Below are 71,139 nucleotides of genomic sequence, written 5' to 3' on the forward strand. Positions count from 1 at the left end.
GTACATGGTTTGGTGGGGCTGGCGGTGGGTGTATTGTAGGGTAATTGCATCCCTCTCATGAATATCTGTTCTCAGATTATGAGCATTAATTCTTAAATGTTTTGCTAGAATGAAATTGTAAGGATTGTGATTCTTGGAAATGTAATATTTATATTTGATTGAGAATATAATATCTAAAAACATTTGAGATTCCTAATAATTCTCAGATTACTCTTTGGATTCTTGACATTCTCTCTACTTGACTTTTCCACCTTTTTATTTATTTAGTTGGTACCTCCATTCAATAATTTTTTTTTTTAGGCTAAGTTTATCCTATGTATCCATCATCAATTATTGACATGTGACCTAGGATGGGGTAGATATGGGCCCACTTTTTTTAACGTGCCGTCGATAATTAATGGTGTCTTAAGAAGAAGAAAAATGATAGAGGAGGGACCACCTAAATGAGAAAACAAAGGGTTAATTTCATTTTACCCCCTTCAATTATAAGATAACTATCAATTTCATGTGCTTTTTTCAGAGGATAAAATGAAAATTAATCATGGGCAATTAATATTGAATAAAATTTTAGTAAGAAATTGATAAAACTCAGTGGAGAGTACAAGGAAATTAACGTTTTAAAACTAAAAGGGCCATATTAAAAAATTATCAAGAATATAATAATTAAAAAGCTTATTTATTTTTACGTTTTAAAAATCTTTTTAAAAATAATTTTTTTTGTTTCAAATTAAAATTTATTTGGTTTTTTCAGATCTTTTTGATGTGCCAATGATAAAAATAAATTTCAAAGGATAAAAAATTATTTCGATATATTTTCAAGTAAAAAATATTTTAAAAAACAATCATCACCAGAATACCAAACTAGCTTCAAATATAAACTTAACAGTCTAAACATCAAAATAATATGCTACTTAGGGTTTGCATCATAAAGTAAATAGCTATTAGGACTAGTGTGAGGAGACTAATGCTTTCTTTGATAATACAATTCAACTTGTTTTCCATAAAAAAAAAAAAAGCAACAATATAAATTTGGCTTCAAACCTCTTAATTTTGCCTTCTCTTTTGACCATCCATCATCAACAATATATTTGGATTCAACGCCACCAAAACTCTTCTTTCTCGTCGCCCCCACCATAAATTTAGGAGAGAAATCAATAATAAAAAAAATGTGGGGAAATCTCTCAATGAGGGGAAATACTTAGTTATCAAGAAACTATGAGTGGACCGACAAAGAAAAGATTGAGTATGGCAGGGGCCTAGGTTGCTGCCTAGGGTTGGAAAGTTTTGACAAGATAAATCTAACCTTATAATAACAAACACAATTTTCTTTTAATAAAGTACGTTATATTATTGTGAAAAATTATATGATGCTTAGTTTGTAAATATTTACAATATATGAGAGCTATAAACACAAAAAAAAAGAGAAAAAAACATGAGAGAATTATAAAATTAATATTCCAAAAGGAAAGAAAACTCTTCACTTTTTGATTGGCTTAAATATTATTTTCTTTTTTTTTATGTGTGTTTATATCACTCATGTTTATTTACCATGATCATATAGATTTTTATTTACCACGATTATATAGATTTATCAACATCAACTTCTTTGACATTATATCCTTGTGAAGTACAACATTTTAAAATTTAAAATCTAATTTATTTACTATGATCACAGCATAGAGTACAACAACAATTAGTTTTCTGTTTCAAAACAAATGGTGGTATGAAGAATAATTCAATAATGCATCTGGTTTGGGGCTCGTTGATAACCTAGTTCATTTGTCTCTTTTCCATTAATAAAACTACAAGCTATCGGATATCTAGTGATTTTTATTTTAAAAAATACCCTTCTTTCCAAATTAAATTTCCAAACCACCCCCCCTTATTATTTTCTCCCAACTTCTCTATTTTTGGATGGAATTGAGATACTTTATAAATTTTAGGGATGGAATCAAAGTTTGCATACATTTTCTGTTACTACTCCCGTGAAAATGGACGGAGGGGAAAATGGAATAAAAATAAAAGAAGTGGGATTTGATTGATAACATCTAAATGTATGAACCGGGACGAAAACGGAACCTCTCAAGGGAACAAATTGAAGTTCTTTAAAAAGAGAGTACTTGTTATTGCGTTCATATTAAAATAACTTTTTAAAATGTTTATGGGTATTTTTAATGTGTGATGTTAAAAATAAATTTTAAAAAATAAAAAAAATATTATTTTAATAATTTTTTTAAAAAATAAACTTTAAAAAACATGCAGTGAACTTCCTTGAAGATATCACACAGTAAAATGACAAATTCGAAGGAGGGAGCTCTGTGCCAGAGCTGTTCTCAAATAGTCAGTTTTGGAGGGGGGAAAAGGAGAGAAGAAAAGCAGCCACAGAGGCATGTGCCAATCTTAAATGCACCGCCAGCCAAGCCTTCAAGTATCAGGACGAGCCCGTGTGTAGAGCGATGCCAGAGAAGGTCACATCACATGAAGCAGGCCGGACATAACGTCCGCCACCATTCATTGTATGGGTCACGGGCGTTAATGAGCCCTCCATCCTCCTGGCTAGGTGAGGTGAGGTGAGGTTACTGAGGGTGCGATAGTAAATATATTTTTAAAAAATATTTTTTAATTGTAAATAAATTAAAATAATTTTATTATTTTTTTAATTTTTTTATATTGATATATCAAAATAATAATAAAAAAATCAACTCAAGACTAAAAAGATAAAAAAATAAAAATTAAAAATACAACCGAATCACGTAGAATACAAGAGAGACTTTGCTAGTAATTTCTGAGCGCACAAAATCTGAACCCAGAATTTAATAATTAGCTTCGCCAATCTATTTTATATGTCAAAAATAAATTTTCCTCCTTGAATGATTCAAATAAACTCTAACTTTTTATATATTTTGATTTCAGTAATTTTTATTTTAGTAAAAAAAATTATTTATATATTTATAAAGTTATTTAATATTTAATTATAAACTATTAAATTTTGGATAAAATATTCAGATATTAATTTCAAAAAAATTAATTCAATAAATATCCAAATATGCTCTTATGTAGAAAATAACTTTTTTTTATATTAGATTTTAGTGAAAGTATTAATATATAGCTGGGTTATATACACGAGTGTTAAAGAAAGCTAATCACCTAAGAAAAGGGAACATTAGTGACATGATAAACAACGTCAGTAAAAAATTGAAAAAGAAAAACCTCTCATATATTTTATGTCCCTTCTTTCTTTTCCGAGACAATCTAGGAATTAGGGCCGTGTATAGATTTAATTATTTTAATGATTTTTTTTCACTAATTCAAGCATAAAGAAATGTTTGAAAACACGATCCAAACTCTATTGTTTTAAAATTAATTTTTTTAATTAAAATTTTATTTTTATATTTTAAATTATTTTGATATACTGATTTTAAAAATAATTTTTTAAAAATAATAAAAAATTATTTTAATACATTTTAATATAAAAAAATATTTTAAAAAATAATCACAACAAAACTTTCAAATAAACGTGACATGCTCTATCTGAGAATGATCAATATATTCTTCCTGCAGGGATGAAAGAGCTGATATTAAAATTTTGATTTTTTTATTTAAATTAATTTTTATTTTATATTTTTTGGTTGTTTTAATATGCTAATATCAAAAATTAATTTAAAAAAAATATTATTTTAATATATTTTTAAATAAAATAATTTTCATTACTTTCGATGAAATCACGACATTTCTTGCGTAAAATGAGTTTTTGGGACAAATAATTGAGGTAGTTATATCTTAATGGGCTGTAACCATTCAGAAACTGTAAAACGTAGCTGAAGGTTGCTTGCAAGCTATAAATACAATAATTTTCTTACCGTTTTTTCCAGTAAGCTCATTAATGTTTTTGGAGATTTTCTTATAGCTGTTGTACTGCTACGAAAAACATCATTGTCTTTATATATTCTTGAAAGTGTATTTGTTTGAATTCAATAGCAATTACTTTATATTTATTATAAAGGCAAATAACACTTTAAATATGAACCATATTTATACTTGTTTCCCCCCAAATCGAATTGATGTTTTTTGGAGTTTGGTTGATTTCTAGCTCTTTAGTATTTTCGATTAGATTCCTACTGAATCTTGCTTTTGTGGACTGGATCTCATCTTTGAGATGGAAACTTTTGCACTTCAAGGCCTTTTTGAAGCTCAATTTAGAAAAAAATATAGGAGAGTAGATGAAGAAAAGCACCAATTTCAAAAACTCACGGCGTGTTTGGAAATCACTTAATTTAATAATATTTTATATTTAAGATATTTTTAGTGTTAATTATTGTATTCCAAATAGAATTCAATCTCTAAAAATTATACAAAAATAGATAAGATGTCAATCCCTTTGATTTACATTTCCAATTAAAAAAAGTTTAATGTTAAAATCAACTTTTTAAAAATACTCATCTCTTTTTTTATAGGCATTTGAAGAAATAAAATGAAAGTGATAAGGATAATATAAAAAATAAAATGAATTGAATTCTATTTATTCTACACATGTAAATTTAACTTATTTATAAATTAAATTTAAATTGAAAAATATAATTAAATTCAATTACGTACGGAAACAGTCAAGTACAGCTAAGAAATCATCTTATAAGAATCATTATTATAGATCCAACATAAAATTAAGTTATATAAACCAAACACATTATACAAAACCACTCTAAGAAATTATGAATAGTTAGCAAATAATCCAAAATACATTATAACTTTAAACTATTTACATATTGGAGGCATTATACCTGTAAGCTTGCATCAATCATCAACGTATTCGTTCCCAATTATATCTATAATGAACCGACAGTTTTTAAAATAAAACAATAATCACATTTTTCTCACGCAGAGAACGAAGACTTGAAATAAGATAAAAGTCAGCATTATTTATTCAAGTTTGGTATTTGGAAAAACAGAAAAATAAGATAAAGGGCATGGTTGGAAAGCATTTTTGTACAATTTTTATTTTTTTATATTTCTAAATCATTTTAGTATAGCTAATAACAAATTAAAAAAACAAATATTATTTCAATTCATTTCCAAACAAATAACTACCACAATAAAGCTAACAGGCTTTTCAGCTGAACAGACCATTGGGTTGGAACAATAGGCTTTTTTCTTATTCCATCAAGTCCTCAAGCAAAAGAATTTTGCAGAAAGAGTGAATGAACTCCCCGGGCCTCGGAAACAGACTGAATTTAATGATTTCAATTGGGGAAAACATGGAATCTGAGTGATGATCCCCAAGAAAAGGAAAAAGAAAAGAAAACAATAATTGATTAGGCATCCCAATTACAAAGAAATGCTGACTTTTCAAGTCACATGATGATGTCCTCGCATAGAAAGAGCAGTCCTCTTTTGGTTCGGGCAACCAGCCCCTCCTTGTTTATATAAACTAATTTCAAACACACCAGAAACTGAGACGTTCATAGAGATTTTTTGAAATAAAAAAAGAATTAAAAGGGACAAAAAAGTTGCAGAAGATATAGCAATCTAAACAAACCACCCACATGATACAAGACATCCGGCCGACAGTTTTATAATCAGCTGCGCCAAAGTGTAAATTCATATCAACACTTGTGTCATTATCGCAGCCTGCCAAGCATCCGTTCATGAACTAACCATTGTTTCAGAAAAGACCAGGGTTTTGGCGAGAATGCAATATGAATCTACCTGATAACAGGAATAGCAAGCAATATACAAGTTAGCGGAGATCATTCCAAACAACGAAGCTTTTTCCATTTCCCAGCAAATTTTACACAGATCTAAGAACAAAAGAAAAATATTGAGTTAAAAACATACCCTATAGAAAGCCTCCCCCTGTCCATGAGGCATCTGACTTTCCATTGTGACTAGCGGATTTTGTACTGGGAGCACTATGGTAGATATTATCATCATATCCATCATCTTTGGCATCATCCCAACCTGCCCAATCATCATTGCTATGCGAGGCAGTAGACTTTATGCTATCTTCCGTCCTGTTGTCTTTCTGGTCCCAGTCGTCCCAAGAGCTTGAGCCATAGGAATTATGATGACCACTTGAGGACTGTCCACCAGAAGAAGAATTCCATCCTTTATTTTCCTGCTTATTAAACTCTTGATAATATCCATTACTCTGATTATCACTCCGTTGCCAGTTGTCAGTGTTCCAGCCTTCTTTAGTGTACTCCTCAACCTTCTGCGAAGCTATTGCCATTACCCCTTTCATAATCCCCCATGTCCTCTGTCCAATTTCTGTTGTTTTTGCAGTAACGACATTGACAGTTTCGTTCACCTTGTAATCATAGCCACTTTCCTTTACCTGTAATAAAGGTTTATTCACGGACCACCTTAATCTAATTTAAGTTTTTGATAGTTCTTGTGTCATATATAACCACCAACTTAGCAGAACAATTTTATCATCAAAAATAAGTTTTTGCAGCAAATGGGGACAGATGTATGCAAAACAAATGATTTACCATGTTGAGACAAAAACAAAGTGATAGGACAAAGCTAAGAGTACAAACAACTCAACTACGCTTCAAACCCACGCAGTTCGTGATCTACATGGATCCACTCCTCTCTTCACTTTTTCTGTGGCTAAACATGTGCATACTGCTGTGACACTATCTCACTCTTTATCACTTCACCCAACACCATTTTTAAACCATTCAAGGCAACCAATAAGGAATCGTTACTGTTCTGTGTTTGTTTTTCATCTAAGCAATAGCACATATCGATTTGTTGCCAGTTGAACACCACCCCAGTTGCATCATAAAACAACATTAAGAATTGTGCCAAATCAATTGCTTAATATGATAAATTTGTCAAAGAGAATGGTGCCAAATCAAACTCAAAATCAGATGCGCATTCTTCTCCAGGTCAAACTCTGCATGAGATGTAAATCAATACTGAATACATTTTTTTACCACTTCAGCCCACGACATTCCTTGCCTTGCTTTTCCCCGCACAACTCCCAATAAACCAATTCAATTGCTTCTTCTCATTAATGCACCCTCATGTCAACCATCAAAATTAAACAGTCCAACCATATCAAAACAGCATTGCCCACTTTGATATATAAAAAGTCATTAATTTAAGAATGATGTAAGAAGGGAAATACCATAATATTTTTTTTCTACATGTCACAGTTATGGCAAGCAAAGAATAGCCTTTATCTGTCCACCCAATTTTTTTAACTTTTTTGGATATGGTACAAAGAAAGTTGTATGTTTTAACAATAGAAAAACTCTGATGAATTTGTAAAATCATTGAAATCATAATGAACAAAAAGAAAAGAAAAGAAAAGAAAAGAAAACCTAAGCTGTTGTTGGGAATCATCAATTTCTAGTTTCATATATTTTTCTAGGAGAAAAATAGAAATCATGTTTGGTTACCGTTTATATTTTACTAAACAATTTTAAAAACTAAGATATTTTTTAAACAACACATTATTTCTATGTTTTCTATTGGCAGGATATCACACTACCAATTTGACCATCAGAAACACCACCACGACCACAACCATTCCAACTACCGCCATATCACCATAGCAACCAAACCGTTGTCATAATACAACCACCACCATTACCATGGCCACCACTCTCCCCATCACTCATCACCCAGTTAATGGCATAGTTTTGTCCTTGTGCTCTATAAATTTTAAGCTTTTCATAATCCAATTTTTCTTATAGATGAGCCCCTACACTCTTAGTTCTGTTACAATGTTAGTCCTTCATCCATTTCTGTCAATTGACACATGCTGTAACTGGAAACTTTATCAATTAAAATGATGCAAAAAATAAATAAAAGGAGAAATTGGAGAAATAGAAAATAACAATGGCACTGATATCTATTTTTCCCATCAACCCATGAAAGGTGAGAATAATGAAAAATAAAGAAAAAGAAGGAAAAGAAAACATATCCCATTGAAAAATCAAAATTGAATAGACAAGCTGTCAAAAAGTTAAATGAACTTTTGCAAGCAGATAGTAAAAAGTATTGATACCAATCACTTAGACCTGAATGAAAGAATTAGAAATTTGTAAAAAGAAAAGGAAAAAGAAAAACTTGAGACAAATCTAAACTCTCCATCACGTAAAGGAAACGAGACTAACCTACACAAAACATAAAACACAACTCACTCTCCCTCTTGCTCACCAAGAAACCATACTAGCTCCTCCATAATGCTCACTTACAAGATTATCTAGGTTTCGGTGTGGAGAGAGAATTCAATTTTTATTTCTTTAAATTCTCTCTTCGGTTTATTATATTTACATCATTTTTATTTAAGATGAGTCATTTCTTAGCAATATAACGTCTTATGTGCTCGACATCTACCCACTCCAATTGACATGAGTGAGGCAAGACTAAATCCTTAACGAAACAAAGGATACAGGGATTCAATCAGTCAAAATATTTATAAAAGAACAATACTTGTATACATTTAAGAGTACAAGGGTATACTATGCTATTAACCCACCACCATCATCATCATCACCTCCTACCACTACCACCATGATCATCAAATCCAGCAGCACTACCAACACCATGACCATTATAACCTTGCGTGTATACAATGTATACCACTAGCATACTAGCATAACCACCACCATCATTATCACCCACTACAACCACCACCCATGCTCTAACTATTCATTGTTCTTGCCAAGTTGTGGCTGCCACTACACTTACTATCCTACTACACTGCCACTACACTACTATCCTACTACACTGCCACCACCACTCATTGAAAATAAAAAAACACCACCATCAATTTGCTATTGCTACATTCATCATCACCACTAATAGCCATCATCGCCACAGCAACATTACCATGCCTTCACAGCTACCACCACCTCATTACCACTATCTCATCACCATAACTACAGTGTGTTGTTACTCCTAGCTTTTATATTTCTTAAGGTAATAATATATGTTTATATTTCTTAAAATAAATCTTAGACACCAATTTCTACTTCACATACCTTCTTAAAAAACAATAAACAGTTCTAAGCAAACTACCAAACAAGCCATACGTACAAGTCTATAAATGGAGTCAAAACTCTAGTTAATGGTTCACTTCTAAATATACTAGAAATAAACAGTTTTCAATAAACTAACAAACAGGCCCTTAAATGATGAGTTTATAAATGGAGCTGAACCTCTAGGTAGGACGTCTCTTGTTTTACATATACTCGAACAATGCCGCCACTTCAAACTTTTGGATGCCTTAATAAATGAGTTTCTTTAAGCAAGTAAAAAGTTTTAAACTTGACTGAACCCCCTTAACCACCATAACAAAATTTATAATATATAAATGGGAATTTATGTGCATAGGAAATGGATAGGTGGACAGAAATCAAGGAGATGGTGAGAAAAATCCCAACTTTGATCCCTTGTATAACTAGAAAAAATGCCTGCTACCAATAGTTGCAAAACCTACCCCATTCAGCTAAGAAATCACTGGAAAGATATTAGCTATATCATAACAGCATACTAACTTCTCAAAATGGTCCTTGTATGCCAATCAGTTCTCTAATTTATGGCAAAAAAAAAATCATTTTGAAAACTAATAGTTTCTTAATTACCAAAAATCTCAACCATTCACCTCCATCACAGCAGTCTTAAGCACTCTTATGATCAGTTGTGATGACCACTTACTACCCTCAGTTTATCACCATACAGTCCCTATTTACCACAACAACCTCTATCATCTAAGTTAGTATGGCAGAAATTGGTGCTATTTCCCACACTGTCATTAGCAACTACTCCTTGAAATCATGCACAATTCTCTCCAATGTAACCAAGACAAGTGCTTTAACCAAGACTTCTTAGCACTTACAATGATGACCACCTCCCTCTATACACAGACAACACAAGGTTGATCTGCTAAGCAATATCAGTATTGTTCTATCACTAAACTTGATGTAAGCTAAAGGAGAGGGGATCTATTATCTATTTATAATAGAACAAACAAGCAGGCACTGATATTACAGGATGAAAAATAGATCTCCATGCTTATGAGAATCATATTATTCTCTAGGTTCATTGACCCGGTAAATAATTCGAAATTCAATGCTGCAATGCTTCATAGCAATCCTAGGATATCCAAAACTTAGAATGGCAGATCTCAAAAGAAGAAATAACAAACATGCCTTAATACTAGCTAGAGAAACAAATCCAAATACCTTGGAAGTTAAATCTTTTGTGCCGGCTTGGACAACATTTGCAGCTGACTGAGCCGCAGATGCAGCCACCATAGATAACTTACCAAATCCCTGCATAACAAGTCCACACAAACAAGTAGATCACAATCATTCAATCATTTTTATCCGCACAAAAAAAAGAATAAACTCCAGCAAAATACCTGTGACACAGCAGAGAGAACATCCTGTTGCGAATTATTATTCCTTTGCGTAGGTGCAGGACTAGATCCAAATCCCACATACTTCCCACCTTGCGAAGGGGGGATAGCGTCAGATCTCGACTCATTATCTGCCATTCTCCTAGCAAAAAAGCTTTCCTTATTCGCCGCAGAAGCCTCCAATTGCGACCTCGTATAGATATCCTCCGTGGATCTCGACCTCACAGGCCCTCCCATTGCATTGCCGCCACCGCCACCAGTATTACCCCCCCTAAAATCGCTAACAGATTGATTCCTCCTTACATCATTAGAAGAAGATCCAAGCGAATCCTCGTTATCCCAATTATCCCACCCTCCATTATTACTAGAATAACTATCTCTGCCACCGCCGGCAGAACCAGATTGAGACAGCGGGGGCTTTTTCTTGCTACCAATAGTTTCTTTAACGACCGGTGGGTCCCTCCAAGATCGTCCATCCGCTAGTGCTTGGATCCGATCACGATAAACGCTAGCGGCGTTAGTGTTGTATTTGGCTACGATATCTGTTTCTTTAGGGATACCGTATTGAGCTAAGAAGGCATTCAGCTTGTCATTTCCGCCGGATTCCATCTTCTTGATCTGGATCTCGGACCAGGAATCCATGGTGACGGATCGGACGAAGGAGATGTGGACACCTAGGCCACGGTGTTTGCCGGAGCACTCTAAGCACATGAAGACACCGTAAGAAACAGAAGCCCACTGTGGGTTCTTTTGGGAACAGTCGACGCAGATCTTATTGGCTGGTTGCGATTGGAGCTCCCGGAGACGCCTGGAAGCCGCCATTGAGATCAGATCAGATCCGTTAAATATGAATGGGAAATTGGATTATTATTATTTCTCTGAAGAGAGAGCGAAAAAATCGAAGGGATCCAAAGAGACTAAGAATATTAAAGAGAGGGAGAGGGAGAGGGAGAAAGCGTGTCAGAGAACAACTGGGAGGCGTCTGTTTGTTTCGTCGCACGCAAAACCGGGGGATCTCACCGACACCACAAAAACGTTGCTAGTGGTGGTGCAATTACGCAATTATTATTATTTTTGTTATTATTATGGAATGAAACAATCGGTTTCCTTATGGGACGACTTAATTATAAACTAGTCCCTGTAGTTTATTAACTTTACCTAAATAATCCATATGGTATAATAAATAATTAAGATGATTCCTTCATTCTTGTTGACCCTCCATAATTTAGTACTCTCTTCCTCTTTAAATTTCGTCAGTGAGCTATATGACGAGCTTAAATAAGCATGAGTTTGATAAATTGCTAGATCCAATGCTTTTCAACTCTATTGTGTGCTAAGTTTAAATAAATATAAATATGATGGATGTTTACACCCAATATCTTTGGATTCAACAACTTATTAAGCTCAAGCAAGCATGAGTTGGATAAATTGCCAAACACAACTTCTTTGAGCTTGGCTGCGCGTCGAGCTCATCTAGGCATAGGTCTGGCTACCCTCTCGACTTATCAACCTTGCCCTTGGTTGCATGTCAAATCTAATTGAGTATGAGTTTAGTTCGCTTCTATACTCATTAATCATAGGCTTGGCAATGTGTCAAGTACAGAGAGCTAAAGGTCTGAAAATCATTATAGGTTACATGTTGGCTGTCTGAAAATCATTATAGGTTATAAGTTGGCCATGCGGCTTTGTTTATTTATTTTTATAACTTTAAAAATAAAATGTTAATATCATGAATATTTATCTCTTTACACCCACATGTGCATAAAAAATCTCTCGATAACCTACCATATTTTTATCTTGTTAATATTATGTACGGGATATTTATTCTTTATTAATATTATATTAGATATATTTATCTTTTGTTAATGTTGTGTAGAGAAAATTAACTCTCCAACCCCTTCACTCTAACAAAAACAACAGGGTTTAGGGACTATACATATATTTTGAACCACCCAAGTAAAAGCTTCACAAATTTTATTCTCTAAAAATTAATACTTTTAAATCCTAGAGCATTTATCATATAAAAAAAAACAAGCGTTTTTATTCTTAGAATTTATTGCTCATTCTCTTATTTATAAAAATTTTGTTTTTTAGAAGTTACTGATTTTATTATTTAAGGGTTTTTAAACCCTACTAAAATAAATTATTTTGCAAGTGTTAGATGTTTTACCATTATTCATCTATTTCTTAAGCTTTGGAGAATGAATTATTGACACCAAGATATAATTACTTGTTATTCAAACATCAAGAAACCTCATTTCTAAGGATATGGAATTTTTGAAATATCATCACCTGACAACATAAAAAAAAGAAAAGAAAAGACCCAGAAAACCAAGAGAAAAGAAAAGAGAGAGAAATGAGAAATAATAAAGAGGATAAGAGTTTGGATTTCAAAAGAAAAGAGGAGGAGATATAAATAAATAAAAGGAAGGGAAAGCTTCATTTTAATAAAAACGGAAGCAAGCATGGTTTTGTCTTGTCGGCTTCCCTTTGCTAGCCACATCATCCTCTCATTCTCTAAGAAGGGAAATGCTTTAATTTAAATTAATGAAGAGAGTTACTAATCCTCACTTTGCAGAAAAACCTCTGTCTTCAACGTTTGAAGATGTTAGCTTTGCCAAGTTTCATCCCATTTTTTTTAGTTGCCAAGTGTAGATATTACCTACCCAAGAATTAATGCCATTTTTTGTTGCTTATTTCATCTTTTGTGTGATGAATGTGTGATGGATGGATGAATTTATAATAAAAGTACTTTGAATTAATGTGTGAAAATTCCTTAGATTCCAACCTTTTCAGCTTTTACATATGTAAAAATTTTATTTTTTTTTATTAAAAATTATTTTTTTGTATATTTTGAATTGTTTTGATGCATTGATTTTAAAAATAATTTTTAAAAAATAAAAAAAATATTATTTTGATGCATTTCGGCATAAAAAAACACTTTAAAAAACAACACAACTATACTCCTAAACATATTAAATTTTTTTTGTATGTTTTAGATCGTTTTGATGCGCTGATTTTAAAAAAATAAAAAAAATATTATTTTGATGTATTTCAGCATGAAAAACACTTTGAAAAGTAACCGCAACCACACTCCTAAACATATTAATTTTTTTTGTATGTTTTGGATCATTTTAATGGGCGGATTTTAAAAAATAAAAAAACATCATTTTAATACATTTCTGCATGAAAAATATTTTAAAAGTAACCGCAACCACACTCCCAAACAGGTTATAGCTTCATTTCAATTATATATATTTTTTTTGTTGCAATGCCATTTGTTTGAGAAAATTAAAGTTTTGATTAATGCCACAGATACCTACGAATTTGCATTTTATGTTCTATCATGTTTCCTTAATTATGTTTTATTCATAATGTGCGAAAAATATGCTCATTAAACAACTTTAATCATGAATAAAATTTACAATTAATAAAGTGCAAGAAATACTGATCCATCACAATGGAATAGGCTTTAATCTCTGAAACAATCTTTTTAACTATCTAACGTAGAAAGGAAAGAAGGAAGTGCTATGGGTTTCGGTTTGGTATGGGCCTAAGCTTTTTTGAACTATTTCTTGGGCTCATTTATAATTCTCCTGTGCTGAATTAGGCTTTAGAAGTTTTTGTAATGTACTTGGGTTTTTTTTCAGATTTTTTTTAACAAATAATCTGTTTTAAGGCATGTTTGGGCCTAAAAATAATTTTGAACCTGATTTTTAAAAAATAATTTAGAATATCTTGTTTGAAAGTATGTAATTTAATTATTTTTTAAAGTATTTTTTGAAATATATTAAAATGATATTTTTTTAATTTTTTTAAAAATTTTTTTTGAAGATCAATGCATTAAAAAGATTCAAAACATATAAAAAAAATTTTTTTAATTTTTTGGCAAAAAAAAATTAAATAAATTTCTTCTTGCTGCTTTCATTATGTATATTTGCAATTTGAAAATAAACTTTTGCTTTCATTCTAGTTTTCTTTCAATTTTTTTTTTTTATAAAAAAGAACAAACATTGTCAATCGGATAATCAAGCAAAAAAAGGCACTAATCAACGTCCTCAAAGATCCACGTAATCAAGCAAAAAAAGGCACTATTTTAAGTTATAAGTGGATCGTTGCATCACAAGGGCACAGCGACTAATATTACTAGCATAATGCATATGGAACAATAATATAACTTGTAAATAATAAGGCAAGAATTTAATAAAAAGTGTATTTTATTAAACAATAATGTATTTAATAAATATTAGTTGTAAGTAACTAACTAGCAATGTCTTTTTCATATTAATAGTGTAATACATTAACCATAAATACAGTAGTGATTATTAATTGTACGTGTGTGTATATATATTTAACAATAAAACCTTTAAATTTGCTCCTATGTTTGTATCAACTATTCATTCATTTATTTATATCAATATAATTTTAATTTAGTTAATTAACTCTTATCTTCTCTAAATTTATTCAATTTACCGTTGTTCTATGAGCTTGTCCAATTAATTTAATAAATAATTTTTTTCAAATCTCGATAAATCTCCACAAAGATATATAATTTATCGTGACATAAATTATACATAAATATTTAATAATGCTATTGAGTTAATTGAATAGATTTAGGGAATATAGGGGTTAATTGAAAAAATTCAAAAATACCATAATGATTAATTGAATGAATAAAAAGAATATAAAATTAAATTAACCAAACTAAAAATATAGTATTTGAATTGAATACATTTATACTAGGAATGATGGGTAAACACTAATAATCAATCATTGTGATCTTTTTTATGAAAAAAATGACGTGGTGGCTTGTAGGATCCCTCACGTATTTAAATATTCTTTCACTTCTTTCTCTATCTCTCTTGTTTATTTTTTTTGGACTAGTATGCATATCGCTATGATGTTTATGCGAAGTATGAATAACAGTAATTTTTTTTTTTTTTATGGAATATTATATCACCATTTCTAAAACTTTTATTGGTGAATACCGAGAAAATTATAATTAAAAATAAAAAAATAAAAAAAAATGTGTCATTATTACAGACATAATTACCAAGAAAATACGCTTATCGCTAGTACTCGTAAGTAAATTTGTCAATAATATTTAAGTTATAATTACATGACAGACAACCCTCCTCTCTCTCTTTCCCATTTCTTTATTTTCTCTTTCTTCTTCTTCTTGTTCTTTCTTTTTATTCTGCAGGAAACACACACAACACCCTTATATTTTTGTCACAAATCAAGCTCCTATCTTTACAAATCCAACTACCTCAACACTTAGTTTGTCAGCATCCCTATTCTGGTTTATTTGTTTTAAGATTCACCATATCAAGTAACCGGAACTACCCATTTTTTATTGTAACCCATTTTTAAAATGTTAATATTTTTGTGGCATTTTAATGTAATATATATAGTTTGTTTGTGTGTTTACTTGTTTTATAGTTTTTTTTCATAGAAATTTGTTATACAAATATATGATTTGTACATTTTAGGGTTTATTTAAGATTTGAAAAAATTATATTTGTTTGCCATTTGATGTTTTTGAGTTCAATTTTGTAACTTATGTGTTTTGTATTGAAATAAATAATGGCTTATTTAATGGGTATGTTTCACATTTTGTTAATTTTATTGTTAAGTTGAAAATTTTGATAAATTTAAAGGGATTTGAATTTTTGTAGAAAACTGATAATGATTTAAGGGTACTATTAAAATAAATTGAATAAGTTTTAGTTAAACCAATGATAGTTAATTAGTTGAGTACCGATAATTTGTTTACATTATTAATTAATACATGTTGTCATCAATATTCTATATAAGTTTCATAAAAGTAATAGATAATCATTCTTGGATGTATTAAGTTTTACTCGAAGGGTTATGCAAGATGGATTATTGTAATGGGGTTGAGGGTTTTATTAAATACGCACAATTTATCTAAAAAATATTAGTGGAGATGATATTAAATGTTCATATAAGAGTTGTGAAAATAAAAAATTTTCCGATCTATATATTGATACGATTTATCTTTTATAAAAAAGGTTCATAGAGAAATACTTGTGTTAGTTTGCACATTAAGAATCATATTTTTCTTACAAAACCATGATAAAATAATGGTTAGGTCAACTTCTAGTAGTAACAACTTGCATGAAGTTGTATATGATAATAGTAATCATTATAGAAGTATGATTATGAACACAATGAGAATAAATCAGAGCGATGCAAGTAAATATTCAATCATAAATGAAGAACTAAATGCAAACGCAACCAAGTTTTTTGATCTTTTGAAGATTCTAACAAACCATTACAGGTTGAGTGCACAAATCATAGTAAATTATCAGCTATTGAATATATGTTCACCATCAAGTTAGTTCATGGGTTAAGCGAGGTTAATTATGATAAAATCATTGAATATATGAGAAGCATTTTACTTGAAAGGAATAGACTGAAAAGGAACTTTTATGTTGTTAAATCTATGATGAAACCTCTTGGTTTAAGATACCTAAAAATTAACATGTGTCTAAATTTCTGCTTGTTGTACTACCTAGAAAATACAGATTTGATCGAGTGCAGAACTTATTGGCATGCTCGGTATAAATCAATAATAAAAAAGGAACTGACTCTTATCGCATATAAAAAACTGAGATACTTCTTAATTACTCCTAGACTACAAATATTACTCATGTCTCCAAATAATACTAAGCACATAATATGATATCATTCACATGATACAATTAATAGAGTTATGATGCACCTTTTCGATGGTAAAGCCTGTAAACAGTTTAATAAAATGCATCATAAGCTTTTAATAGAACCATAAAATATACATGTTGGGTTATGTGTATAGACAAATTCAATCAATTCAGTTCATTTGCTGCACCATATTCTTATTAGACAGTGATACTCATAGTTTACAACTTGTCACCGAGAAAGCGTAAAAGGTCAAAGTTTATTTTCTTACCTACGATCATACTCAGTCCTAATATTTCGAATATGAATATATATATATGTTTGTCTTCGACCATTAATTGATGAGTTGAAGAAGTTGTGGTCATCCAGGTTTTTAATGTATGATGTCTTGAGGAAATAAACTTTTCAGATGAAAGAAGTTTTGATATAGACTATCAATGATTTTTTTGTGTATGAGATGGTTTATGGTTAGAGCACACATGAAAAATTAGCATATCTGTACTATATGGAAATAATAAGGTTTTCACCTTAACAAATGATGTTAAAACATTATTTTTTTATTGTCACTAGAGGTTTCGATTTCAAGTACAGAAAGAATAGAAAAGACTTATTTGTAGGTATGATTGAAAGGGATGTTGCACCACTGATATCGTTGGGTGAAGAATTGTATGATGTTGTCTTGTTGTACGAGGACATTGTATTTGATTTTTAATTTGAAAAATAAAAGTTTTCTGGTTTTGGTGTGACCCATAATTGAGTTAAATGATATATTTTTTAGGAGCTTCCTTATTGGAAGACTAATCTCCTCAGTGGAAGCTTGATCACTCAATGTAAGATTCTTTTCATTGCATGAACGATTAAAAAAATAAACAACAATTGATAATTTTTGAATAATTAATTTCAATAAATGTTTGAAATTTCAGGTTTATAAATATTGAGGCTGCTCATACAATAACATCGACAATGAAATCATTGATGAAAGTGCTTTTGTTTTAGTGGAGTTAGGTTTCCAAAAACTTGAACCAAACCCTACAATTGAGGCATGATTTAGAAAGTTCAAGGTTAATATATAAATAAATAATTTTTTTATTATTTTAACTTGGTTAATTTTTTTTTGTAACATACCCTATTTTTTAGGGATAAATCTAAGTTATTCAAGTTCATTATCCATGATAAATCACTAATTACTGGCTCACTAATTATGATTTCATATATATATATATATATATATATATATATATATATATATATTTTTAATTTTCAACCGAGTCTCCCCTGCATCCTTGCCTTCCATGACAATACTTTTTAAGTTCACAACTAAATCATCATCTATAGTCTAATCATACTAAACTTCAATCAACCTACTATTCAGATTATTTTATCTTGATAACCAATGTAACTTAAATATGAAAGCAATTACAAGTCTATATTAAACAAAAAATTACTACTTATTATGCAAATCATACATGTACCAATCTTACAGTACTACTTTCGTACATTAATTAAAAGTTGTTAACATTCAATTTACATACAAAAATGTGAATAACCCATCAAAACAAAAAAGGTAATTCACTTTTCTAGTTACATAAGACTACAATTTAATGCATGTACAAAACTCGCTTAGATATGTAAAAAGAAACAAAGCTATGAAAGACTACCTCGTGTTGAAAGCGTGAAATACCTGAAATAGTTATGCAAATTAATAAGATTCAAACCTAAGAATGAACATTTTAGAAGAGTTTTTCTTTAAAAGTTTTATCCAATTACAATTCTTACTCAATTCTTGTTCAGGTTTAACCTCATGCCTTTTATTTCATTAAAAGATGATGCAATCTTTCTTTTTAACTTCCGATTATCATTCCTTCCTAGATAACCCCTAATCTAGCTGTCCCAACTGGACGCCCATAACTCCAGCTAACTTATCTTCTAGCCTTTCAATAAAAAAAATCCTCTTGAGTTCTATCATATTCAGTAAATCTTTAAAATATCATCTAATTCGACAATTCAAAACAATTACCAATGGTTTTGGTTTTTTCTATTAAAAAACCACATCTTTCTAGCATTCTCATTTACAAGTCATCATATATTTGATATGTCATATAGATATCTAACACTTTAACTTTCATTAAGTGCTAATCAATCCAATTATTCTTTAAAAACTCTTACATAAACCTCAAGTTTAAATTCAATAATGTAACAACTTAAATTGTAAAAAGATAACACATGATGGGGGTGTTCACCACCTACCTGGGGCATGCTAACGTGTGCCTACACCTATATACTGGACCGTTTCAGCTCCCTCTCTTGGACCATAACAAGATTCAATTCACAGTCAATAATTAACTTTAGTTCATATCAAAATGCCAACTAAAGTGTTCATTTATCTTAGGATCCCACATGCACAAACTTACATATATTCATTTATTCATTCACGTGCTTTTTAATTTCATCATCACAATATTTTGTTTAAAGTTCTATACCAAGGATAACTTGATAAGCAAAATAATTATCATTTACTCAAATTAATGTAACTCACATATGCTGAACACTATTTAATGTTTCTTTTATAAATCAACATTTGAAATTTAGATTCAAGTGTGGTTTAATCCTTTTGAAATTTAAGAAACACATATTTAGTTGTTAAGAAGGAAGCAAAATCAAATTCACTTATTACCATACTAAATATTACTCATTTCACATGCATACACAATCTATCTATCAAGTTACAATATGACCTATTAGCGGTTTTCGGTCCCTAACTAGAGTTTTATAGCTTCAAATCAACATCATTTAGTATTCCCAAGCTTATGTCATTTACTAGTCTTAAATATAATTAGAAGTTAATCGGCAAAATCTTCCATGTGGCATGCAACTTGACCCCTCTCTAGTATTTTATTCATATATGGAGTTCTATAACTCCAAATAAAAGAAAACATGTTTAAATTAAAAGTTAACACATTTATTTACAATCTTTATTAAGGAACATGTTTCAAATTTATCAATACCATATCCTAAACTCAACTAGAAGTCGGACATCAAATCTGTCTAATAGCTTCTAGCCTGATCTTCCTTTAGTATTTTGTTTATATATAGAGTTCTATAACTCTAAATTAAAAAAAAATTATTTCAATTGAAAGGTAACACCTTTACCTATAATTTTTATAAAGAGTCATTCTACAAATTTGATTATTTTTCTTTTCTAATATCAATTAAAATCTAGATATTAAAACTGTCCAGACTTGAATTCGTAGACATAACAAATAATAAAATATCTTCCATGCATTCTTTCAATATTTAGACCTACTATTCTTATCTAATATATTTTAAACTTCAACAAACACATTATCAATCAATTATAAATTTTTTTAGTTAAGTCCCTTCTTCCTTTAACAACACACTTAATAAAATTCTAAGTAACTAACACATCCTTCATATGTTACACTTTCAACACATATCATCAACAAAGGTTTTCTATACTTACAAAACTCAAAATTCATCTTTTTTTTTTTTTTTTTCATTTTGGCTCAAACCCACAAGAGCCAAATAAAATTACTTTATCTTCCTCAAATCATGTAGTTCTCACTTAACCAAACCTAATTCCATATATATGAATACCATTTCAACACAAGAAAAAAAATATATTAAGTAATTAGATTCACATCTAAGTTACATATCCTCTAATGCATGTACCTTATATTTCTTCAAATTAATCATGTAGGAAGGCTTCCTTACCTTGATTAGATGATAATTTTAGATGAAGAACGCAAAGAAATTCAAACTCTCTCTAACCCCTCTTTTGAAACCTAACTTCTAGTTGTAGAACTCACCAACTCACCCAATTTCTTATTTTACCCTTATAATGGCTATTCTTATCACTCTAAATTAATTTATTCATGGATTAATTCATCAAGAATTGAGAAAAGTACACCAAAAAACCTTAACCATTTGCTACCACTCTTAAACCACACCATGGTTTTATGGAAATCACAAATTACTTTATCTTCCTCAAATCATGTAGTTCTCACTTAACCAAACCTAATTCCATATATATGAATACCATTTCAACACAAGAAAAAAAAATATTAAGTAATTAGATTCACATCTAAGTTACATATCCTCTAATGCATGTACCTTATATTTCTTCAAATTAATCATGTAGGAAGGCTTCCTTACCTTGATTAGATGATAATTTTAGATGAAGAACGCAAAGAAATTCAAACTCTCTCTAACCCCTCTTTTGAAACCTAACTTCTAGTTGTAGAACTCACCAACTCACCCAATTTCTTATTTTACCCTTATAATGGCTATTCTTATCACTCTAAATTAATTTATTCATGGATTAATTCATCAAGAATTGAGAAAAGTACACCAAAAAACCTTAACCATTTGCTACCACTCTTAAACCACACCATGGTTTTATGGAAATCACAAGGACTTTTTTATTTTCTCAGTTCGGGTAGCGAAAATACATCGGTAGGATTTAGACCCCATTTATTTTTATGATTGGAAAATATTTTGTAAACTTATTTTTTTTACTTGAAATTAATTTTCTTAGGTGTTTATATATTGTTTTGATGTGTTGATTTCAAAAATAATTTTTTTTTTAAAATATTATTTTAATGCATTTCCAAGTAAAAAAATATTTTGAAAAACAACCGTTATCACAATGCTAAAAAAGCTCTTAAGAAATAACTCGAAGCACCATTCGAGCCTTTTTTGGGCAATACTGTATTTAATCATTTTAGAAATTATTTTGTGGTTAACAAGGTATATATTTTAGTTCATGCATTTTCCTATTAATGCTCGTTAGTTGGCTTTTAAATGCATCTTGTGTTATCTATGTGGTATTTTGTTCTTTTGGTTGCATTAATTTTACTTGTCAAAGTGATCTCTCACTTAATGAGTTTAATGATTATGGTTGAAATAGTAGTGTTGATCAAAAGTCCACTAGTGGTTATGCTATTTTTCTTGATAGGAACTTGATGCCTTGGAAATATGACAAACAACATATTGTTGCTCGCACTTCTATAGAGGTTGAATATAAAACTATTGATAATGCTATTATTGGACTTAAATGGGTTAGATCTCTTCTTCATGAACTTGGTATTTTTAAAATAACTTCTCATTTTTTCATGATTTGATTACTTAGAAGTCACTTGATTATTTGTCTTCCAATCTAGTTTTCCATACTTCCATGATATATATTGAGATTGATTTTTTACTTTGTCCATGCCATGATTGCTCAAAAGGAACTTCAAGTTCAATTTATTTATTTTGATGATTGGATTGCTGATGTATTTATTAAATCTCTCTCATCATCTCGATTTTCATTTTTATGAACCAAGCTGGATTTTTAATGTGCTTATTAAACCTTTCTCGTAATCTTGGTTTCCATTTCTACTATCCAAGTTGGATTTGGCTTCTCTATTCAACTTTTGAAGGAGTATTAAAGCAATATGATCAAATATAATTCTAAACCTAATTATCTGTTGTATTATTATATTAGAATCCATTATACAAAGCTCATTACGTTTAGATAGGATTAATTATCTACATCCATGTATAGTACACATGTACGTATTTATTATTGAAAAGAGTACATGCCAACAGCAACAAGAAGATTATAGCTAACAACAATTTCTTCCTTTTTTTAAAGCTAATTCTCTCCCTTCCACTAATCACAGGAACAAAGAGATTCGAATGTTGAAGTCATGGTTAGTTATTTAAGCGAGTTTGGCATCTCCAATCTTTATCATCTATGAAATATGTTGATGTGAGAACACAGCAGATGAGTTTCACCAACGTCCTTAAAGCCCCATTAGAGAGTACAACCCACGCGGTCAAAGAGACAGTGGAAGTAGCGATGATGTTAAAATTCCCATGCAAAATAAAGCAAGAGTGGGGAAGAAAACAGACCAGACCGGTGAAAAGGTTCATACAGTCGGGTCACATAATACTGATTAGTGACGATGTCACCACGGCACCGAGAAGTCCCTTTTCCTTCTTTAATTGACATTTCTTTTTATCTTTTACTTAATCATGTTAATGAAGCTAGCTAAGTAGACACTAATCCATGTAGACCAAACTGCCACAAGCACACACACTAAGCAATGGTCTTGTACAAAACAAGTAATCATACAGATAAACCTTAATTAATTCTTCCATGCAAGAGGAGAGGCCACTAATCTCTTTTTTCCTGGCACAGAGCCACAAAGAATCTTATAGATTAAGAAACATCGCCTTCTATTCTATGAACCCTAAAACGCAATAAAAAACAAAAAGGTATCAAGCTAGAACAAACAAGCACTAAGTTATGATATAAATAGCTATATAAAGTCCTCTCCTTTATTCCTGGTCTTCATTCCTTCTTCACCATCTCTCCCTCTCTCTCTCTCTCTCATTTCTTTCCCTGTAGCTTCTCTCTGCAAAGAACTTCCTCTTATTGATGTGATTCTCCACTAGTATTATCTAACAAAAAATCACCCCATCAACCTTTACAAAAGGAGAAAGCTCATATAGGAACCATGGATTTTTCTTCCATTCCAGCATATCTTGATCCAGCCAACTGGCAGCAAGTAAGTGTTTATTCAATTTTTGGTTCTTCAGGTTTCTTATCCTAGAAAGCCAAAATTCAAAAGATAAAAAACATTCCGGCTACTTTCCTCCCCCTCCCCCCTTTTTTTTCCTCCCCTTATATCATGTTTTGAATATACTAGATATTTTCCTTTTCTCTATTTTGCAGCAACCGAATCACCAAACTGGAGTAAGTAGCAGTACGGCTACCCAGCTTCTTCCACCCCCACCACCCCCACCCCCACAACCTCATGGAAGTGGAGGTGCAGGATCCATCCGTCCCGGTTCTATGGCAGATCGAGCACGGATGGCAAACATACCTCTGCCGGAGACAGCATTAAAATGTCCAAGATGTGAATCAACCAACACCAAGTTTTGCTACTTCAATAACTACAGTCTCACCCAGCCTCGCCACTTTTGCAAAACCTGTAGAAGGTACTGGACTAGAGGAGGTGCCTTAAGGAGTGTCCCTGTTGGAGGAGGCTGCAGGAGGAACAAGAGAAGCAAGGAAAACAGCTCGAAATCTCCTATAAGTGGTTACCGTCAAACCGGTTCCTGTTCCTCGAGCACCGTCTCTTCTAACAGCGGGACCAGTGATACATTTGGTCTTGGACCACAGGTTCCGCCCATGCGGTTCATGGCTCCACTTCACCATCATACTGAATTTGCTTCTGGTAATATTGGTTTAAATTATGGTGCGCTTTCAAAAACTCTTGTTGGAGGAGCAAGTGACCTGAATTTTCAAATGGGTAGTGCTTTAGCTAGTGCTGGTCTTGGTGGTAATGGTGGTGCTGGAGGTTCTCTTTTGTCAATGGGCGGTTTTGACCAGTGGAGGATGCAGCAAGGACAACAATTACCCTTCTTGGGAGGATTGGATTCTTCTGCTTCTGGGTTATACCCATTTGAAGGTGGTGCTGAACCATCTGGTTATGGTGGTGGAGCTGATCATATAAGGCCAAAGATATCAAGTTCTACAGCTACCCCGTTAACTTCTGTGAAAATGGAAGACAATCAGGAGTTGAATATGTCAAGGCAGTTCTTGGGAATTCCAGGGAATGATCAGTACCCGGAGTGGTACTTCATGGACAGATCTTTCTAGTTTTAGTTCTTCTTCCACTAGCAATCCTTTATAGATTCTGTCTATGGTTTGTGTGGTGAAGCTCCAGGTTTTTTTTTTTTGGTTTTGTTTTTTTTGTCATTGGGGTCTGTGGAGGTAGCGCTCTTCAGCTAAAGAAAACTAAAGCAAGTGGGATATAGTACTTGCCTCCTCTTGGTACGATCTATAATCATGATTAGCTGGAATATGATTCAAGGACTTTGCAATTAGAGTTTAAGTAGAGAAACCCTAGAATGGTAGGACTTATAATTCTCTTTGGTTTTGGTCTAATTTAATTACTCCCCCCGCCTAATGTACTATGAAGACATTAATGTATTACCATGTTTAAACCCAGCAGAGTGTATGAATCGATGGAGATTGTACCAGATTATCTTTTTAGCAATTCCAGTAAAAACAAAAACTTTATTAATTGTATGTTGGGAACGATCTCTAGTGGAGCTCAGAAGGCCAATTCAGTTCGTGTTCGAGTTCAGACATGATTTAATTAGGTCTAAATAGAGATTCTGAGTTCATGGCCTCTTTCCTTTTTTTTCCTTTTTTTGGTGTATTTGTCTTGCATCTTTTGAACTTTCTTCTGGTTATTAGCCATTCTCTTGCTGGCTAGTCCAAAAAATGTGGTGCATAATATAGGAATTAATTCAGCTGTGTGCTAGCTTATGAGATGCTCTTACATGTTGATATTCAAGAATTATGTTTCTCTCGAAGCGTGGCAGACTTATTTTTGAACCATTCACAGATTTTGTATTCAGTATATATGGTAAATATTCAAGTGGAGAGAGCAGTAGAAATCAAGCTGGTTCACTTAAAAGAAAAACACGAGCTAGCTTGTCCGATTTTCCACAAAGCCAATATTGACGCGATGGCTCTTAACTGTGTATATTTTCAAGCAATTTTAACTGTCATGGTATATATCAAATTAAAAGATGTGCTTTAAAAGATCTTGAAAAAAGCCACCTTTGATTATGCTCAAACCTGATCTGCTTTCGTCTTTTTTTGAAAATGGGTCGCATTAGATACTAATAGAGTGTTATTTTTAAATTTACTTGCGGTTTCTTTCGATGCCTTCATTTGAAAGGTTGAAAGATGGACTCGCGATAACTATTGGATATAATTTGTTTCAATAAAACTTACTTAATCAGCATATTTGAGGCAAAATTTAAAGTAGGTCCTAGTAATTACTTTTAGAGTTACAAACTTTATCAAAAATAATTCTTCTACACGAGTTTTATAACATGAAATACAAAATAAATTATAAATGAGAAACCAATCTTAAAAATCCTTGATTGACATGTTTGCCGTGAAATTTAAAGCCTTCTATCCCAAATTAAAAAAATAAAAATAAAATATTGTCTTATAGTTTATCTGGTGGGAAGTTAAAAAGTTATAAATAAATCTTCGTAAAATAGTATTGGTTTAGTCCAAATGCGTGTGTTCAGCTCGGGCACGAGTATGATTTTATATATTTTTTCTTGCCTCATATATTCAATGTTTTCTTCTCTTTTTAACATTATTTTATGCTTTCGTTTCCCTCCCTAATCTAGAGTTTAGGTTCTTTGTTGAGAGATACTTGATCTATATTATTTTTGGTTTGTGAACTTTGTTTAGAAATGTATTTAAACAAGATGATGTTTATCAAATTTTTAGAGATTTATTGCAAACATTCACACAAAGTGAGGAGTAATAAAATTTTAAAGATAAATTATTTATCCTTATCAATTGACAAAGCTTTATTAATTTTTAAGAGCTTCAACACATAATTATTTTTATTTGATTTTGTTTATTCTAATACATGAATATGCATAGTTGGATTGTTTTTAATCTTTTATGTTTCTTTAGATATATAATTATTATACATGCTATAATCTTTATATATTCTATATTATTTTTAAGTTTGCCATGACATAAAAAAATGCATACTTACAGTTTCAATATGTATAAACACTGGAATTTCTTTGAATATCTAATTTATAATGTTATGCTAAACTAATTAAAAAATACTGCTCACGTCTATTTATTACAACCTAGTTGTTCTCAAACCAACTCAAATTCATTTAATATATATTAATACAAAATTAAAAGAGAAGATTTCATTTTACTCCTCACAAAACACTATTCATAGAGTAATGTTTTTTTTTTTTTTTTTCACTATATCTTTTTTTTTTAATTTTAATTATATCTTTCAACATTAGGTTTATTGGAGATTGAACTTTATAATTTTAAAATTTTTTTTTATAGAGTTATTATAATCTTCATAATTAACTTGAATCATGTGTTTGGTAGGTTAACTCAAGTGTTTTTTTTTTCTTTTTCTAATTGACCTTTTCCTCTTAATTTCATTCTTCAATATTAGATTGATTGAGAATTAGACTTTGTGATTTATTTGGTTTGTTTTCTATAAGGTTATCCCCTATCTCATAACTCAAGTCATGAGTTTGATGGGTAACCCGGGTTAACTTGAGTTATTTTTTTGTGTTTTTTTTTTCAATTGATTTTTTCAATTTTATATTCTAGCATTGGATTGATTGATAATTTAAATTGATAATTTTTTTTTTTGAGTCAAACTAAGTTTCTATATATGTCATCCGAGATTTCTTTTGAAACCCATTGAATTGACCGAGTCGTGTTAATCCCTACATAGTTTTAATTTTTTTCTACTACAAATTTTTTTTAGCAATGCTTAAATATTTTGTTCATGTTAAAAAAATTAATTCGACCTCCAACGTAACGCGTACGTAGAAATTGGAGACTGCTATATTCCTGTATAAAAGCATTTCATGATTGGGCATATTAAAATAGAGTAGAAGTGAGAGTAGAAGTGCATTTAGTAATGATGCATACGTACTTAGCTACTGATCATATACAAGTTACATAGGGTTTTTTTTTTTTTTTTAACGATAAAAGATATTTACACGTTAAATAAAATAAAACATGATTTTAAAAACACATCTATATCCAGAAAACAAACAGCAAGTCAAAAATCAAAACTAAAAAGATCAAGGAATGAATTGGTTGCAGGGAACACTTTTATTTTTTCTTAGGGCTCAAGTTACAGAGAATATTTGCGCTTTGAATTAAGGAACAAAGGCGCGTTTTTTCATGTTTTTGAGATGGTTGAAAACATGATTGAGCAATCACATGGTCAAATATCCCTTCTTACGTACAAAGCACAGCCACAGGTAGCTTCATTTGAGCTGCGTCTTCAGCTTTGAAGGAATATTTTAGACTGCTTTAACGCCCCCCCATGCCATTTAGTGTTCTTATTTAGATCACCAATTTCTTTCATTACTATATTTGTCGATGGATGTTGATTATTAACATGTCAAGCTCTTTCCCTTTTTGTGTTGTGAATAAATATAACTAACCATATGAGATCCGCCTAGAGTTTAGTGATTTCCAACTCTCTTTTCCTGTTTCCATGCATTTTTATTCACTTGAGGTGGTAGTATTTTTTTTTTCATTTTTCTTACTTATTAAAGTATTTTTAGTATTAATATTACATTTTACATTCTCATTAAACAGAGTTTGTAGTTCTATTGGTGAAAATTAAAAAAAGAAATGAAAATATATATCCCCACATAAATATATAACACCACATGTGATCGACAACTATGCATTTTACCACAATTCTCTCGATCCGTTCTCTTTATCTCTTTAAGACGCTTAACTCGGATTGAAAGTAGAAAAAGAAGAGAAGCAATGGTAAGAGAAACCCTAACTTTAATAAAAGCTATCTCTTTTCGTATATGTCTCTGTATTTTTCCTTTCTTCTTGTTTTTTAAATCCCTATAAAACCCTTAATTCTAATATTGTCAATATGCCAATTTTGAATGAAAAATTGCCCTCGATCCAATAATCTTTTATTTCGCAAGTAAATAGAGATTTCCTAGTTAATTTTTTGGTGTCAAATTTGAGCTCTAAAGATGAGATAAAGATTTTAAATTGAAATAAGTTTGACAGAAAATTAAAAAGGGCAGAGAACCTTTAACTTGAGTTTTGGTTTGGGCCCCTCGTTAGAAAATTCTAGTGTTTTAAAGACGATAAAGAGTTGAGTGTTTTTGTTGGTTGTTGGTTGCAAAAAAGGAAGGAATTGAAGATGACATAACTTGGAAAATTTATTTTTGGTACCAGATATAAAATATCAAAAAAATTAATTTAAAATAAAAAAATAAAATTTCTCAACAAAATATTTTTAAAATATGAAAACAAAAATGCTTTGAGTGTAATGTTACAATCTTCTAATTAAAAACCTTATTGGGTTGGAGGTCAAGAATTTAGTGTTTGGAATTGGAATGGAAATGTCTTGACAGATTCTCAATTCAACGCCCAGAGAAAGCGCGTGTTAGTGTCACGACTAACTAGGTGACAAAGTACTGTTTTGTCAGTATGTGGACCTGAAAGTGGCGCTCGGTCCTAGTGTTCAGTACTAGATGGCACGCGCTTCATTGCTGCGTGCATGAAAGTCTGATATACCGATCTCTTCGTACGTTGTTACATATACGATCCGCCTTGATTTGCTCTCTATTGACTCTGTGCACTTAACTGAAATCATTTCAGTTTTACACTGCTATTATTAGTCGTGTCTTTAATTTTTAGATTATTTTAATGTATTTTTTGAAATATTTTTAAAAAAAAGACACAAATTTTAAAAATATTATTCTTTGATTTTCCTATGAGAAATAATAATAAAAAACACTATATACTTGCAAGGCATATAATTAAAGGAATATCAAATTATTGTCCGGCCCTGCACATTAACCCGATCGAGCTGCTATTTGTCGAAGCAGCTCGGAATTTGACAATTTAAGTTGCCGACAAATCTGTGAAGATGTCCGGGGAAAGCCGGACAGAATATGGGCGGTATAGCGCAACCGGGTAAAATAAGCAAAAGAGAATTCTTGACCTAAAGATCCTCAAAACAATAGAAAAGGAAAAGAAATGAACAATCCCTCTCGGTCTCTAAGAAACTTCTTTCAACTGCATGCCTCCATATATTAATCGTTTTATATTCCGGTTTCCAACGGGGATCGGTCATTGGGTCATCTTCAAAGAAAGGAATCTGGCTGCTTCGGACCTTGCTTTTGCAAGAACCAAGGCTGCTTCGCAACAAGGAATAAAGCACCTCCAAGAAAAAGCCGTTTAATCTCTCTGGAACGCGAATACTCATATGATATGTCGGTCGGTCGCGTTCAGCAATCAAGGGAAGGCAAGTCGTTGCAGGCCAGGATCCCCAGAAATTTCCATGTCGAAATGTGAGCATCGATCTTCTACACTGCCCTGTCTCCGTTTCTATTTAGTATCCATAAAGAAAGCAGCTAGCTGGCTGGTACGCCCCTCTGTACCAGAGAATTTAGTACGAAGAAGCGCCATCTTTCGAAGCCTGGCTCGGAAATCCAAGCTAGAACCAATCCATATCTATCATGTCCATGTCCAGAGCCCTATATTTCTGTGATGTTCGAAAACGTGATTTTAATGACGATGCCCACATGCATATGGATTCTCTGCAATTCTCTATCTCTCTCAATTTCTCGTTACTTTACTCTATGCGTACTGGTACACAACAACAGAATATATAGTATAGCAGCTTTGGCCACTTTTGCAACGTCCTTCCGGTAACATGATCTATGATGAGAGTGCTAGCTGGTGGCACAGATGAGGTGGGGAAAAAAGTGAGAGACTTGCTAGCTCTTCTATGATTCCTCACGCTCTCCAGCTTGTGCTCCATCATGCACGCAGCATATGTCTCCGTGTGTATTATTCTTATAATTATTATGGGTGGGTTCATTTTTAACATAAAAAATAAGGTGATGATGTTATGAATGTGTTTCAATAACATATTTCTTTATTGAAAAATAAAAATATAATGCTCGCTTTTAATATAATGAATAGATAAATAAAAAACAGCTGTGAACTCTAATTAATAATGATCTTCACAAAAAAAAGAGATAAGAATCGTGCAAATACAACTAATCTGTCTTAAATTTAATAAAAGCAATTCAAAGATAAATTAAAATAATCTTTTTGAGCCATTATAAAATTATAGAAATAATCCAAAAGATTAATTACTATATAAAAAATTGAAAATAAATGTGACATCCCACATCGAAAGCGAACGTCCAGAGCCAGAGCCTTATTAGTGCTGCTGGTTGCTAACATGTTGTACATGTTTTGGGGCAATGTGTGGCTGCCAAAAACAAAACTGCGAGAGGGACCTGGGTGGAAGCCTTAGAATGGATAGATTGGGAGGCCCAAAGCGGACAATATACAATATGTTGGGTCAGGCTATTACACTAAAGAATTTTAAAAAATTAGAGACAAGATATTAACAAAAAACATAAACTAGAAACATAATCATAAGAAAATAAGTCAGACGCAACTAGGCCACACCCATACCAAGTATATATCTAAAAACATTCATGTTTGCATTTTAATACAAACAAACAAAAGAAATACATTGCATGATTTAATATGTTTTAAAATACAAAAAAAGGGTATTTACATTTTGCATGTATCATGAGTTTGATAACAAGTTTATTAAAGCATTGAGGACTTGGCCTAAATTTAAAAAAAACCAAAAAAATTAATTTGTTTGTTTCTAATACAGAGAATTACAAACTTATACGTAATATGTATTTCTGATATTAAAATAATAAAAAAATTTGTCTTTAGAATGGCCAGGCTTTACCGATATAGTCATAGTTCACTCTACTAGGATGGACCGACTTTAACCAATAGACAGACCAATGATTAGAAAAACATAACAGTTCCCTAGTAATAATCAGACAAATAAACAATCCACCTTACCTTAGGTAGGGTGTATTAGGGGTTATATTATTTTTCCTATACACAACCAGTCCTTTTATCCATATTCTGAAGATCATAGTTTTGAACCGGAACCTGGGATTGCAATTGCAAATATAAATAAAACCTAATTAAGGAAAAGCAATTTCAATCGCGAAAAGCAAAGGAGCAGAAGACTCTTGATCACTGTTTCAAATCTGCGAATAAAGTTAGATTCTTGTTTCTCTTCCCGAATCTCCTTCTTTCACTCTCTCTTTTCTTTATTCTTTGCCTTTTTTTGAACTTGCAGTTCTTGATCTGGCATCAATTTGCAGTTCTTGATCTCTGCAACGATTCATTCGCAGTTCACACCCATGGGTATGTTTCTCTGTTCTTTTCTTGATCTCTGCCTCATTTTTCTTGATTCAACAAGCACATTCTTTTCTTGATCTCTTTTCTTCGAATAAGGTTAATTTACTGACTAATTTTCTTGTGAATGATTCTAGCAGAATGTTTAACTATTGATTGATGTCTATCATGGGAATTAACTTTTCACCCTCACTTGTTAATACTGATCTTGATTATGTGGTGAACGGCAAGGTGCATGTCTCTTAATTTGGCTGTTAAGTATGCTGATGTTATTCACTCTGTTATCTTGCAGGTTAGTTTTGTTGATGGATTGATTTATTTGGTTCTGTGTTTTTGTTTGATCTGTGATGCCAATGAAGGCTACTAGTTTTGACTGTCTTATGTATTTTTCTCTGATGATGATTTGTCAAAAGTTTGATTTATGTTGAATTTTTTGATAAGATCTTTCGGGTTTGAATTTTTTTTAAGGCAATTATAGGACTTTGCAGTTAACTATCGTTTAAAGAGCTGTTAGATATTTCATTTTAACGGGTGCTTTCATAGTTTCAATGCCTGGTTGCAGCAGAATCTAATTGATCTGTGTTTTGTATTGTATGATGCGCATAATTTAAGATGTAATAAGTTGATGAATGGTGCAGTTAGTACCATATGTTAGGATTTGTATAATCAACCATATTTTTTTGAAAATAATTAGGATGCCAGTACTAGATGTTTCATGTTATTCTTTGAATCTGCATTGTAATAATGTTGTAATTTACTTAGATCACTCTATTTCAGTGTTAAAGGCAATACCTTGATGTAAACATATTGCTTTTATCCAGAATGATTTCTTACCAAGAACAGCTACTCCATTAGTAAGTTGATGTAAACATTGTTGCAATAACTTCTCTCTTTTTTGTTGACACGGGTCAACCCGGGTCAACCCATCTGAACCCGTGACCCGATCATTAGACCGGGTCGATGACCGGGTCGGGTTTCAAAACTATGCTGAAGACCAATTATAGTTCATATTCGTCGAAATACTATGTGGCAACTCCAAATCTTTTTAACCGATAAAGGATTAAAATTCCTTATTCTTTCCACACCACTTAAAAATCCTGAACTAAAAGGATGACCATCGTGATGTTGCACATGTGCAAAAAAATAACATTTCTACTAAAGAATTTCCCGTGGGCTTATAAGCTTTGTTGTTTGTCTGATTGATATATTTTATTTTGGTTGGTCTGTACATTTATTATCAACATGTATTTTTATACATATTGCTCATGTATTAGTATATTGAATATGGAATTATGCCTTATACATCACATGCTTTAATTTTTTAGAGCACATATAAGATTCTAGGCTTGGTTAGAGATTAACAATCTGTCCTATAACTATTGAACATGGTTCAAGCTTGTGAAACATCCAACTCAAATCTAAGTGCTTGCTTGGTAATGGTAGGCATATATGCCTTAACTGTTCCTTGCAACGTCCCTATACTGTTCTTATAAGGACCGTCACTAAGTAGATCTAAGACCTTTTTGAGACCAAGTAAAAAAATATACCTATGCTTACGTAATAAATAGAACTTATCCTTAGGATGTATGTGTTATTTATAATTTGCATCAAAGCAAGCTTGAATATATAAATCTTGTATTGCAGTACTTTGAACTTAAATCACAACTTCCATAAAATACTCATCTTTTTAAGAATTTAGACAAGAATATAAATTAAGACAATTAACCAAGGTAAACCATCCAAAAATCGATGTTTGATTACCATACATTACAAAGATAAACCATACTATGAATGACATGGAGAAACTATTACCCATCATGGGACATGTAGATGAGATCCTCTTGGTAAGATAATAAAGAAGGATTGCATAGTTAATGAGGCTCCCGGTACATACAATAGCTATAAAAGCACTATTGAATTTTTTGAATCCTAATTATAGGCGTTTAACTTAAGAAACATTGATATGACATCCACATTAGAAAATCACAATAAGATCCTAGATTTTTCAAATAACAACCATAGGATCTATTTCAGATAAAAGGTTTAAAGATACTGCTTCTAAGGTAACCAAATTATTATGCTTGGAAAAGGTCGACCAATGTAGGATAACTGATGGAGGACTCAAATGGAAAAACATTAAAGTTAGAATGAAGAAAAACATAGAGAAAGGATAATTAGGAAATGAATGATATAAGATAATGGTCTTTGTCATATTTAGGCTAGTCTTATTCCCATCTGAAATTAGAGTCGTTAATCTAGAAGCTACAAATGCATTCGTGGAGTATAAGCATACTAAAATTAGCCTTTATACTGCAATTTTAGTTGAAACCATACTATAACTTGACCATTATAGGATGCATGATAGAAGAGCCATGAGAAGTTGTGTTCCAATATTGTATCTATGGATTATCAATCACATCAAAACACTGAGAGATACTTTCAATAACTTTTGGTGATTTGATCTTTGACCATTAAAGATTGTTATAGATGAAACTTGGAAAAATCTAGATGAAAAAGCATGGGTGGAGAAATATATTGTATTAGATGAATCACACATCCTGTATAATGAGTTGTTGTAGTAAAACATAGGTCCCTTTGCTCAGAATAATTGGATACATTAGTTATGTACCTGCATTAGTAACAAGACAATTTGGTGGGATATAATATATGCCAAGAACTCTATGTTTAATAGATTTCATTGGATTGAGAAAGGTTTATTATGGTAAAGAAAAAAGAAGGAAGTTGGGTTGAATCCTCATTCAATCAAAATTACATTATTTAGAGAAAGAAAGACTTTCTAGAATGATTGAATCTATAAATCCAAGAGACTCAGAACCTAAAATAGGGAATTCATAAGAAATTAAAGAGGGATAAAAAAGAAAAAGGAATAACAATAAGGAAGAGTTATGAAAGCAGTTAGAGAAATGCATAATAGACCTTTATAATAGTAAAGGGCAATAATAACTCTTAGAAAAACAACCGGATAGAGAAGACAAAATGAGAAATTACATGAACCACCAGTTAAAAGAAAAGGATGGACAACTAAAGGCCTTGGTAAAAGATCTCGGGATAGTAAAGGAATGGCAAAAAAAGAAGTTTAGATAGCCAATTAAATAGCCAAATGTATTAGAGTTGAGTTAGGAATTCAAATAGCCAAGCATGATGATCTGGTCAACAAATATATGCTAATAGAAAAAAGAGTTAGCCAATTTTAAAAGGTCAACTAAAGGCAAGATAGGCACTGAAAAGGAAATAATATATTCCTTGAAAAAGAAAATGCACAACCTTATAAAGAAACTAGATACTGAGAAAGAAAAAATCAGTTAGCTAAGATTGATATTAAAGAAGAAAGAAGAATTCAATCCTAATATATAGCATAATTTTTTAAAATAAGTGCTAGGAAAACCATTGAATCTGATATGAAAGACTATAAGAAAAAGGCCGAGTCTTTAAAAGAAAAACTTATGGTGTTACAATCTAAGCTAGAAATTCAAGAGGAAAAGCTTAGAGAACTAAGAGACCAATACCTCAAAATGGAAGAAGAGCTAATCAGATCCAAGCAAGAGTATCAAAGATGTCAAGACTACATATATATTTTTGAGGTTTAGATTAACTCCAAGATAGTTGAGCTTGACATAAAAAGAGAAGAGCTGCAAATAGAAATGGCTAAAGTAATAGAGTTGGAAAATACAATACAAATGCTTGAAAGAGATAATAAGGATTTAGATTCCAGTAATGGTGTCCTAGTTATCGATAATACCTTATTTCATAACAAGATAAGATAAATGACAAGGCAAATTAAATAAGTTGTCCATCAAGCTGAGAGATTGCAACAATAGGCCACCCAAGTTAGAAATGATGCTATAAAGTATTGAAAGCAATTAGATACAACCACTATTTTTATTAGAAATATAGCTAATAAAGGCAATGTTTTCTACAAATAGTGATGTATAGGGTTTTAAAGTTTGAATTGTAAAAAAATATATGGCCTTTTTTTATTATATATAATAAAAGGGTTGCAACTCATTTTTATTTTTTATTTTTATCTAATATGTTTATAAGAATGGCAAAACACTCCTTTATAATTATCGATCGAAATCAAAAAATCTTACCCACATAAAGAAAATAAAGTCATGGATCAATTCAAAAAATTTAATCCATATCCAGTATAAACATACATAAGCATTCATATACAAACATATTTTAAGTTTAAAATGTCATATATACATATAAAAGAGTGAAATATAGGTCCCTCTTTAAAGAGAATCTATAACACAGGATCCAAAAAGAAAGTAATGGAGAATGAAAAACGTGCACATTTGGAAGCTGAACATTAAAAGGAAATGAAGAGCCTTAAGAGAGATGTGGAAAGGTTTACTAGCCTACTTTAGCAAGCATTAAGAAAAAGGTATGTAGAAGCTCTAGTTAGTTAACTAGTAGTAACCCCTCATCTAACAACTATATCTCCATTTCATCAATAAAATATAGAACCAAGAAAAATATCTTTGGAATCCTAGTTCGTAGGCCACCAATGCATCTAACTTGTATGCCCTATAAGGCTACCTCTTATAATAGAATTGACTAGAGAAGAAGCTTTAAAAGAGAAACATATATAAGAAGCTTATGGTAAATAGGCAGCTTTATAAGAAATAATGAAGTTGATCGAGGGGTCAAATCTATACAACCTTGATAAAAGGTAGCTATAAATATGTTTAGTAACAAACATTATAGTTCTAAAAGAATTCTTAGTGCTTGAATTAATTTTTTTTAATTAAAAACCCTAATTTTTAAGGTTCAGTAATGTGCGATACGTCATTCAAACGTAAATAAAAAAACTAGGTGGCGTGCCATTCATTCATTATTCTTCTTCTTCACCTGAAAGATTGATTGAGAAGCTGTCTTCAGACAAATGAATACGTTGTCTCTGACTACCTCAAGGGATATAGTTGTCACTAAACGACAGAAAAAAAACTTCACCTACAAAGTTCAGTCGTCTATATTAAACATTTATATCCTATTTAGCTTGATAAAATCAATGACATTTTTTTTTAGTCAACCTCCATTACGTTGACAAGTTTAAGTTGATTGAGGACCAACCTTCCAATTAATAAATGTAGAGCTATAAAGCTCCGAATCAAGTATGGTTTGATTTCAATGATAGATTTACATCCTCTCTACATGATTCAGGTTCATGAATGACATATTAACATCCCAAGCTTCACAATAGTTCCTCCGAAGTACCTTACCTAGTCAGCTTTGACTGAAGAAAAAAACACAAAAGAATTAGCTTAGAAGTTGTTATTTTTCTTTTTATAAAGATTCGGTTCAAAGGGAAAGAAACACCATAACCTTTAGGGTATATATTATAAAAGAGAGAGAAAGGGATTAACCACCTAGATTCAAAGAAAAACCACCATGGTTTTGTAAATTTCTGATTTAGCTTGGCTTATAAAATGAGAGTGTTTGTGAAATAAAAAGAAGCGGAAAAAGGAGAGAATCATACCTTGAACTTTGATGATATGGTGTAGCTCAATGAGCACGTCTCTCCTTTAATTTCTATTGCATTGTGATTGTTTTGTGTTTTACTTATGAGGATTATTTAGGGTTTTAAATGCAATGTATTTTATTTGTTGTTGATAAGTTAGATTTAGTTGTTAAAGAAAATGATTTGTATGATTCTGAAAAGATAAGTTCAAGGTGTTTTGAATGTATGTTTGATGTTGTTATAATTGTTATTTTGTTACGTTGGTTAATTGTTATATGGTCAACAATGGTGTTTAGAAGTTCAGTTTGGTTATTTGGATTTGATTTTAATTGCATTAGGGTTATTAAAATTATGACTATTAGCTGATTTTATAGATATATTATTGGTTTTTTAGTAAGCAACGTTTATGTTTGGTTTAATTACAAATAATTTAGTCCAATGTAATAGTGTTAGAGTTCAAAAATATCTATTTGAAGTTATGTGTTAAAGTTGATTTAATTGGCTGTATTGTTTATTTTCTTTCTTTTCTTGAAGTTTTTATGTTTCAGACATGTTGTAGTAGACATGTTTGAATTGTGGTTGCAAGGTTTAGGTCATCATTTTGGATCATTAGTCATTTTTGGGTTTAATTAGTTTTCTAGGTATTTATTGAATTTCTAGGTTTTTTTCTTTGAATGTTTTTAAGTATTTTTTTTTATTTCTCATAAATCAATTTCCTCGCTTTTATAGTGAGCTCCAATCAAAACATAAACCTATATACTATCTTTCTAGGCTACTTATTGGTAAATTAAAGGCTTGGTTTGGATCAATCGATCCAAATAAGTTTTAAATTACTGGGTTTAGGTTAAAGACTATTGAGATTGATTTGTTCATTTTGTAGTTTATTTATTTTTTATTTTATGCCTCATTATACTTTGACTTTTGATGTTTTATTTATCTCTGTCTTTAATTTGATGCAATTTGGCATGAGATTTCAATTTGATTTCTTGGTTCATAGAGTGTTCGTAAAAATTCAAATGAAAACCCCTTTTGATCTTTGTTATTTATTTTCTATGGTTGGGTTGTGTTTTTAAGTTGGGAAGCCCAATCTATATGGCTGGGCTGAGCCTTTCAAAACTTAAGGGCATGTTTGTTTTACCAAAAAGTTTCTAAAGAAAAAAACTCAATTTTCAGTCCTTAACGCTTGTTCGGCAAACACACCCTAACCTATCTCACAACCTTTATTTTCTTTATTTTTATGTTTTTCCAAACACACCTTAGTTTAATTTTATTTACTTTTCAAATTTTGAAGTACCATTTTTATAATTAATTTTGGGTTTTTCATATCATTATTTTTACTCTTTCATAATTAATATTTGAGATTGTGAACTTATATGTAAGATGCTAGCTTTCCCTGTATTATATAAACAAAATTTTTTATAAAAAATATTAAAAAAATCTTTCTATAAAAAATACATTTATCATTTAAATTGCATAAGGTCAAGTATCTAAAAAAAAAATCATGTTTGAATTTTAATAAAAAAAAACACAAAAAAAATACAAAAAACAAAAACATTGCATGATTTATCATTTTTTTGAAATACCAAAAAAATGGCCTTTATATTTTGCATGTATCATTAGTTTAATAGCAAGTTTATTAAAGCCATGATGACTTGGTCTAAATTTCAAAAATACTAAAAAAATTAATTTATTTATTTCTAATACCGAGAATTATAAATTTATTGATAAGATGTATTTTCAACATTTAAAATAAAATAAAAAATTTGGTTTTAAAATAGCTAGGTTTATCTATAAAGTTATGGTTCATTCTATTAGAGTGGATCGATTTTAACCAATAGATAGATCAATTGTTAAAAAAACATGATAATATGTTAATAATAATTAGACAAATAAATAATGTTACTTATCTTTAGATAAAATATATTAGGAGTTATATTATCTTCCACTTTATCCAAACTCTAAAAATCAGAAAATACTAAATGATGATTTTAAATTTTTTTACTAATAAAAATCAATAATATATTATTCCAAAAAAAATTATCGTTGTAACACCGCATACATACGACAAATTTCATGACTTAATTTCCTTAACAACGTACGTGAAATAACTCTGCTTTTGAAACTTGTCCCCATCTACGAACACGGATGCTCTTTGTCTCTTTGTCGTTGACAACTTATTATGCTCTCTACAAATCTCTCACTTTTTCCGTGGGTTGGGATGTCTATGTAAATAAAGCAATGAAAAAAGTTTTAGATTTTTTTCTCTTAGTGTTTTCCATGTTATCCTAAGACCGATGCCTTTGATTACCTTTACAATTATACAAAGTTGCCGCCACCGCCACGCATAGGATCAATTAATTTGTTGCGTTTCTGATCATAACAAAACCTAAATCAAATTTCAATCTCATCCAAATGCATGTTAAACTAAATAGGATGAGTTACTAAATTCCAATCATCATGTTGAATTTGATCTTGCCAAGGGTTTTACGTTGCCTTAGGTGAGTAGGCTGGTCGCTTATCTTGTAAAACGGCGAGGTCTCATTCCTTTATTCCAATCATCTTGTTTTTTTAAAATAACTATGTGACCAGTATTTTTTTCATTGCTAATCATATATATATATATTAGTTATAAAACCCAATTACAAAAGTATTTAAATAGTATTAATTATGTTCTAAATTATTATTATAATATTAGTCATCTTACTAAACTTTTACATGACAGGTTAAAAACCAACCCGGCCCGTTTCTTGGTCTGACCTCTATACCAACTTTGTCAAAAAAAAATTAAGAAACAGGTCCAAATCATTCCTCTTCTACATTTAGCTAACTCGTTATCTTCTAAGATCGTTGAAACCGATGCTTCTGACCTAAGATATGGTGGGATTCTTAAACAAGTACAAGATAAAAAAGAATAAATACTCCAGTATATATCAGTCCACTGAAATTATTGTCAAAAAAATTACTCCACTATAAAAAAAAAGATTTTTTCAATTGTTCTTTACATCACAAAATTTCATATACATATCATTTTCTTAAATGAACATATTCTCAATAATCATATTTCAAAAGAACATCCAAGAATTTATACGTTAGCTTAATGCTTTATAGTCTGTACCATATACAAAACTTTGGTGTCATGAGTTGGTATATAGAATCTTTGTGTGATATAATAGGGCTAAGACTTTAATACTACGAGATGCTGTGTTTTTCCATATCAGATAAGAATTTTGAAATCTTTTGTGCTTAGGAAATTTAGTGTTGCAAGCAAAAAAAAAAAAAAAAAAACTTAAATCTAAATTCCTTCTTTGAATAACCGTCAACTAATTTTAAAATTCCACTTATTGAATGTTTCTAAAATGAAAAGGGCATGCCTTTATATCTAATGATTTGTTCTTGTCTTCTGAAACCCTAGAAATAAAAAGACACAGGAGTATCTATCCTTGTAATATTGGATCTGTAAATTGACAAATCCTTAAAATTCTTAGCTTTTGTTTGATTTTTAGGCAAATAAAACATACTAGTATGACAGTTGAAAATATAAATAATCAAATAAATGATTCAATAAGTATGATCTTTATAGGAAAATAATCTTTTTTTGTCAAATTTGATTCAACCTAGCTAGAGTTGAAAAAAGATAATATTCATGTTTAAGAGAAACAAAATATTTAGAAATTAAAAGATAATTAAGTAATACATAAATGCATGTAGCATGAAACAAGAGCAACTCGAAGAATATTTTATTTGATAATAGAAAAAATATATATAACACATGGCAAGATTTTGTATGATGTACTAGAGTTTTAACCATAATGATTATTGTTTGATTGACAAGATAATGTTTTTTTTTTTTTTTAATTATGATGGATCAACTTATTATTATTATTTAACTAAAGTTCATGTTTAGAAAGGCTAATGACAAGGTCCAATATATCTTAGGCTTGGTGAAATATTAAGTTCAAATGATTTAAATTTAGTTTGTTTTCAGGCCTGATATCTTTGGGTTTAGCTACATAATAAACCCAAATACATGTATATCTAGCAAGTTGTTAGATTTAATATTCTTAAGATCAGCTATATGTTGAGTCCAAGTACATGTGAGTTTGACGAGTTGCGGAACCCAACATCTTTAGGTTTTGCTACTCACTAAAATCAAATACATATGGGTCTGGCGAGTTGTCAGACCTAATATCATTAAGTTCAGCTACGCATTAAGTAATGAGTTGTATTTTAAAAATGAACAAAAACAAAGACACAAGGAAGAAATATATCACATGAATCCCAAATATTCAAACATTAAAAAAAATAATAACCAAGACACAACTTACCACTCATGAGTTGTATTTTAAAAATGAAAAATACAAAGACACAGGGAAGAAATATATCACATGACCCAAATATTCAAACATTAAAAAAAAAATAACCAAGACACAACTTACCACTCATGAGTTGTATTTTAAAAATGAAAAATACAAAGACACAAGGGAGAAATATATCACTTGACTAAATATTCAAACATAAAAAAAAAAAAAAAAATTATCAAAGACACAACTTACCGCTCATGAGTTGTATTTTAAAACAAAAAACAACAAAGACACAACTTCTAGAAGTCAAAACCCTTTTTAAAGATTTTATCACCCATGAGTTGATTCTTTAAATAAAAGATAAACTAGAAAATCTCAATAAGTGAAGGACATAATCCTTTTCCATGGGGTATTTCTATGTAGGATTTTTATCTATTTTTTTTCTAGGTATTTCTCCTCCTTTATTTATATTATTAGGATTCCTGTCAAAATAAAAAATGAAAGATTCTTATATTATTTTCTCAATGGATGAGGATCCGTCTTATGTTTTATTTGCGTAATCTCTTATTATAATTTTTTTAGAAAATTTTATATTTTTAAGAAATAAAAAAATTTCATGCATATTTCTAAAAATTTATGCTTTTTATTTGTTCAACATTTTCAAAGATTTTGGTGATCAATAAATTAATATTTTCTTAAAATAAGAAATCCTTGAGCATTCTTAAAATTTTTAATGAATGGGTATTTTCTGAAATTGTTTCTATTAAAAAAAAACTTTTTTATGCATTTTTGAAAAGAAACTAGTTTTTTATTTCTAAATTTTTTTGAGAATTGAAATTTGTATATAATTTATAATAATATAATTTAGTTTAATTGGATTCAGTCGAGTTGACTAAATATGCAAACCACTATAAAATCCTTTTTTATTATGGTTTACTTGCTTAATTCAGGCTACTACAATGCCGATTTTGAGGTTGTTCCATGCTACTAATATTTAAAAAGTATTTAAATATATTTAAATGCCGATTTTGAGGGTTGTTTCATGCTAAAATTATTTTAATATATTTAAAAATATAAACACTTTAAAAAATCACTCTCAACGCAATTACCACACGCAGGCCTCCACCTTCCATCGTCCCCTGTCCTCTTCCAAATAATAACCAGAAACTGAACAATCGGTTCATCAATATTCCCAATTCGATTAAAATCCAACCCAACTCCAAAAAAAAACATTAATTAAATTAATTAAAGAGAAAAAAAGGCATGATGTCTTCCAAATCATCATCGTTGATTAAACGGGTAACACCCATGTTCACTTCTTGGATTCGACAGAACCACAGGCTTCTTAGCTCTTCTGCTCTTCGCGAAGCTTCTTCTCTTGTTGATGATTCCATTCACTTGACCGACAATTGCATCCGGGTACTACGCTCATTAGATTGTGTTTTTGTGGATTTATATGTTTGTTTTTTCTTTTTGGCTTGTTAATTGTTAATGGACTTTGCTTCAATTTTTATTTTTTTTAAGAGTTAGATAGATAGATATAGATTAGTATGCCCATATGACAGACAGCCAAGAATTGGCGGCTAGCAAAAGATTGAAATTTCTGGAACATCAAATGTTGTTTTCACATAATATAATCCTATTGAAAGTCTACAGTGAATCTAAGTGTTCATCCTCATGATTGCGCTGCCACTTTATTATTAGTCTTTGATGCTAGGTTCTGCTTCTTAGCTTATTCTGCTGCTCCTGCATTTCTCAATATTATGGCATCTTCTTTCCTATATCAATGCTTTGTTGGATCTGTATCTGCCTGCAGAGGTTTACTCCTTTCCTTGCTGTTTTATTGAATGTTTTTGCTGCTGTCATTTCCCTTTTTTCTTCTTTTGTATGTTGTAATTCATAGCAAGGGTGATACTACTGATGTGATTAATTCCATGCTGACCTCTTAGGGCCTCCTATTAGTTTTCCTAATTCTAGTTCTGTACTGTATCAATTTCTTTCCTCCCCTGAACCTCTTCCGTATCTTTGATCAATCCTAGTGGTGTGTCCTACAGCTTGGTTTTTTATTCTTATTCAGCCTTCTAAAAAAATATATAAAACTGCCATGCCCATATCCTTGTTTGGTATCAGTTGGATTTCTAAATCTCTTCAGTAAAGCTGTTTTTATTTATGTCACACATATAGCTTATTTTATGCAAACACGTATGAGCCTGTTTCTTTTGCAATTTATTCTAGCCTTTCCATAAAATTAAGGTCTGGTTTACAGAGACTGAAAGAACTGCAAACCAGTGAAGGATCGGCTAAAGACAAAATGCTTCGTTTGGGTGTGGAAACTGGTGGATGTTCTGGTTTCCAGTATGTTTTTGACTTGGATGATAAAACCAATCCAGATGACAGGTTTTGATGTCATTCTATTTTTTATTTTAATTAATTTTGCAACCACTGTTGCTTTCCAGATTTTGTTTTCTAATTTGGAGAACCATCAAATGACTAATGCATTAACTATTTTTAGTTTTCTTATGTGTTTATCATTTAACTGTATTGTTGCAGAGTTTTTGAGACAGAAGGAGTCAGATTGGTGGTTGATAACATTTCATATGATTTTCTGAAAGGGGCCACTGTTGACTATGTTGAGGAGCTAATCCGTGCTGCTTTTATAGTAAGTAATTCATCTTGTATGTTGCTGATAAATTTTTATATATTTGGGGGTGTGTATTTGTAAATTGTATCGAAGTTAAGAAACCAGGGGCTTTTGATCTTGATGGAAAATGGATCAGTAAATTTTTAAGATGTCATTCAGCAAGCTATGAAATACTTTTCCATGCCTTTTCTATTTGATTTGGGCTAGATTATACTCTCTCTTTTTTCATCAAGGTTGTAGACAAGTGGTGGGGGAGGGTGTTGAGATCACCACGCACACTGGAAAATTGATAATTGTCTTCTACCATTGATACAAAAGCTCCTAGGACATCTGTTTGCTGAAATTCTTAGTGTGGAAGATACTTATGAGCTTCATATAAACGATTTAAATACTACACGACCTTATATAATGATAACATTATTCATGCAATCTTGCTGTTAGGGTGTTCCTTAAACTTAATTTAACTGTCTGCATCCTTTTCTAGGCCTAAGGTAGGTAATACTTGCCAAATGACAGCCAAGCAATGCATCCATAGTGGCTGTGCTGTAAGGGAGATTTGTGCCTGCATCTGTACAGTCACTTGGATTTGTTAGTTAACATGATTGATAATAAAAGAATAAGGATCTAAATGAGGGATGTTATCAAATTGGAGCAATAACATGGTTGGTTGTGTGATGTGGCCGAGCTCCAAATTTCAGATGATACTATTAAGTGCTCAAGTTGATGTGGCTCATTATTTTGTTTTGCGCAAGTAGCGAGGCACACCATATGATATGGTTTAGCTTTGTCAAGAGTGTGGTCTGGCAGAAAAATTGAAGTCTGTGTCACCTATTGAGTGATATGTGAATTGTATGCATAATGTACATGTGTTTCTAGATTTAGCTGATTATGTATCATTTAAAAAATTATATGAATTAAACTGTTCTGGCCTTCTAGCATAGCTGCATCGAGCACAATTCCTTCCCTTGAAAGATATATAATTTAATGAGGAGATGAGCTTGAGCAAACTAGAGCCAGTTTGTACAGATTATAAGATGATATGTGAATTATAATTTACCTAATACGAGGTCCATATCTTTGACTGGCTTTGTCAGAATGTTTGTGTGTGTGTGTGTGTGTGTGTGTTGATTATACACAAGCAATAGCTAAACTACAGAAGATGGCTCGTGGTGCCTAACTTGGATCCCAATTCATCTGTAGATGACTGTGTGTGTGTTGATTTTTCATTCCAATTCATCTTTAATACTCTTGCGTAGCAGGAACTAAATTCTGTTTTCATATGTAGGTGGCCGCCAATCCAAGTGCAGTGGGCGGGTGCAGTTGTAAAAGTTCTTTCATGGTGAAACAGTAATACCTAGAAGCCATTCCATGTAACTTTTCGTAAAGACCTAGAAATCATCATTGTTCTAAGATTCTCGTTGAACATATTGTTGATGTGATTTTTTCTTCAACAGCTATTATTTGAATCAAGCTGTAGTCCCGATTCCCTGTATAATAACAATGTAATGAGAGCTTTTTTGCTATACCGTGGTAGAACTTCTCTAACCATCTCCTCTCTTTAATTGGACACGCTTCATTTAATGATCACAACTTTAACTTTTCAAGATGTGGAAGTTGTTAGGTTTCTTTTTCGCTTTTTGCCTTCTTTTTAATTCAAAATTGCCATATATGAGATTATGTTAATGTTATCTGTGCTTGCATTTCATCTGAATGGGTTGTTGTTCGTTTTGATTCTTGTCTTCTAATCATTTACCCATCAGGTGAAACATGGAACTCTATTATCATTTTCAGCGGATGCCATTTAGAAGAGGCGCTCCACTAGTCCCAACAAAATGTGTAAACTATGTGTTTTTCGATAAGCCTATAGAATCTGTATTAGAAAGCGAGAAACCATCGCCTTGCTGCTCTCTGAGATTGTGGTTGGGCTTTGAGAATATGGCGACGAAAGCCTTGACTTCTGCAATTGGATAAAGAGCGTGGGGATGATGGGGGGACGTGAAAATTTGGAGTTGCTGAAAATTGCGTCGACTAAAATGATCATGAATGCCATGGTTTTTAAGACAATGAGTACGCAACTTATGACAACCTTAAAGCATGAATTTCACCTCAGCCAGAGGAGTGTTTTGGTCCTTCAAGAGTTTACTCGGATGCGCCACAAATAGATTATAATGGAGCGAGTTGACAATGGCATTCGTGACTGCAACGGGACGTATGGTGATGCCCTCATGCCTGTTGCTCCAGACAATTTCTACAAGACCAGTTCAGACGTTAAGGGGGGCAGTACTGTGGGAAGCAAAGTAGCTAAAATTGAATATCTCCTTGTTCCAATCCTTGATGAGCAGAACTTTGGATGAGAGCTTTGATGCAAAGCTTGTTTCAGTTGACTCCTATGTGAATGTATTAGCAATCCAGGTAATTGATAACGGCTCTCTGTTGTTGTTCATCCAGTATTAAAACTGAGGTGTGAATGTAAATGGCAGTGCTAAAATCAGCATCAGAACTAAACACCATGAACCAAACAGTTGTTTGGTTGGATTTTGTTTTACAAAGACCGTAGTGTTACACTTCCCACACTTGCAGTTGGATTATTCAGAACCCAGGGACATAAGAACATGTAAAATGTTTTACAAGAAGTCATCATTCAATGAGTTGTCCACACAAACATGACAATACTAATGAAGCTCCATACCCATTACCATGTTGTAACAATTCTGTGTTGGATCTTCTCCCTCCATCTACTCCCAATGAAGCACTTGATTGCGGGGCAATGTGATCACCCAAAAATTGAGAATTTACACCGGAGTTAGGCAGAATTGGGGAGAAATCTCTAGGTCCATATATCATATTCCTTCTGTGAATGTTGGCAGCAGCTCTCCTCTCTACTTCAAGAAAGTGGCCAAGAGAAGGAGCGTTGTTGTTTGTGTTGACGACATCAGGGCTTAGCCTCGAGCATATTGAGAACATCCATGGTTTTGATTTGTAATTCTTCTGCTCTCGTAAGGTTTCAGTGGTCCTTCCCCTAGTTGATCTTCTAGAGAGCTCTAGAATGCTAGAAACTCCAATGAGACTCCCTAGTGTTAAGCTCTTGTCATGGAAGAAAGATCCAGTGGACTGGAAAAGAACAAAATTCTCCTAGGTCAGTTATTGTCTGTAATTTTGTTCACAAAAGTAAGTTTAAATATCATAGCTTGTTATGCATCTAAAATCAGCTGCTGCGTATTGACTATCTTTCACAAGGCACTAATACAAATATAAAAACTTAAGAAGACCTTCACTCAACAACATTTTCCCTTACAGAATAAAACTAGATTAACGTTGGAGCTAAACTGAGAGATACGAATATATAGTTATGGAAAGACAAGAAATATAATGTGTAAGGTAAACATGTGTCAAAAACCTTTCTGGTGACAGTTATTATCAATTGTTACTATTAGGCTTTTGCTTTGCGACCCCATTGCAAGCAACTAAATAAATTACTCTGTACATGACAAATTACTTAACAATGGACACCAATGATCATCCTCCCTAGCTAGCGTTCAATACAGTGTCGCTTGATTGATGATTGAATTGCACAAAATGAGTTTAAGAGGTAGCATAAATGTACAGGGAAATATGTGGGTGTGGGTGTGGGTGTTCAAATCTAACCCTTTACAGGAGAAATTGGCCAAAAACAGTCAAACGCCATCATAATGGACAAGGTGGACAGAGTAAAAAGTGGTCTCAACCTTTTCTTTCTATTGTATCTTAACTATCAAGCATGATACGAACCCAGAAAAAAAGGGAAGTTAGAAATGCAGCGCAAGCAGGTAAAAGAAAGTAATGATGTGTGTAAAGTTACAACATTTAGGAGATTTAATAGAATGGACTTTATCCATGGAAAATAATAGCAGGAATGGTAGTTAACATGATCTCACCTCAGTATCAAAATCCGAAGAAGAGTCAGTGAAGGAGCTGTTAGAAGCAGTGAGCAAAGTGCTAAAAGAAATTGAACCATTGAAATCTCGATTTCTCACCAACCCAGCTCTTGCGTTCAGCGGTCTTAGGCCGAGTGGCCACCCATCTTCCTGCAAAATGTTGAGTTTGTTTACAGATTTGGAAATGGATATCGCGCACACAGGCTGACAGACGGGGACCCAAAAGGGGATTCAGTTTACCTGTTGTTGAGCCTCCATGACCATGAGCTTGTTCTGCTGTTGTCAATGCCTGCAACTGGGAGTAGTGTCCTCTGCCAATTGACGTGCTAGATACTACTGCAATTGCTCTGTTTTTCCTTAAATAAATCGAAAGAAATATGTCAGGTCATGTCATGTGTAGCTAAGAATTCTTTATTGAAAAACCAAAGAAATGAAATGTGCCTCTCCCACATGCTGCCTGCATAGCTCTAACTAAAGCATCGCCCACCTCGTTTAATGAAAATTAAAAAACACACACACTAGCACAAGCAAGCAATGGAGGGAGGGAGGGAGGGGAGGGGAGGGGAGGGGAGGGCAAGGAAAAGTGATTTGTTACCGTTCCTTAGCTGCATCTTAGATCTCTGATTGAGAAGACACTGCAGACAGAAAAGATAGTGGAAAAAGGGAAGAGTTTTGTACGGAAGATAACGCGGGGAAAGGAAACATGCAAGAGGAGCGGCAGAGGGGGGCTGCCAAACTACTCGTCGTACCTCTCCTTGCTCCTTGGCACCACTTGGCAAGCACTGTGTGACCAAACTATCCCTTGGCATTCCTTTTTTTCCTTATCTGTATTCCTTTTTCTTTTTCCTTTTTACCATATTATTTTATTGCCTCGGTAATGTTGTGCCAGTTCACCATCAAGTGTGCAACTTTTGTTCGCTGAGGATATATATTTTTTTCCGATTCGTGATGGTCCAAGGAAGCCATTTCTTACAGAAGGCACGTTCTCCTTGGTCTAACATATGACCTAATATTCCAATACATAGGAGGGAGATGACATTTTAAAGGACTAGAAAATAGAAAAAGTAACGTTACGTTTCCATCCTTTTTAGGAAACACCTTTTCCTTTTTCTGGTCCCCAGGCTCGTTGATCCTGTTGTAGCTCAGTGCAAGCTCCACCAGCATCTAGTTATGTCCACTCCTCGATGATGAATAATAAATTGTTGCAGAAAAAGGCTGCTGCTCAAGCATAAAATTTCCTAAATCCACCGTTACAACTATGTTTAGAGGAGCAATAGGATTGTTCGCTCTACATGTCACAGAAAAATTTAGAGTGGCGCAAGGGAGCAGGGATGTAACAGATAAGTTCTCATTCACCTTCATATAACTAAACCATAAACTTCTCAATCCTTGAAAAAAGATCATGTGAAATGACTTCAAATATTACAAGGGCTCCTTGATCCATTGAAGAATTTAAGCGTGAAATTCCTCTTGATTCTCCGGCTCCCTAAATCTGTTCAAAGTCTGACAAGGTTTACAATTGTTGGCCAATTCTATGATTACACCAAGGGGTGCAATGCATGACTATACTTTCTGGTGAAACTGGTTCGCACTAGGACGATATTCTCCGATTCCAAGAAGGTCCTGCAAATTTGTAAACATATGTTTGCACTTTCAAAATAAAAGATAGGCAGTACATGTTATAGAAACAAACAATTTACTGGCAATGTTTGGATGTTATATGTGGCCATTCCCTAAGGAAACTATGCATGAAAAATCGAATTCATATAGACCGGCTTTGAAAGACACAAACATGGATCCAAATGAACAAGTGCAAGGGCTGTTGACTTTTGCTGTATTCATCGCATCATTGAAAGGCACGTCTTCTTTCTCGTTGTTTCTGCCGTTATTCCCCTTTCATAAGGTTAATATAAATGGTATCCTTTAAGAGACGGTGAGCGTGATTTTTCTTCATGGGTGTGAGAGGATTTACAGGGGATAAGAGCTTCGGTTTGGGACTAAATCGGAGTGAACTTTTGTTGTAATGTGTTTTTCGTCTTTTCTCATAGTTAAGAAACAGCATAAGGACAAGGATGTCGGCAGGTTATTGCCAAACAATGAAACAGTTTTGCAGTCTTGTGAGTTTCTGTAATGTTATTTTATTTCATGGTCAATCATCCCTGTTGAAAAGCAGGTCTGTCAGCTCTTATAACACTCCAAAAAAATCATCCCTGTTGAATATGGATGCTGTGAAACTTAAATGGGTAAAGAAAGTAAGACATGTTAGGGTCATTGAAGCACCGTGCTTCTGATTGTCAATTAGTGCAAGGGATGGAACAACATAGAGCTTTAAGTAATGGGACAAAGACTAGACCAAACTGAAAGGCAGATACAAGCACAAAAAATACTAGCACTCTTATGTAAACTATGATGAATTCAAAAAAGCACCGAATAATTAAAAAGCATTGCAAAGCCAGAAAGGATGCAACACATATTAGCACTTCTAAGCCAGGCTATGTTTTGTTATGTAATTTACTGTCATCCCATCATTTAATCAATACGGTTGTCACTCTGACAAATTCATGGTTGCATGCAGGTTTTTGCTAGTTTACAAAATCATGTTTTTACTGGACAGAACAGCAAATTGGGAGTGGGAAAAGAATTATAACAGAGAACATGAAACAATGTTATATCTACTTAGATGGATTCAGAACTCAAGGTTAGAAACTGGAAAGTTTATGATGCATGAAATTAATTTTCGACAAACTTGAAACCGTTGCTAAAAAATTTACAGAACCATTCTTCATTTGGGCTAAAGTTATTATGGTTTTAGCATGGAAAAGGTTTTCCACTCTTTACTTGGAAGTTTATCATGTTCACAAAACTTCTGTGCTCTGATTATGAGTTCAGCTAAATGAAATTTGACCTCAACAGAGTTTAAGACTTTCTGTAGCCTACTGGTTTCTTGTTAATAATTTAATATTTAACCAAACTCCCAAAATCAAATAAAAGGAGAATAGAGATTAAAGACATCAAGCAAACCTATGTTACAAGGCTGTAAATGAGCAGAGCTGGTTCAAGCTTTTATCCAAGCTTGATTCAGCACTTGATTTTGGAATTTGGGAAAAGATTAACTTCATCAAAGCTTATTAACTACATTTCACAAGTAGAATTTAGGAAGGGGAGCAAGTACTTCATGAAAGAAGCAGTAGGGAGTGAGCCATACCTGACAGGCTTTATTTTTTGATCTGGTTTCCGCTGTACTTGGAATATCATGATTTGGTTTTAAGAATCTCTTCTCACGCCGATCACATGAACCCCATCCATCAGAGAACCTGCCACCCCTAGTAATGAGAGAAATAAAAACCACAAGAAGAAGAAGGTTATGGCTATACTCTCAATTTATATGCGATTGTTCAAGGAAGCACAAAAACATACTGCATATAGGCCCGAACCACAAATTCTGCACGCTGAACATTTCGGTTGTCGTCAAATTCAATGATCCTGTCTTTGATTTCATAAGAGATATTGAAGTAAAATGATATCTTCCTCCAACCTAACGACATATTGTTTGACCCAGTGTTAGTCTTTCATTCTATCATAAAGTATTCAGCGCAGAGACAGAGCGGAAGATTGAATCCTTTACCTGATTTCTTGATGAACGGATTCCCAGAAATCATGGTGAAATCAGATTTCTCCAAAATCTGTATACCTAAGAAATTTGATATCAATTATGAAGCAAAAACACAAACACATTGAAAGCAAAAGAAAAGGAAAACAATCACCGCCATAGCTGCGTTCTGATAGTCTTTAAAAAGAGAAACGGTTGGAAACCTTCCATCCAGGCAATGCCTCGTCATAGCATCCTTCTCCTCCATCTCCAAGGCCACGGGAGAAACTTCGGATGCGATGTGCGGTGACAAATATGACTCAGGAGAGTAATACGACGAAGTTTTGAGAATCGGAGTCCTAACCACAGCGAGATGGCTGCCGGTACCTTCGCTGACCTCGGAGGAGGACTCGCAGGATCTGGCGATTTTGTGAGCGCGACGATAGGGATCGGAATAGGGGGAGTTATTATTAAAATGGGATCTGCGAGGAGGAGGAGGTGGTGGTGGTGATGGAGATTGAAATTTGGGGTATTTGCGAGACTTGGAGGAAGAGTGAGAGGCCTCCGCCGAATCGATTACAGCCCACAATGCGTCGTCGTCGAGGTCTTTGTCGTCGAATGAGTAAGAAACAGGTGAAGCGGAGGACATTTGGATTGGTTTAGGGTTTTTCAGGAGGCTAAAAGAGGAACGGATTCATATCATGGGTTTTAGCTGGGTCGATCTAGCTATGACTATGGATTTGGAGACACTGGTGTGGGAAGGAAAGAAAGAAGGAAGCAAGGGAGGGAGGGAGATTCCTTTTTGAGTTGAATTCAAAATGGATGTTTTTTGTTTTTATTTTTTACTTTATTTTTTTTAGGTAAAGTCTGTGACTATACTTATATGTATTTAAAAAAATTATAAACTCAGCTTATTTAATTTTTATTTTTTTTGCACCTGAATGGAGTAAAGATATTAGATTGAGCTAAAAAAATTTTTTTTGTAAATATTACATATATTATATTAATGAGTTGAGTTTATAATGCTAGTTTTCATGGATATGTTAGAAGGAGACCTACAGCATGGACGGCAAGTATCATGCGCCGTCATCATCTGTAAATTCTAATTACATATCTCCTTCTATCTAGCAAAGAGACAAACTATTTTTTTTTATTGAATTGAATAAATAAAATATGAAGCTCACTAATAAAATCTTTAAAATCAAAATATTTTAAAATAAAATAAAAATAAAAATTCTGATTATAAACTCTTAAATATAAACATAAAAGGAATATATAGTATATAAGTTAGGTCAAGTTGATCGAGTTTCAGAAATTTACTCATCATTTAATTTGTAGTATCTATTTATTAGGTTTTTTGACCTATTAGTATTTATAATATTTAAATTATTTAACTTTGACAAGTTAACTTCAGATTAGATAATATAAATATTATAAATTAATTAATTTTTTTTTTTTAACACACCCCAACTAGTTTTATTGCCCATGCTATGTGGTAACTTTATGTAAATTAATCTTAACGTAAGATGCAGGTGTAAATCGGTATTATTAATATTTTTTCAATATCATGAAATTTTTCAATTGAGAATTGAAGAGATAGCGTGTGCATTAATAAAATAAATAAAAAAATATATGAATTGATAAACCATAAAAAGAGATATAAAAAATTGATTAAAGACTATAGCAGAAATGTGATCATCCTTGTAATAAATAAAAGATAAATATAAATACAAATATTTAACTGTGTGATGCAGAACACTATTCAAAATTTACTTTTATTTTATTATATGAAAATAAAAAAAGATATTTATAAAAAAAATAGCAATCATTAAAATTCTAGAAGGGAAAAAAGTTTTATTCAAATTTTCTTCTTTCATTTATGTAATTATTTTTGTTCTGACAATGATATTTTTTTTTATTTGCAGTACGGTTTATTAAACAAAAACTAATGGCATTTAAAACATATTCATTAAAATTCCAATGACTTGAATCAGAGAGAAACAAAATAAATATTTTTAATAAAAAACATCATTTCCTTATTCATGTATTTCTTTTTATATTCTGAAAAAAAATATTATTAGAAGTGTTTTTTTTTTTCAAATAAAAACCTATTATGAACATTAAAATAAGTTTTAATATAAAAAATAAAAAGGCATGAATGGATACTTTTGCACACTTTTATGAATAAATCTAAGAATAATTATATATATACATATATATATATATATATATAATTACAAAATAAATATTGTATTCTTATTGGATATTAATGAGGAGGTTTTAAAAAATCTGAATATAAGGTTATTATATAATTATTTGTAAAGTAATTGTAAATATTACTATAAAAAAAATATTCTTGAAAGCTGTGATATTATTGGATTATTTTTTAAATGTTATTTTAATAAATTGAGTTTAAAATAATTTTATTCTAAGAAAAAAAGATCAAGGATTGCTTAACAAATAAGTTAAGCATACTTGAGTTTGCAATGATGGGCTCACACGCCTAGACCAAACTAAAAGGCCTAACTGGTTTTCTTTTGTTTTTTTAAAGGATAAACGAATTTTTAGAAAGATAATATAAAAAAAATTAAAGAAAGATAAAATTAAAAATAAATTTTAATTTTTAAAATTACTTCAAATAAAAAAAATAAAATTAAAAAAAAAACTAAATCTGAAAAAAAATTGAAGACCTTCTTTAAGAATTTGTAATGTCATGCGTGAAAACCCAAAAAAAATTAAAAAAGCTATTGGTGACAAATGAGAGTTCTATCACCATACAAGAAGATTTGAACACCACCCTTTAGGACCTGTTTGGGATTGTATTTGAAAAGTATTTTTTATAAAATTTAAATTTTTTTTTTGCTCGGAATTAATATTTTTTTAATGTTTTCAAATAATTTTGATGTGCTGATCTCAAAAATGATTTTTAAAAAATAAAATAACATTATTGACATACTTTTCTGAATGAAAAGCACTTTAAAAAGCAACCATAATCACATTTCCAAACACGCTTTGATGTTTGGTTGTTAGGTGACTTCGCTTGTGTTGCCTAAATAGTGCGGCCACCACTTATATGTTGGTATGGTTTTTTTTTAATAATATTTCTAAAATTACAAAACTTGCTCTCTATCAACCTAATAATAACAAAAAAAAAAAAAACTTGAAAGAAAATACAAAATTACCTCGGGAGTAAATTAAAGAAAAATCCACTTTTAAGGGTGTATGGATTATTTTAATGTGCTTAAAAAATAAGAAATAAAAAAATATGAAAACACTCAGGTATGTTAGCTTTAAGAAATTTTGAATTTAAAAATATAATAATTATTTTACTGTGTAATATAAAATTGAAAAGACTTAACATCCCACTTTGAATTTGACATTGAACAATGGAATTATAGAGTTACAACCAATAATTAGTTTTAAAATTTTATTTGTGAAGAGCAAAAGGTATTTCTTTCACCATACATTGCTACCGTGAAATAGCCACGCCTTTAAATCTTTGACCTCCAAGTTGTTCAACAAGTTTTGTTACCAGTTATGCCCTGTTTTTTTCCTTTGCTGAAACCCACAACAGAACAGCTGGTAAAAGATAAAAGAAATGTTCGAAACATTTGAAGTTCATTATGAATCAGTTGGATAAAAAAGATGAAACTAATTGATACCAACCACTTTGATTGATATGATCGAGTTCGTCATCTACAATAAGAGGTCTTCCATTGTTTTAACTCTGCTCTGCTATAACATTTCTGCCGGCACAGATCATGCTTGAAGCATAAGCTTTAAAACCAAGATTATGATTCTATTTTCACTAACAATACAAAATTAGCATATGCCATGGATGCTTCAAAATAGGTGCGCTTGGCGGCCAATCTTTCGAGGCAGCCCAAAATTTTGATGAGTCCTGATTTCGCCTCCTAATGTAGCTGTCACAATCACCAAGCCCCATGCTGTTGCCTGGACAGTTTGGTTCCCATGGCTGCCTCCATCGAGCCATAGCCAAGAGGAAGACCAAGAGGAAGATGGAGTAGGAGCAGCAGAAATAGAAGGTGAATCACCGTATCTTATTGAGGAAGAGCTTGAAGCAAACAACTCTCCAAGTCCAGAATCCGAATGAGAGATTAGAGACAGATATTCTTCAGGAGGAGTATGAGATCTATCCATGCTGTTTTTCCTTGGAAGAGGTGGCAGTTGTCTCTTGCTGTTCTTAACTGGAGAGTTCTCTTCTCTGGTGGGCGACTCAGTGGCTGAAGGTGGGAAATGTCTCTTACTGTTTACAGCTGCGTCTTCTTCGGTGGGAGAAGTGGCGGCCGATGGTGGTTGCGAGGGGGCGGAAGATCGTTTTGATTGCCTTTTAGAATGCAACTGCAATGGCGGGGGATCACCCTTTACTGTACCATTCCATGGGATGGCTACTGACACATCCCTGCACTGGAAGCTTTCATGAGATCGAGTATTGATCACGCTCTTGCCTTTTCCAGTACCTCCTCGAGGCCGAGGCTCTTCTCGCTTCCAAACGTATACATGGGAATCTTCACTGGCACTTACCACGTATTTTCCATCTGAACTAAAGGAAGCTGAAATTTGGCTGCTGATATTTCTAAAACCTGTAAGCAAATAAACATTTCCATTGGAATATGTCTGATTTAGTAGACAGAAACAAGTTATTATTCGCTGGATTAGAAAGAAAAGCACATGCTTTCAATGCCTGGGGCCATACCTCTGAATTTATGAACAACTTCTGAACCATCCAAAATTCGAACACGGGAATCAGCAGAGGTGACGAGCACTTCAGATGGATTCCCTGGGGAAAACTACCAAGGTACGAACTTAATCATTTTGCATGTAATGTACACAGAAATGTAAATGAACTGCACAAAGGAAATATGATTTTCTTTGATATAACAACAAGGTACTGATGGGTTACCTGGAAACCAGTTATTTTCTTTGCTTGAGACCGCTTCTTGTTCTGAACATCCACACATTCCATTTGGCTCAACTTGCAATCTGTGCACCAAATTAATGTTCTTAAATTGTTCAGAAACCATAAACAGAAGAATAAATTGGTAGAAATGGTAAATCCATGGTTGTGATTCCAAATTCAATCATGGTACAGGAACAACTGCAGGTATTAAATTATTATCCTGGATACAATACATGTCTGTTTTAAAAAAATAATGTATCACAGCAATACATACCCTCCGCGTTATACATCCGACAACTTCCTTTATGTGAACCGACCAAGGCACCCTGGAATTACAGAGGACACAGGAAGCACCGAATCGTCAAGAACAAAATCAAGTCACATTTATCTATGCTTGTATATGCTCATGAACTTATCAATTAAACAACACAGTATATGGGATGAGAAGTCGCTAATTAGCTGAGTGAACTTAATAGAGGATTTGTGATTTTGGTATAGAAGAACCGAGCTTCAGTGTGGAAAAAACTGAGAACTTATTTCAGCACTGAGCCGGCTTTTACAGTGTTAGTTTGCCTCTGAAGCCAACAATGGCGGGAATATAAAAACTCTGGATAAAGTGCTTCCATAGAAAATCTAGTGCTGCAAAAGCCAAAAGGGAGCAGAGCTAGACCTGGCCATCAGGAGTGTAGCAAACAGCAGTGACCATTTCATGAAGATCTGTCCAGTCCACCAGTTGTCGATCAGGTATGCTCCAGATTCGAACCTTTGCATCAAGGGAGCCGCTTATGAAATATCTCTCATCCATTGGATTGAACTGGATGCAGGTCACTAGCAAGCCAAACCAACACACCTTAATCATTGTGGTAGAAAACAAAACGCATGCAGTAAGCTCCATTAGAGCAAGTGTGGACATCATACCATAATCATTATGAGCAAACAACTTTAGACAGCTCTTGGTTTCCATGTCCCATAACCTAACAGTTTTGTCCATTGAGGATGACAGCAGCAGCTGTAAATCCATAAAATTGCCTACAGGTTAAGTATAATATGTTTATGGGATGTGAGGAAACAATATTTCCTAATTAGTATGGCAAGGGTTACTTCATTATTTTAAAGTAGTCGAATTTCGAAAATAGGAATAACCTTTATGAAGGTTGATCTTCACATTATCAGACTTGAAATAGGTTTGAATTTATACTAAAATTGAAAAGCCCGAGCAATCATCTCATTCTTCTGTTTTCTCTAGATTCTAGAAAAAAATCTGTGCTTCTATAAACTACTAACAGAGAATGTTTTGATTCTAACCTGAGATCTGGACCAGGACAAGTCCAAGACATCATCAAGATGACCTGTGAAAGAGCAGACTGGTTTCTCGGATAGAGAAAACACAGTTTCTGGCACATGGACGTACTCCGGAATTGGATTGCCTTTCCTGCTAGAGGAAGCCTTCCACTTTTTCTTCCTCTCCGATGACATTGGTGTGACCTCTCCTAGGCTAGGAGTTGAGCTACACAACGATGGATGAAGTGGTGTAAGATTTCCATCATGCAATGACATAACTTCACATTCTTGCACTTCCCAAATATGAATAATCCTATCTTCACCCCCACTTGCAAGAAATCGAGCATCTGAACTGAATCTAATAGTCCAAATTGATCCTTGGTGAGCCTGAATCTCTTGACACAGATGCAAAGCACTTAGCTCTTTGTACGATTTCCCTGTCTGCCTAACCTTTATCCATCCAGATGAGGCAGAGTTTTTGCTCAATTTTGGCTCCTGTTTTGGATCCTGAATTCTTGACGATCCGCTCATAGACATAGAATAAGCCACCCCTTTTATGTTTTTCAAAAGAGCCGCCCCCCTTCTCTTGCTCATTCTCAAACTCTTAGAAAGGTATGAATTAGCACTAATTTTACGATCATTTCCCTCATCAGTAACGTTCAATCTAGAAACATTTTCTCTCCGCATCAGCTCCTTGACAACCGGTGAATGGCCAACGCACTTTTCGAATTCCTCCATCGTCAATTGCTTTCCAGTTTGTAGATCACTGAGCCTATTCCACATCCCATCCTGATCATACTCGTTAACAATAAATTCTTTTCCAGTATCCAAATTCTTTATCAAGAAAAACGCCCCAAACCGGCTATTTGATATTATTGAAGTTAGCGCGCCGCTGTGGGCAGCTGGGCGTTCTCTTCGTGCATCCTTGGGTGAGAGTCTGTTTGAATCCTGAGATGGAAATATTCGACCGTGAGACACAATTATCATTGACGACGTTCTTGTAAGTCGTTGCTTTGAGATCAACCCAAGTAAGTCTTCTTTTCTTTTCCTGTCAACAGAAAATGATTCTATATCACCGTCAGACCTCGAACGCACAAGTAGAACGGGTAGCGGTAGTGAGGGGGAAGCCTCCTGTTTGGAGTCTTCAATGTGATCATGATCAATAGTAGAATTATCACCGTTGATGACAACAATATTTTTATTGGTAACATCACGCATCAAACCTTTACTTGCCATTTTAAGAAGCTCTTTATTGCTATTCAAACCCATGCCTTGAAGGAGACGCTTCCGACGTTCTGTAATGGATCCAGGGGCCGCCATCCAGATATCATAATCTGGGGACACGGAAGCAGAGTACTTGGGGGACAGGGTAGCAGCGGCAGCCGCATAGCTCCGGAATTCAGAAGTGGAGAGGGAAGAAATGGCGGAGGCAAATGACATACGAGTGTCATCAAAGTCATCGTCTTCATCGGAACCAGAAGAATTCAAGTCGATAGGAACAACGGAGGAGAGGCGGTCGTAGGTCTCAAAGAAACGGTCATCGTCGTCATGATCATGATCGCCCAGGGCATCCCAGTTCATGGTAAGCGTTCTCTTTCGCTCCATTTTGGCACATTAATATATTGGATACCAACTTCTGTGGGGTTTCCCAAGAAAAAAAAAAGGTAGCAAAGAAGGAGCTGCAGGGAGGGAGGATTGAACGAACAGGAGGCGGAGTGCAGTGGGGCTGGGCGGGGCGGGGTGGGAATGGAAGAGAGGAAAACAAGGGGGTTGCAGTTGGCGTTTTGGGTTTTTTAAGACAAAGGAAACGGTCAAATTAAGGGTGTCATTGCCTTATTATTACATCTCTTCACGTCGCACGTAGGTTTATCATTATTCTCGTGCGTTCCCTTCACAGTTCATGAATTCCTGTTGGGATTTGCAATGCTCCAGTTTACACGTTCCCTTTTCTAGTCTTTTGGAATTACTACAAATCAGTCCCAGACTTATTTTATACTGCAATTAAGTCCTCAAACTTTCAAATCCTGCTAATTTCATTCCTTTAATCTATTCACTCACATGTCAGTTTAAATTGGTTTTAGAATACGGAATAATACTCTCATGATATTATATTCCGACTATATGCTTAAGAAAAAGCATAAATTGAACTGTTTTTCTTGTTCATTTCCAAAGTAAATTACATTGATATGATCTTCTTTTCTCATTTGATTTTTATAAGTAAATACTTTTTTTCATGTAATGTATTGAAACACTATGAATAACTTAATAAAATAAAAAAAATTATGACAATTAAATTGGTTTTTATATCATTTTTTCATCTTAATAAAGTTAAAGAAATTATAAAAGATTTCATGCCATTATGTCTTTGTGACAATAAAGTATCTTTATAGCCAACTTTATATAATAGTTATAATATTTTGTAAATACACATTTACACATTAATATATTTTTTTAAAAATATAATAATTTATAATTACACATGCGAGAAAAAATGAGTTCAATATAAAAAAGTTAAAATTACAAAGGCAAATTGATGGTTACTTATTTGTCAATTAACAAAATAAGAAATGATTTATTTACACCATTTTTTAAGCATGTAATTTAAAAATAAAATATCATGGAACTTTAAGCTAAGAAAATTGAGTTAAATAATTCAATTGTATGGTAAGAAAGGAAATGGAAGCGACCTTGTCAGACCGAAAAAAGTATAGGGGAAAATTAGCAGGAAATGAAAACCGGGGATTGCTCTATAAACTGATATATAGTTTGGGGACTGATTTAACCTTTTTATTTTTTTCCTCTTCAGCACGTAGCTTTGCTTTATTTTGAAGGTCAACGCAGGCTCAAGTGGTCTCTACGTCTTTCGATTTTTTTGCTATTGAACCAACAGGCGGCAAGTTGGAGCCACGAACGATGAAATTGGGCTGGATTTTTAGGCTTCACTAGCTCTACGCTGCCCTATCGTACTTGCCATCTCCACCTCCCATTTTGGTTTATTTTTAGGTTATGTGCAATTTGGCCTTCCATTGCGGTTTTTAAAATCAATATTTATTTAATTTTATTATAATGTAAATTGATATTTGCAAGAAAAGAAATGGTGAAAATTCTAAAAATAAATATATTTTATTATATGAATTTTCGTTTTTTATTAATGCATCTTTTTAATAAAAAAATAAAATCCGTTAAAATAATTATTCATAAAAATCTCAATAATTTGAGTTAAGAGGGAAAAAATTACATCTCTTCAATCAGAACTCTTTTTTTTTATTCATTTATTTCTTTTTTGTTTTGATGACAATATTTTTTTATAATAATTATCACACTATGACAAATACAGAACTCGCTGAAATTAAAGAGAAAAATAAAAATAATAAAATCACCACCTAAAAATTAAAGAAAATTAGAAATCTTAAAATAAACACTGGTATTAAAGATTCATATACCGGGTTAGTTATATTTAAAAGAAGATCATCGTTACCTTTAGCGTATCCTTTCAAACAAAAAGTTATTATCTTTTAGATTTATTTTATGCATGTTGTTAATTATCTAATTCTATTTTTAGCATATTCTTTTATGATGTATCCTATGATATTTATATTTAAAAAAAAAAAGATGTTGAAAACTTGTTGAGAAATTTAATGTTAATGTCTACAAATAGAAGATTTCATCAATATAGGAATTATAAAAAATATTTTTTTTATGTTTGTCTCTAAAAGTATGAGCTTTCATCAATTAAGAAAATTTAATAAAAAATAACCTTAATCCCTAAAATTAGAAAATCTCATCAATTTTGAATATTTTAACAAAGATTTTGACATTAATCTCTAAATATAGAAGATTTCAATGATTTTGGGATTTTAACAAGAATTTTGACGTTAATTCCAAAAATAGAAGATTTTTTCATTTTTGAAATTTTAATGAAAATCTTGAGTTTTGGATGAAGAATTGGCATCAATCTCTAAAAAATAGAAACTTCGTCGATTTTGGAATTTAAAAAAAAAAAATTGATATTAATCTCTAAAAATAAAAGATTTTCTTGATTTTGGGTTTAGATAAAAAAAAAATGTTAATGTTAATTCCTAAAAGTAGAATATTTCATTTATTGGTTTTGGATTGGAACATTTTTTTTCCTTGTAAGAGAAAAAATAAAATAAAAACACATGAATAAGAAAATAGAGTTTTGATATGAGATTGTCTTTTACTCCTTATTTCAAATTAAAAGATTTTTTTTCTATTTTTTCATTTATTTTAATTTCCTTTATTTACTTATTCAATAATTCACACCACTATTAAAAAATATATGTTTTTCAATTAAAAAACATTAATAAAAGGGATAATTTTTAATAAAAAATATATTATTTCTTAAAAAATTAAATCATTATTTTTCTTATGAATATTCATTTGTATTGACACATAATTAAATAAAAAAAAATTAAAAATTCACTCTCATGGTATTTAAATTTGGATCTATATATCTTTTATTTTTTACAATAAAGATTGGTTTTTTAACTTTAACCTTTAGCGTTAACAAATTTTTTTTTTTTTGTTTCAATTCATTTTATAAAATACAATCATTATCTTTTCATTTCTCAATTAAAATTTTTTTATGATGTAAGAAATAAAAACTAAATATCAAAACCTTCCAATTTTTATATTGGGTATAATATTATGTTTGTTTTGCGTTTTAAAAATATTTTTGAAAAATTTTAAATTTTTTTTTTACTTCAAATTAATATATTTTTTTATATTTTTAAATTATTTTAATGTACTAATATAAAAAATAATTTTTAAAAAATAAAAAAAATATTGAATACCTCTTTGCATGGTAAGTGGTGATTCTATACATTGTAACTTCATGAACTCCACCAGTTGAATCAAGCCACTTACTCGATAAAAACAAGACTACCATCTTGACAAGCATATAACATAAGAAAAAGCAAAAAATAAACTTAAGATAACTTTAAAAGAAAATGATTTTTTAAAAAAAAATAAAAGAAAAACTTGAATCATTCCACGAAAATCGAACCCATTAAAAATACATTAAAACTAATGAAAAAATTTGAAAAACCTGGGTCTTTTGAAACTTTATATTATATACACAATGCTTTAGAACATCGTTCTTTTCTTTTTCTTTTTCTTTCTTTATTTTTTGAAAAGAATGAAGTTTTCCGATTTCTTATTATTTTTCTAGGTTTTCATAATTTATTTATGTATTTCCTAGGTTTTCTCTAACTTTTCAATCTTTTTGAGTTTTTCAAAATTAAATTATTTTCTAGGTTTTCATAATTTATTTTTATAATTTCTAGGTTTTCTCTTAACTTCTCAATCTTTTTAAATTTTTCAAAATTAAATTTTCACTTTTTTGGGCTTTTGAAGATTTAGTTTTCTTGTGTGATTATAGATGCATTTTCATTCAAACTAAAAGGCATAAAGAAGAAAAATATGAATATGTAAATAGGGTGAAAGATTCTCGCAAAAAATGTGTGGAAGAACGCACTCATAATTATACAAGGAAGGGTAGATGAATTACTTAACCTCAAAGAAAATCTTGAAAATCCCAGAAATATAAGAAACTAGAGCATCCAAGAAAAACTATAAAAATAAAAAATGCATATAGGAAAATTTTGAAAAACCTATGTCCTACAAAACTTATAACCTTACCATTTAAATATATTTCATTTTACGATATTTTATGTACATTGTTTTTCATTTTTCAAATTTTACAAGTTAGCTTTTATTTCTCTAGGTTTCAAGTTTATAATTCTTTTTTCATTTTTTTAAAATTTCTTAGGTTTTTTTTTTCCAAATTTCCCTTTCTTGATTATTTTAAAATTTATTGTTTATTTTTTTTAGGTTTGTGAAAAAAAATTTGTTTGATTGTTAACGGGTAATTCTTTAAAAAAAAAAGGTGTCAAATTAACTTTTTTTTTAATTAAAAGAATATTAATATACAAGGTCTTAGCTGAGCGAAAATTTTTTAAGTTGACATATGAGAGAAAACCATAATTTATAAATAATAATGAATCAGTTAACCCTAAATTTTATTATAATAAAAAAAATAATATATAAAAAAAAGAAAGTTACTTTCATTATATATTAATTATAAAAAAAAAAAACACATTATAGTTTGTGGCTCATAGACAGATATCTAAGTGGAGCCAACATAACAGAATAATGATATATATTTATCGTTTTAAATTTTATTTTTTGTTTTATTACTAGGGACGATTAATAGATTGGAGGATGCGAAGATAATTATTAATGCTCATCGGATAACTAAGATAATTAATTACTGCATAACAAAAAACTATTTTACAAGTCATTTCTCATTTCACTGTGAAACATCATAAACAAATTTCTTTTTTTATGGATTAAACTCTCGTTCATGAATGTTCTAAGGTTGATGTGAATTGTGCGGAAACCAGCGGGAGAGGCCCCTCGAACACCCTTCACTCACATGTAGGAATTAATAATAAATTTTAAATACAGTAGGAATGAATAGCCTCTTGCATCGAATTATGGCCCTTCAATGGCGTTCCCATAGATAATGTTTATTCTGTGTTATTTCCAGCTGATAGCACTCATCGTGGAGGATGTCTGCTTCTCTCTGAAAGCCAAACTTCGTACATATATCATACAAAATCTAAGAAAATTCTATAGACAGGGATTTTGTGATCATACACCATATTTTGATATATGGAAAGACCCGATCTTTGTTTTATATGAAAATCATCCTTCCTCACATGCATCATCTGGCTTTGCTATCAAGATCCTGGGCATGCTTCTCAAAGAAAAAAGAAAAAAAAAAAGTACAGACAGAAAATCTACGTGGTATACATGTTATTTTCACAATCAAACTCCTCAACGCCCATCGCTAAAATTACTATACAAAATAAGAAGGTTTGCTTCATTGCTGCAGCCAGTATTCCTTCAATCTTCTTGCAGTGATAATCTCTCTAGATAATTCAGTATAAATGAGAAAAGAAAAAACACTATGAAGATTGAAATTAACCTTGATCTTCTGTATTAATAGCTAAAGATATGGAAGCTAGCTAGCTTCGTTTCTTTTAGTCTTTGGAAACAAGTTCTCTTTCTTTGAAACAGCATGCATAACACCTTGAGCACAAAAGAGCCTGGATTCAGTAAAGTCGGAATACCTCACCCAGCTCTTTTTCCGGTTTCTGCTTCATAACCTTTCTGCTTTTGTAACTCAAACTTTATAAAATCATCAGGGTCTTCTACCAATCTAAACATATGACAATCTCTTTCAATCAAGGAATTAGAAGAAGAATACAAGATTTATGCAATAAAGATCGAAGACTAATATATATATATATATATATATATGTAGTCTCCTTCCCCGTGGATCATTATTTATATATAATCTGACTAGTGTAATTTCTACATAATTAAGTACAAATCAAGTTGGAGAAGGTATAAATTCACCGGTTATGTCGTTGTCACTGGGAGATTTCTTGATCTTTTTTTGCAAATCAACAACAATGGTACTAGGAAATACTGCCTCAAGTTCTTGTGATAGATCAAGCTGTAGAATTGTACGTCCCTTTGGTGGCGATGCTTTTCTTTTCCTTGATAGGAACGGCTTGGGTTTTCTCGGTGCAGGTGGGCATTTCGTGATAGAAATCTTGTGATCCAAAGATGTTGGAGTTTTGAATCCGTCGTCGTCGTCGCCAACAACATATGTTTCCATCAGAACTGCTTCTAAAGACGGCTTTTCAATAGAGTTGGGATCTAAAGTATTGTTGCATTCTTCCTGGTTCTCATCATGCACTTCGCTTTTGGCTCCTTGTTCTTGAAGCTGTTGAGGAGGATCAGAATCTCGTGAGGTCGTTACATGACTTTCTTTTTGAAATTCTAACACGGGTCTCTTACTCAAGAAGTTGAGTTCTTTCTCTTCATTGTTTTCTTTGGCAATAAACAGCTCTGAACTTGACATGCTTATCGAGAAGGACGTTTTTACAGCAAATTCGAGAACACGAGGATAAGCTACCATATATTAATGCAGATCATGGGAGAAGAAATAAGACGTATAAAAAAAGAAAAAAAAAAGGGAGGGGAGGGAGCGATTTTGTTACAAATATCCCAGATGGATTGGACTATAATCGTCAAACTACCCTATTTTTGTGTTTGTTTAGTCATGATTCCTCTCAGATAGCTAGATTTTCAGTTTTCTCTCTCTATTTCTTCTTCTTCGAGAGAGAGAGAGAGAAGGGAGTACAGGTTTCTAGCTGAGCTGGTGAGCTCTTAAAGAGGGAAGGATCAGATTGCATAGGATCCTTCGCCAAGGAAGGAGGCTTCACCCTCCGCATTCACGGACTTGCTTCCCTAATTATTAAACATCAAAACTAACCAGTCAAGTTAGCTATTATGTTTGACAAAAACCGGCCTTACACTAATTAACCTCGCTGAAACAATCAATTATTAGCAGATGGAAATAATTAAATGGTTTTGTAGGCGTGCATAGATATAGTTATATTAATTAATTGAATAATAAATACGTCCAAGATTTCAAAATGATTTTCAAATACCTTTAAATACATGCAAATGATATTTTTTCATTTTTTAAAAATCATTTTTGATATCAGCACATCAAAACGATCCAAAAAGTACAACCGTAACTTAATTTTAGTAAAAAAAAAAAAAAAATTTGAAATTTATCAAAACGCAGTTTTCCTTAATTTTATAGTTAATTCTTTCACACCTTTTAAGTTTCTTTTTTTTAAAAAAAAGATTTAAAACTCCTATCCCACTTATTTATGTAAAATTACAAGATCTCAGCTTATAAATATCACTACATATATATAACTCTCCCGTTATATATGCAGATGTCCAAATCGTATGAGGTGTAATGTAAGCATCACACAGTCCCTCCTGCGTTAGATTTTTCTAAGCTTCGGATTCCTTCAAGGCGTTGAGATTTGGTAAACCGCCAGAATTACCTACCCGCCATTAAACCCCCCCTCTAGTCTAACTACATACCCACTATCACATGAGCTCCCAGGCTTTCTTTTCTTTCACGTATTCATCCATAAATCAATTTAAATTACCATTAAATCATAAGAAGTGGCAGCGAGACTTGGGATATAATTTACTTTGTAGAAAACCACCTCTACAAATAATATTGTAATATTATATTTGAAATTATATATATGACTACAAATAAAGAATAAAATTATTTCTAAATTAAAATTGTAATATTGCTTTTCCTTGTATTCGAAGAACACAAGGAAAAGCAGTAGAAAACAGCTTCGTTTGTTGATGACGCTGGCTCTGAATCAATCAACACGTACCTTCAAAGTTTGTTGAAACAGTGAGTTGAAAATAGTCTCTGCTGTCTTTTTCCACGAATTGCATATTGAGATTTGTTGCGGGATAAAGTACTTCTAGTGGATTAAGGATTTCTTCATGGTTTGATGAATCTAATGACAATGACAGGGCTGATGTTCTTCAGCAGGCAAGGCCATCAAGTTGGAATAGCGAGTCTAACATGGAGAAGACAAGACTGATGATGGTCTTCAATATCAAAACTCAGTTTTTGCTTGCAACAAAATTTGATTTTGGGTTTAGAGGTCGGGGGCCAGTGTTTTTATTATTATTATTATTATTATTGAGCAGCAAATTCGTAATATTTAATATAAAAGCTTTTTAATAATAGTAGCAATCTTGTAAATAATTATATAATTTTTATTGATTTTCTTAAGAGCTAGATTGAGATTTAAAATATTATAAAAATTTACAAGTATCAAGATGTATATAAATTATAAATCCTTAAAGTATAACGGGTAATTAAGTGGAAAACAACCAAACTGCATTATGCTTTCTCCATTTAAATCCAATCCATTTTTTTTAATAAATACCTCTATTACACACACACACACACACACAATTTTTTGAGTGCTTAATAAAAGAAACTCTTCATTTTGATAAAATTAATGATTGTTGGTGTTATTATTTCCATTTTTTTTCTGTTAAAATAAAAATCAAACGTGCCTTTATACTATCAATTTATCTTTGTGACAAACTTTGCCTTATAGTAATATATATTTTATTTAAAAGTAAATTTATGATTATATGTCCGAAAAATGTATTTAGATATGAAGAAAAGTTTAAATTTAAAAAGACAAAGTAGGGGCAACTTATTTGTCAATTAAAAAGTAAGAATGTTTAATTTACACCTTTTTTTCTAAGTCAAGTGCTTTAAAATATAGTATCGTTACATTTTATTCATAAAAAATCTAATAAATCCTTTTTTTCCTGAGAAAACTGACGGGGGATGAATTCGTTGAGGAAAGAAAAGTATGGGAAAAAGCAGCAAAAGTTTGAAGTTTAGGGATTGATTTGTTACTAATCATATAGGTTGATCCGGGCCTAGGGAACCAAAAAAAAAAGGAGGAGGGCTTGAAATAAATTGGATTCGTGCAATATAAATGGGCCAAAAAATTTAGATTACTTAACTGGGCTGATTTGGAAGACTTTGGCCCCTTCGCCTTTCTGGTTTCACTTTCACAGTGGCATTCTGTCTCGCCGCCGGCGTATTTTTCCCTTCTAATTTTCAGTTTTCCCTCGTTGCTTTTCTCGCTTCCTCTCCGAAAACCTGGCCTTGTCCCAAGAGATATCAATTACATAATTATTTAAATCTGGGATGGGTAGAATAGCAGTCGCATTGATAGTGAGCTCTTGGGTTATTCCCATATCAATCCTCGTCAATCGAATTGTACCTGAACCATACATGGTAAGATTATTGGTAAAACCCATGTCCATTTTTTTTTGTTAATTTTCATGTTTGATCACACATTTGTAAAGAAGAATTACACCCTGTGCAGGACGAGATTTTCCATATTCCTCAGGCTCAACAATATTGCAAAGGCAATTTTGCAAGTTGGGATCCCATGATCACTACTCCACCTGGCCTGTATTTGCTCTCTCTCTCTCACTTCTTTTAATTTCTAGCTTGATAAAAGAACAAAAAATCTGATTGATTTATGCTTCCCCAGTTGTCAAATTAGTAAAATAGTGATTTTTTGTTTTGAGATTGAATTTGATAATTTTGCTTGAATCTCAGTGTGTATTTGGGCTCTATATAATTGTACTAGGATGGTTATGTCATTGGAGGAGTTGATATGTTTGCAATGTAAAAACTCTTGCAGGTACTATCTTTCACTTGCCCATGTTGCTTCTTTGTTTCCAGGCATGTTTTTCGTACGTGGGGTGTCATTGTTCTCTGAATTGTGCTCCACGGCAATTCTTCGCTCTGTGAATGGTGTATTGGCAATATTATGTAGTGTTATTGTATACGAGATCATCACCCTCTTGAGACCAAATATTGATGAAAGAAAAGCAACAATTTTTGCGGTGGTTCTGGCGCTGTACCCGCTCCACTGGTTCTTCACGTTCCTTTATTATACAGATGTTGCATCACTTACTACAGTTCTTGCTATGTATCTTGCATGCTTGAAGAAGAAATACCACTTAAGTGCATTGGTAAACGAGTTAGCTCCAGTTCTCTTTTTGCATGATTATCTAGTATACTATTTATCCATATAGCATTAACATGTTCCTTATAGGGTGTGGAATTCTTTTTCTTATTTTTTGATTGATACTGGAGCATCCCTGGCGGCTTGGACTTTCCAAGGAGGAGGGAAACTTTGAAGGAATTTGACCAGGAGGTTTAGTTTCATATAGTAAACTCTTAAGAAATGAGAACCTGAACTTGAAGTATTAGAATCTCAGATGCTCCTTAAAGTTTAGTTCATCTACCAGAATTCTTGGATACACTTGATATTTTCTCTAGCATCAGAACCTCATTGACTACTTGTCATTCTTATGCAGTCCCTAGTTCAAGCAATTTCCAGTAAACATTTTATTATTGCCGTGCTGTTGCTAAACATAGTGGTTGATTTTCTGTTTCGTTTTCACAAATTTAACTATTAGAGCATGCAATTAGCTGCTCCATGCAATTAGTTTCTCCTTCATTTACCTCAATGACCAAGAACTGTAGACTTCAAGAACCTGAAGTAGACAAGTTGATTGAGGAGCAATGCACCAAGTGTCTTGAAAGTAGGAGAGTGCAATTTCTATGATACAATAATAATATGGCGTGCTGCTTGGATGTTTCAATGGTGGTTTTTATTATTGACAAGAGACTTTTGTGCTACTGTGTTTCTGGAGATGCAATAAAATCATACTATAAGAAACCATGATGAAATTTTAAAGATCACTGCTGTCATTTTGATTTCTTACAAATGCTCATTTTTTATTTTGTTTTTGTGCAGCTTGGAGCCTATGCAGTTTTCATCCGACAGACGAATATTGTCTGGATGCTTTTTGTTGCATGCACTGGGGTCATGGATATTACTCTGACCCATCAAAGAGAGAGTGTGAAAGTAGACAACTTAAATACCACGGGCAACAAAACTGGCCATTCAGTCCCAAACAATCACATCATAGTTGGCTCAAACATGAGAAGACGAAAGCCCAATAGTGCTGTGGATAACAGCAAAAGTTCTATGACGAGTGCACTCACCTATTCAACAAGCCATCCATCAGGTTCTGTTTCGCTTATTGTTTGGTTTAATGAGTTCAGTGATTTATGAAGTTTTCCTAAATTCTTCTGCGCATGTGCTTTTGTTTTACACCATTCTAGTACTGTATTGCAGGTTTTCTTGATGAGATTAAGGCAATCTGTTTGACATCATGGAATATGAAGTCAAAACTTTTATTCTCCTTTAGCCCCTTCTTTATAGTATTGGTGGCCTTTGTTGCTTTTGTCCGTTGGAATGGGAGTGTAGTTCTTGGTACTACTCATGCTATCTTCCTACCATCATAATTAGCAAGAGTTTGTTTCTCACTCTTTTTCTGAATGTCACAGGTGCAAAAGAAGCTCATGCAGTTTCTCCACATTTTGCACAGTTAATGTATTTTAGTCTGGTTTCTTCTCTGGCATTGGCTCCCCTGCATTTCTCTTTGGATCAAGCTGTGCATCTGTTTTGGTCATTCTGGAAGAAAAGGCCCCTTGGTTTTTGTCAATGGATAGTGGCTCTTACTGCCGGCTTTCTCTCTGTGCATTCTTACAGGTTAGTTCAGTTAGGCAA

The 71,139-nt window shown here is 32.1% G+C and overlaps 7 protein-coding genes across 10 annotated transcripts in view; 3 read left to right on the forward strand and 4 right to left on the reverse strand.

Annotated features, from left to right (window-relative positions):
- Positions 1-5,285: 5,285 nt before the first annotated feature.
- Positions 5,286-11,438, reverse strand: LOC118053366 (probable ADP-ribosylation factor GTPase-activating protein AGD6). The gene is made up of 4 exons (XM_035064596.2): positions 10,379-11,438; positions 10,200-10,289; positions 5,833-6,331; positions 5,286-5,703 (listed from the first exon to the last, which is right to left on the reverse strand). Exons 1-3 carry the CDS (start codon positions 11,195-11,197, stop codon positions 5,834-5,836), a joined length of 1,407 nt encoding a protein of 468 aa, XP_034920487.1. The 5' UTR covers positions 11,198-11,438; the 3' UTR covers positions 5,286-5,703; position 5,833.
- An 11,983-nt stretch (positions 11,439-23,421) lies between these two features.
- LOC118053367 (dof zinc finger protein DOF5.1) lies at positions 23,422-25,158 on the forward strand. The gene is made up of 2 exons (XM_035064597.2): positions 23,422-23,634; positions 23,802-25,158. The coding sequence occupies exons 1-2, from the start codon at positions 23,584-23,586 to the stop codon at positions 24,729-24,731; spliced, it is 981 nt and encodes a 326-aa protein (XP_034920488.1). The 5' UTR covers positions 23,422-23,583; the 3' UTR covers positions 24,732-25,158.
- Positions 25,159-42,772: 17,614 nt separating this feature from the next.
- Positions 42,773-45,867, forward strand: LOC118053370 (iron-sulfur assembly protein IscA-like 2, mitochondrial). The gene is made up of 4 exons (XM_035064602.2): positions 42,773-43,100; positions 43,948-44,078; positions 44,232-44,340; positions 45,608-45,867. Exons 1-4 carry the CDS (start codon positions 42,945-42,947, stop codon positions 45,671-45,673), a joined length of 462 nt encoding a protein of 153 aa, XP_034920493.1. The 5' UTR covers positions 42,773-42,944; the 3' UTR covers positions 45,674-45,867.
- Positions 45,868-46,786: 919 nt separating this feature from the next.
- LOC118053369 (uncharacterized) lies at positions 46,787-49,435 on the reverse strand. 3 transcript variants are annotated; one of them, XM_035064601.2, is made up of 4 exons: positions 48,832-49,435; positions 48,477-48,583; positions 48,237-48,386; positions 46,787-47,433 (listed from the first exon to the last, which is right to left on the reverse strand). In XM_035064601.2, the coding sequence occupies exons 2-4, from the start codon at positions 48,498-48,500 to the stop codon at positions 46,960-46,962; spliced, it is 648 nt and encodes a 215-aa protein (XP_034920492.1). In that variant the 5' UTR covers positions 48,501-48,583; positions 48,832-49,435; the 3' UTR covers positions 46,787-46,959. The 3 variants fall into 3 exon arrangements, with proteins under 3 accessions (XP_034920492.1, XP_034920491.1, XP_073266198.1); XM_035064600.2 differs by having other exon boundaries at positions 48,477-48,592; XM_073410097.1 differs by lacking the exon at positions 48,832-49,435 and adding an exon at positions 48,687-48,703 and having other exon boundaries at positions 48,477-48,592.
- A 135-nt stretch (positions 49,436-49,570) lies between these two features.
- Positions 49,571-52,674, reverse strand: LOC118053368 (uncharacterized). Its single transcript, XM_035064598.2, has 5 exons — positions 52,001-52,674; positions 51,862-51,919; positions 51,654-51,771; positions 51,442-51,559; positions 49,571-49,859 (listed from the first exon to the last, which is right to left on the reverse strand). The coding sequence occupies exons 1-5, from the start codon at positions 52,472-52,474 to the stop codon at positions 49,800-49,802; spliced, it is 828 nt and encodes a 275-aa protein (XP_034920489.1). The 5' UTR covers positions 52,475-52,674; the 3' UTR covers positions 49,571-49,799.
- Positions 52,675-55,556: 2,882 nt separating this feature from the next.
- Positions 55,557-59,632, reverse strand: LOC118053371 (uncharacterized). The gene is made up of 7 exons (XM_073409677.1): positions 58,052-59,632; positions 57,665-57,755; positions 57,417-57,574; positions 57,021-57,072; positions 56,750-56,829; positions 56,543-56,636; positions 55,557-56,429 (listed from the first exon to the last, which is right to left on the reverse strand). Exons 1-7 carry the CDS (start codon positions 59,630-59,632, stop codon positions 55,669-55,671), a joined length of 2,817 nt encoding a protein of 938 aa, XP_073265778.1. The 3' UTR covers positions 55,557-55,668.
- Positions 59,633-68,509: 8,877 nt separating this feature from the next.
- The window catches only part of LOC118053372 (dol-P-Glc:Glc(2)Man(9)GlcNAc(2)-PP-Dol alpha-1,2-glucosyltransferase), a 3,662-nt gene continuing 1,032 nt past the window's right edge, over positions 68,510-71,139 (forward strand). Inside the window, exons 1-6 of one of the 2 annotated variants that reach the window (XM_035064606.2) lie at positions 68,510-68,780; positions 68,872-68,960; positions 69,196-69,529; positions 70,321-70,594; positions 70,705-70,842; positions 70,917-71,121. In XM_035064606.2, coding sequence (XP_034920497.1) covers positions 68,691-68,780; positions 68,872-68,960; positions 69,196-69,529; positions 70,321-70,594; positions 70,705-70,842; positions 70,917-71,121 — 1,130 coding nt within the window. In that variant the 5' untranslated portion in view covers positions 68,510-68,690. Of the gene's footprint in view, positions 68,781-68,871; positions 68,961-69,195; positions 69,530-70,320; positions 70,595-70,704; positions 70,843-70,916; positions 71,122-71,139 lie in introns of those variants that run through there. The other variant, XM_035064607.1, reaches the window with a different exon arrangement.

This window comes from Populus alba, chromosome 6, assembly GCF_005239225.2.
Source record: "Populus alba chromosome 6, ASM523922v2, whole genome shotgun sequence".
Taxonomy (NCBI): domain Eukaryota; kingdom Viridiplantae; phylum Streptophyta; class Magnoliopsida; order Malpighiales; family Salicaceae; genus Populus; species Populus alba.

What these genes read in the sequence shown, in the direction of transcription:
- LOC118053366 (XM_035064596.2), bottom strand. Translation starts at nt 11,197, where the DNA reads ATGGCGGCTTCCAGGCGTCTCCGGGAGCTCCAATCGCAACCAGCCAAT. An exon ending in TTCTCTCTGCTGTGTCACAG is followed by an intron (nt 10,290 to 10,378) that starts GTATTTTGCTGG and finishes CTTGTTATGCAG; the next exon opens with GGATTTGGTAAGTTATCTAT. An exon ending in CAAAAGATTTAACTTCCAAG is followed by an intron (nt 6,332 to 10,199) that starts GTATTTGGATTT and finishes CCTTTATTACAG; the next exon opens with GTAAAGGAAAGTGGCTATGA.
- LOC118053367 (XM_035064597.2), top strand. Translation starts at nt 23,584, where the DNA reads ATGGATTTTTCTTCCATTCCAGCATATCTTGATCCAGCCAACTGGCAG. An exon ending in ATCCAGCCAACTGGCAGCAA is followed by an intron (nt 23,635 to 23,801) that starts GTAAGTGTTTAT and finishes TCTATTTTGCAG; the next exon opens with CAACCGAATCACCAAACTGG.
- LOC118053370 (XM_035064602.2), top strand. Translation starts at nt 42,945, where the DNA reads ATGATGTCTTCCAAATCATCATCGTTGATTAAACGGGTAACACCCATG. An exon ending in TGACCGACAATTGCATCCGG is followed by an intron (nt 43,101 to 43,947) that starts GTACTACGCTCA and finishes TCTGGTTTACAG; the next exon opens with AGACTGAAAGAACTGCAAAC. An exon ending in TAATCCGTGCTGCTTTTATA is followed by an intron (nt 44,341 to 45,607) that starts GTAAGTAATTCA and finishes TTTCATATGTAG; the next exon opens with GTGGCCGCCAATCCAAGTGC.
- LOC118053369 (XM_035064601.2), bottom strand. Translation starts at nt 48,500, where the DNA reads ATGGTCATGGAGGCTCAACAACAG. An exon ending in TCATGGAGGCTCAACAACAG is followed by an intron (nt 48,387 to 48,476) that starts GTAAACTGAATC and finishes AACATTTTGCAG; the next exon opens with GAAGATGGGTGGCCACTCGG. An exon ending in CTTCGGATTTTGATACTGAG is followed by an intron (nt 47,434 to 48,236) that starts GTGAGATCATGT and finishes GTTCTTTTCCAG; the next exon opens with TCCACTGGATCTTTCTTCCA.
- LOC118053368 (XM_035064598.2), bottom strand. Translation starts at nt 52,474, where the DNA reads ATGTCCTCCGCTTCACCTGTTTCTTACTCATTCGACGACAAAGACCTC. An exon ending in ATCAGAACGCAGCTATGGCG is followed by an intron (nt 51,920 to 52,000) that starts GTGATTGTTTTC and finishes TTAGGTATACAG; the next exon opens with ATTTTGGAGAAATCTGATTT. An exon ending in TCCGTTCATCAAGAAATCAG is followed by an intron (nt 51,772 to 51,861) that starts GTAAAGGATTCA and finishes ATATGTCGTTAG; the next exon opens with GTTGGAGGAAGATATCATTT.
- LOC118053371 (XM_073409677.1), bottom strand. Translation starts at nt 59,632, where the DNA reads ATGGAGCGAAAGAGAACGCTTACCATGAACTGGGATGCCCTGGGCGAT. An exon ending in GTTTGCTCATAATGATTATG is followed by an intron (nt 57,575 to 57,664) that starts GTATGATGTCCA and finishes TTGGCTTGCTAG; the next exon opens with TGACCTGCATCCAGTTCAAT. An exon ending in TCGGATGTATAACGCGGAGG is followed by an intron (nt 56,830 to 57,020) that starts GTATGTATTGCT and finishes TTTGGTGCACAG; the next exon opens with ATTGCAAGTTGAGCCAAATG.